At 30.5% G+C, this 72,089-nt stretch overlaps 6 protein-coding genes across 6 annotated transcripts; 1 reads left to right on the plus strand and 5 right to left on the minus strand.

The window, feature by feature from the left end:
• Nucleotides 1–1,648: 1,648 nt before the first annotated feature.
• Nucleotides 1,649–7,841, minus strand: LOC107952573 (uncharacterized). Its single transcript, XM_016887790.1, has 7 exons — nt 7,661–7,841; nt 7,426–7,562; nt 6,560–6,651; nt 4,385–4,566; nt 3,427–3,488; nt 2,137–2,204; nt 1,649–1,914 (listed from the first exon to the last, which is right to left on the minus strand). The coding sequence occupies exons 1-6, from the start codon at nt 7,830–7,832 to the stop codon at nt 2,160–2,162; spliced, it is 690 nt and encodes a 229-aa protein (XP_016743279.1). The 5' UTR covers nt 7,833–7,841; the 3' UTR covers nt 1,649–1,914; nt 2,137–2,159.
• A 4,870-nt stretch (nt 7,842–12,711) lies between these two features.
• On the minus strand, nt 12,712–20,288 carry LOC107951462 (2-oxoisovalerate dehydrogenase subunit alpha 1, mitochondrial). The gene is made up of 8 exons (XM_016886523.2): nt 19,856–20,288; nt 14,400–14,540; nt 13,945–14,285; nt 13,749–13,848; nt 13,558–13,669; nt 13,337–13,476; nt 13,081–13,266; nt 12,712–13,004 (listed from the first exon to the last, which is right to left on the minus strand). Exons 1-8 carry the CDS (start codon nt 20,105–20,107, stop codon nt 12,834–12,836), a joined length of 1,443 nt encoding a protein of 480 aa, XP_016742012.1. The 5' UTR covers nt 20,108–20,288; the 3' UTR covers nt 12,712–12,833.
• Nucleotides 20,289–21,157: 869 nt separating this feature from the next.
• On the minus strand, nt 21,158–23,959 carry LOC107951461 (pentatricopeptide repeat-containing protein At1g43980, mitochondrial). The gene has a single exon (XM_041091235.1). It carries the CDS (start codon nt 23,682–23,684, stop codon nt 21,765–21,767), a length of 1,920 nt encoding a protein of 639 aa, XP_040947169.1. The 5' UTR covers nt 23,685–23,959; the 3' UTR covers nt 21,158–21,764.
• Nucleotides 23,960–25,361: 1,402 nt separating this feature from the next.
• On the minus strand, nt 25,362–28,492 carry LOC107951460 (putative pentatricopeptide repeat-containing protein At1g77010, mitochondrial). The gene is made up of 2 exons (XM_016886521.2): nt 25,959–28,492; nt 25,362–25,859 (listed from the first exon to the last, which is right to left on the minus strand). The coding sequence occupies exon 1, from the start codon at nt 28,117–28,119 to the stop codon at nt 26,086–26,088; it is 2,034 nt and encodes a 677-aa protein (XP_016742010.2). The 5' UTR covers nt 28,120–28,492; the 3' UTR covers nt 25,362–25,859; nt 25,959–26,085.
• A 140-nt stretch (nt 28,493–28,632) lies between these two features.
• LOC107952281 (uncharacterized) lies at nt 28,633–30,117 on the minus strand. The gene is made up of 2 exons (XM_016887546.2): nt 29,058–30,117; nt 28,633–28,881 (listed from the first exon to the last, which is right to left on the minus strand). The coding sequence occupies exons 1-2, from the start codon at nt 29,987–29,989 to the stop codon at nt 28,797–28,799; spliced, it is 1,017 nt and encodes a 338-aa protein (XP_016743035.2). The 5' UTR covers nt 29,990–30,117; the 3' UTR covers nt 28,633–28,796.
• Nucleotides 30,118–54,740: 24,623 nt separating this feature from the next.
• Nucleotides 54,741–57,245, plus strand: LOC107951459 (magnesium dechelatase SGRL, chloroplastic). Its single transcript, XM_016886520.2, has 5 exons — nt 54,741–55,112; nt 55,653–55,829; nt 55,943–56,101; nt 56,234–56,380; nt 56,839–57,245. Exons 1-5 carry the CDS (start codon nt 54,960–54,962, stop codon nt 56,959–56,961), a joined length of 759 nt encoding a protein of 252 aa, XP_016742009.2. The 5' UTR covers nt 54,741–54,959; the 3' UTR covers nt 56,962–57,245.
• The last annotated feature ends 14,844 nt before the right edge of the window (nt 57,246–72,089 follow it).

Raw genomic sequence — 72,089 nt, forward strand, 5'->3', positions numbered from 1 at the left:
AGTGGGAGGTTTCTTTGTTCTTAAGAGAGTTTATCTCCTTTCCTAAGGAGGAAGGGTCATTTTATAGAGAAAATGCCTTGAGTGTTTTGTATGTGAGCCCTAGAGAATAGTGGCCCAGTTTTATAGACCTACAATTAAGGTTAAGGGGCCACGTGACTAGACGAGAATGGTTGTTCAGTTTGTGGTTGATAGCAGGAGGCCATTGCTTGGGATGTGATAGATGTGACGAGATAGATCTTTGATATTGGGATCGATAGGGGTAGTTCCTTAGGTGGGCGAACCTATGTATTAATGAGTCATTGTGTTGGATGGATGCTCTAAGCCAAGCCGGGTTTGGCGAGCATCCCTTCGTGGGGATGTCACATAACAATTTTATAACTTATTAATTTTAGTACAAGAAATACGATAATTCTCTTTTTATGAAAAGAATGTGATAGCGTTATGATTGAATACATATAGAAAAAAAAAACTAGATACTTCAACTAGATGTATCCATGTGCTACAAGTCAATTTTAAAAAAATTCCCAAGCTTAAGCTTGAGCTCGAGCCCAACCTAACCTAACCCACCAACAAGCTCATGTTATTGTCTAAAAAATAAAATATTAAAAAATATAATTTTATATTAATAATTTTTGCATCTATACTATATATAAAATGATTGATTAAATTGGTTTCATGAGTCAACTCGACACCAACTCAACTGTGAAATTACTAAAATACTCTTACATTAAAGTGTAGTTTCATCTTTTCATACTTTTCTATAATTTTCAAATAAAACAACTGGAAAACATTATTTTAGAATTGAATACAAGACCAACAAATTCATATAATAAAACCCTTGCCACTCCACTAATCATCATCTATTAATATAATTTTTTAATATAAAATATTTTTGTTCGCCCACATCATTGGTGTGACAAAATTTAGGCCTCGTTTGGTAGACCATTGAAAAAAAATCATTGAAAATTAATATTTTCAATAATTTAATTTTTTACACATGTTTAATAATCTAAAATAAAAACAATATGATAAAACTTTTCTAGAAAAAAATGTGAAAAATAATTAGATTTATCATTTGATGGAGAATATTTTCAATTAATTAAATTTTAATTTATTTATTTTAATATTATATTATCTTATAAAAAATTACATTTAAAATTTGATTTTTGTGTAGAATAAGGTAAAATGTGTAATAGTTAAAAGGATAAAATGTAAATTTTATTTATTTTATAAATTAAAATCTATATTTATCAAACAATTTAATTATATGTCATAACTAATTTTAAATAATACATCAAACAATTTTATAACATAAATTTTTTATATTTAATTTTTCAACCTTTATTTTTTAAATTTTATAATTTAATTTAAATTTAATTGATGTGACCCGAACTGAAAATAAAATATCTTCACCATGACCTATGAATAGGTTTAACGTCAACTAAAGTAGTGATGCAATTACAAAAAATTTACGTTATTTATCAAATCTGTAAGTGACATTGGTTAATCATTAATTAAATTCCAAATATTATAACCAATCACATAATGCTTCATTTAATATTTAATAAATTATTTTTGATACAAACAAATACCATTTTTATAAAATTTTTTGATGAATTACAATAACAAGGCAAAGCCCGAACAACAAACGTGACTAACGCGATTTAAACTTAAACCACAATTGAAGCAATGAATCCTTATTTATCAAGTCATCACATGAAGTTTCATTTGCATAAAATTTTATTCTATAATTTATTTCACAAACACATCATTATTTTTTATTTTACAAATTGATGGCCAAAGTTAAGCAAACTTCATCTTAGAAGCACGTCTCAGCTTCTCCTTTCGCATCCGTCGCGCCTTTAAAACCACCCGAAATGCAATTACCTTTCTCCTGAACCACCCTATCTCCTTCTGAACAACAAATGAATTATTATTATACCAAATTCGATAAATTATAAAATAATTTTCAGATTTGACCATATCCTACTGGTTTATATGTATTATTTTGATCTTCAATCCGTACTAAATAATTTAGATTATGTTCTAGTTAAAATTTCAATGCATTTCGATTTATTTTTATCAGTTGATAATAAAATTTGCTTTTTTAAATAAGATAATTATGAAATCTTATACCCATTTCTCCGGTTCGAACTTCTCTAACTCGTCAAAGGCCAAAGGAAGGACGACGTTGAGCAACTCCTCTGAATTATATGTTCAAAACAACTAGCATGTTAGTTTAAATATTATAAGTAACTAATACATGTAAAATTCTTAATTACTATCAAATTAATACCTTCTTTCATTTAGAGAAGTAAACTATGTATATGAAAATACAAAAAAATATCATAAGGTTGATTATATCATGCAACTCGAATTTTGAATAACAACTTAAATTAATTTTAAAACATTATAATTAAGTCCTTTAAAGTATTAGTATCGTATTAATAAGGTTTTTTTTTTAATATTGTCATTAGTTTAGATGTTAAATGTCAACTTAAATTTAATATTGAATATATTTAAAATACATGAATAAATTATAAATATGCATTTACCTATTGCGTAGGCAAATTAGATATGCCATGCTAAAAAAGATAACCTTTATAAGTTTTATTGACATTATCTTGTTTTTTTAACATATCAAACCAAAGTTGTCCATGTGTAGGTATATGCATATCTACATTTAATCCACATATTTTAAATATACTCAATGCCAAATTTGAACTAACTTAAGTTAACTACTAGATTAATGAAAAGATTTTATTAATGCAATATTAATACTTGGAAGACTTAATTTTATATTTTAAAATTTATATACCAATTGAAAGTCTAGATGGGTTAAAATTGTTTCTTCTTTCACACCAATCTTGTGTAAATATTTACTCGAAATCATAACAAAAGGATTGATACGAACAATATTTAAAGATCATATACCATCGCTATAAGCCTTTTTCTTGATCCTGCTTAGAAGAAAAAGCGTTATGATTAAACATGTGCATAGAAAGATTAGCACAATATAATGAGATTTAAATTTAATATCATAAAATTGATAGATACTTACATATATTTAAATATTTGATTTTATATAACAATGTAAAAAAGATAAAAAGAATACCTTCATGATAATATGTCTTCGAAAATAACTATATTTTTTTAGTTATTTGCAATTGAGTTAGAATTTGATTAGGCGTGACACTAGAGGGGTAGGCACAGCCCTTGGCCCCCTCTTAAAATGAAAATTTTGTATTTTATTTTTTTAATAATTCAAAATGTTATAAATTAATATGAACCTAATTGATAAATAACACCAATTTAAATAAAATTGTAAATAATAATATAGATATTATAAAAATAATGAATGAACCTATTTATAAATAAATTTTAAATTTAAATAAGGTATGTTGTGAAATCATATGCCCAATTTACCTTTTTGCGCTTCTGCAGTATCCTTTCATAGGCCAAAAGAATGTTGATGTTGCGCAAGTCCTCTGAATCATATGTTCAAAACAACTAGGAGGTTATAAGTTCTGCTCAGGTTTTAATTGATTTGTTAAATTAGTAGTATCCTATCAATTAAATTTTTTTATTAATATAATTATTAAGTTGGGTGTTAGATTGTCAACTTAAATATGACGTAAAGAGAGAAAGATATAACCATTGTAAATTTTATTCACACTATTTATTTGTTTGTAACATGTTAGACTCGAATATACACACTTATTTACAATTTGATCCACGTTATGTTCAATTCAAGATGAAAGTGGTTATTAAATTGATGGAATGGCAAAATTGATATAATACTAATATTTTGAGGATGTTTGGAGTAATTGATCTAATTGTTGGAAAATATAGATATCACATATATAATAAGAGTAATTACATGTTATTATTTATTATCATAATTGATTAGCCTAAATTAAAAATGATCTAATTTGGTTAAGGTGTTTATTGGGCTTTAATTATAACATAAAGTATAGGTTAAATATGTGTAGATACTCTAGTAAGATGATGGGTTAAATAGAAATTAGGGCTAATATGCCAAAATTATATATTAGGATTATGCTCCCCAAATTACACACAAGCTAACTTTTCTAATATCATTTTTAGAAAAGATAGAGCCACCTTCTCTATATTTCTTGTGTGTTAATTTGGAAGATCAAAACTCTAAGATCTATAAATTTCAAGAAATCGATGAATTCAGGTATGTTTCTGCATCTAATTTTATTTTTATTTAGATTTATTCTTGATGATTTGACATGATAAATTATAGTTTCCAGTTTTAGATATTTTACGGTTCTAACACTAATATCGTACTTAACATTTTGACTTTCACCTAAAATGGTAAGAAAATGATTGATATGAAAGATGAGTAAAGATGAAATACCATTGCGTTTTGTGATGGTGCTATTGGCTTGAAAGTTGGATTGGAGTACGGGTCGTGCTTTGTGGTAAATATAAAACAGCTTTTTTACGGCAGTGATATCTGCTTCACTTTGAGAATCCAATGCTATCTTGAAATGAGGCAACCTCCTTGCAAGGTAATACTGCAAATCCTGTCTAAGCTTCCTGTTAAGATTTGCAAGTGATTATTCACTTAGAATAATACCAAAAAAAATAAAAGCATTAAAAGTTTAGGTAATTCATTTTAAAGAATTCTCATGTGTTGTTTGCTTTAAAAAATTTTAATTATTAAAATTTCACTAGTTGAAGTTTTTTTTAATATAATATTGAGTGTAAAGGATGAAGGTAACACGGTTTGAACCTATGCTATATTTTAATTACAATATCGGATTTTACCATTATATATGTTGTTCATTTAAATTTGAATAATTTAACAAAAGGTGTATATATGTCAAAAAAAAGTTTATTAACTAAAATAATCAATTAAGTTCTTTCGTAAATGAAATTTGTGGTTGACCAAATTATTAAAATAAATTGATAGACTAATTAGATGGTAAGACATGACAGCTTCCGGTTTAACATAATATTTTCTCATGAAAATGATTAAAAATAATTAAAAATATAAAAATTATTAAATATTAAAAATATATATTAAAATTGATGTAAATTTATAAAAATTATAAAAAAATAATAACATAAATATTATAGAAATCTAATAAATTGTAATAAATTATATTTTTTATAAAATTAATAAACATATTTAAAATTTTATAAAACTTATAAAAATAGTAAAATATTATAAAATATTAAAAGTGATATAAACTTGTAAAATTTATTTAAAAAATCATAAAAACTTGAACTAGACCGGTTAGACTAAAATCGACAAGGGTGCTAATCTGGAGAAAATCATTAGACTGGTTAACTTGAGAACCAGGCGGTTGAATCGTTTTTTATATATTTTATTTAATTGAATTAGATGGAGTAGTCAAACTGGTCAAACCAATGATCTAACTGGTTCGACCTCCGATTTGGTTCTAAAAACATTGGCCAAAATATTTCATATTGACATATGTTATAGTTGGATAATAGAATTTTGGTTTAATAGTACCTAACTTTACAAAAAATACTTTATATCATACCATGCTTAGTATATAATTTTTAACTTTTCAATGTGTAAACCACAGAGATAACATTTTTAATTATTAATAATAATTCATCAATAAAAAGGAGAGGGTCCTACAATTATTTTTTTATTTGTGGAATATCAACAATATTTTATTCAATATGAAAATGATCATAATGATATGATGATTTTTATCATTATCTGACGGTTGGTATGATGTCATGTGTTCATTATGATTTTAGGGGTTTAAATGATTTTTTTTAATAATTTTTACAATTTATTATATTATTCATAAGTTTTTATACAAATTTTAAATATATTTTTTATTAGTTTTATATTTTTTTAGAATTTTTATATTTTTTATGATATTTATTAGTTTTTATGATTTTTTATAATTTTAAAAGTTTATGTCAATTTTACTTTTTTTTAATATTTATAATTTTTTACGTTTTTATAGTTTTAAATTTTTTTTATGATTTATTACAATTTTTATACATTTTTATATAAAATTTTAAATATTTTTATTTATTTTATAATTTATTATAACATTTTTATATATTTTTTAATTTTTATAAGTTTATATAAATTTTAATATTTTTAATCTTTAATAATTTATAATTTATATATTTTTCTGATTTTTATAATTTTTTTCTTTTTTTTATGATTTTTATGAGAAAATATTATGTTAAACTAAAAGATGTTATATGTCACCATTTGATTTGTCTATCAATTTATTTTAATGGTCAACATGGTCAACTAAATATTCCATTAACGAATGAGCCTAATTGACTATTTTAGTTAACGGTGGGGCTCAATTAGGTGCGAAATATGAGGGTTTAATTGAATTTTTTTTCATATTTTTTAAGGGTTTCTTTTACATATAAGCCTTAAAAAAATTTACATACTTAAAAATAACATTTTTAATTTTAATTTTAAATAAATTAATAAAATAATAAATTTTTAAATTTTTATTAAAATTATACAATATGAGATGAAAAACATAAACATAAGAAAGAAAGGCTTGGAAATATTTACCTGTCAAGTATAACTGTCTTACAAGATGCTGCCTCTTTTATAACAATACCCTTAATAGAAGCTCCACCTATAATTTTAACTTCAGCCCTTACCTATAATGATAAATTTGTTACTGCGTTAGATTATACATTTTCATAAGCGCCCAAACGTAGTTGTCTTTAGTTTCTTTGATAAAATAAAGGTTGAGTTGAAAGCTTAAAAAAGATTTTTTTTCTTAAAATTTAAAAAATTAGAATTAGAGTTAAATTGATAAATTTTATAAATGCTGAGGTTTAAAATTATTAATTTTTATTAAAGAATTGAACAAAAACTATAAATTCTGTAACCATTGAGGGCTAAATTTTTTGAATTTTTTTATATTTAAGATCAAATTAATAGAAAGTGTAAAAGTTAGAGAGTTAAATTTGTTATTATACTAATAGAAACAACTCACGTCAGCTATTTGTAACTCATTTAGCTGCAACTAACGATAAAGTGATTAAATCGACAAATTTAATTGTTAGGTGACCAAAATAAAATCAAAAACATAATTAGATGACTATTTTTGTAGTTTACCCTTATTTATATTATCATTTTATAATTATTTATCTTTTAACTATGAAAAATGATCCTATAAATTACACAACCATCCAATTATTTATCTAGATTATTATAATTATCTAATAGCCACATTGAGTTCTAACTAAATTTGAAGTCATACTCCTAAACTTGTCAATGTTTTTTATTTGTACAACTCGAACTTAAAATCTTACTTAAAAAATATCAAATTCCTTATCTTTGGACCCAACAAGAATTGGTGGTATTTTTGAAGTTAGACACTTATATTTATAGATGATATGTATGTAATAATGTAGGAAAATTAGTACCCCTTGGCGTTCACAATCTTGAGCACTTTGGTGGAGCATACGAACATATGTATCAACCTTCTTTGAGATTTCTTCATGCATGGCACGGATGCTCGTTTCAAAAGTACTTAGAAGCGAAGCTTTGCTTTGATAACCCACTACAATATATCCCAGCCACACCAAGAACATTAAAGTGTAAAAGAGAAGATGAAAATGAATATTACCAACATGTTTGAGCAACTCATCGAGCACTTACAGGGGAGAGTCACTTTGCCCAAAATTCCAAGTACAACAAGCGTATCACCATTCACCAGAATATCGCCTCGAGCTCGAACATTAGAGATGGTGGCGCTAAGCTCACGTTGGTTAAGATCCTTAGTGGCATCAAGCGCAATAGCAACCCGAGATGGTGAAGGGTTAGTGCCCATATTAATATGGTATTGTTATGCAGGCAGATGTGGTGGAAGTGTTTCTTTTGAGCATGGTTGATATAATTATGGAGAGTATGGGTCCTTCATATAGAAGCGTGAAAAAAAAATGGCCTATTGGAGATTGGCATTGATAGATGAGGAAGATTCTTGCCAAAAGTCAAACTAGATATACTTTTGGTTTTCTTATGCATTTTGTCTTGAGATGGAAGGTGTTTCTTTCATTTATTCTGTATCTTGTTTGATAGTTGGTTCGTTGTTTTCACTATGAGGTATTTTTAGCCTCTTTTTTAATAGAAGTACTATAGTGATCGAGAGAAAGAATGCTTCACATCCAATAAAATAGTGGGTGAATGTACCATTTATAACAAAAAATATATAGTTTGACATTTCACAAGAATCTTCCATATCCATCAATGTAATTCTCCCATAGGTCATGTTTATTTTCAACCTAAAGAGCAGCTATTACATTTAGGCTCAGCAAATTTAATTTGATTCGAAAAATTAAAAAAAAATGAATTTCAAGTTAATCAAATTGTGTTATTCGAGTTATTTAAATTATTCAAGTCAACTCAAATAACTTGAGTCGAGTTTTGATTTCAGGTCGAGTTGAATTCCACAGTTCGAATAATTCGAATAACAGATTCGTGTAAATACCCTTTTGGTCTCTGTCAACTTTAAAAATAAGCAAATTTGTCTCTTTCAAAAAAAATTATAAAATAATTCAAAATAATTTTTTAAAATTCAAAATATTTATAACAATTTCAAAATTTATATTTAAAAAAATTTAAAAATATATAAAAAAAGTTAATATTTTAAAAATTTCCTAAAACAATAATTTTGGAACCTAGTTAATGATTCAAAGTGATCATACTCAAGTATCTTTTTATTATTATTTTGATTTGGAAATTTTTTTCAAATATATATTATTTCAAACTTATGTGCTCTAACATAGAATTAGTTATACTGTAACAATATTTTTATTTGACATGTTTCAATTTTTTTGATTTAACTCGAATAATTTCACTTAATTCGACTTTACTCAAATTTCATTTCACTAGACTCAATTTGAAAAAATTTCAAATTGAATTAGGATGACAAAATAGGACTCGTGAACTCGACTAACTCAAAAATTTTTCACTCGATTCGATCGAATGCTCACCCCTAATTACTTTTATTTCAAAGAATTTAGGTTTCATTTGAGTTTAGGAAGTAGAAATTATTTTCATTTTTATTTTCTTAAAAAATGGAAAACACTTAAGAAACTACATTTGGTTGAAATTTTAAAATTAATTTTGGAAAAATAAAATTTAAAATATGTAAAAATTGGAAAATAAAAAAAAATCCTTGTTTTCACTAAAAATATTTTGTAAAAAAAAAAAGTTGAACACAATGCAAGGGGAAAGCAAAAATATGGTTTAGGAAAACCAAAATTGAATAATATATTTTTGGGCCAAGGTATAACTTTAGGAGTAAATTGACGATGTTTGGGGGGCACCGCCTTGAACCAATGATTTCTTTTTAAAACTTTAAATGTATTAGCGCTAGTTTAAATTTATATAAACACAAACAATTTTTAGATATTAAACATATTACCTTGGTTCAAATCTACATAAATGTAGGAGGTTTTTTTAATGCTTTTCTTGTTTTTTTCATGTTTCTATTACAGGAAAAAAAAAAGGTAAGAAACATTTTTTCATGTTTTATTTCTAAATTGAATCTTTATTTTATTTATCAAATATGTTTTTCAATTAAAAAAAAGACATTTTTAGAAACAAAACTAAGTTTTAATTTTTCTACTTTTCAAATTTTAAAATTTAGATTCAATTTTATAACCAACCCAACTCGGCCTAGACGATAGACCCAAGCTGAAGAGATCACATTAATCATCGAAGTGATCTTGTTTGTTTTTTTTAAATCTATTCTTAATTCTAAACTTGTTCAATAATAATGATTACTTTATATTAATCAATTAAAAACTACCATTAACTTAGCAGTGGAAAATAAATCAATAATCTTTGTATAATTAATCAACTTGTGTAAACCACTTAATAAATTAACAGACATTCTAAAATCATAATCAACAAGTAATATTAAGTATGAACCGTTCCATCTGTATAAATATCTATTAATAACATACATCCTAATTAATGTGATTAAAAGTAATTGCCCTATACCACAGTTTTTAATAAAATAAAACAATAATTGTAATAATATTAAATCATTTGTGAGAATAAGCCGAGACCCTCTGCATGTCGAGTCCGCATCCTAGTCTATTGGGTTATCTAAAATGCTAGAAAATGAGGGGAGTGAGCTATAGAAGCTCAATGTGAGTCCCTCTACAATAACCAATTCAATTTCCAATCATAAACATTACAAATAGCAATCAATTTCACTTATAAGTCAATTCAATACGGTAATTCGGGTTTGCTACTTAAGCAAGCGAACATCAACATTCAATCAGAATCAACCGGACAAATTCAGTTATCAAATCATTATACCTTTCACAATAACCATATGCACATTTAATAGTTCAACCGTTTCGATATGTACCTTTCATGAGTATACACAATGTGTCATGTAATGGTCGTTTAACATTTCATTTAACAGTCGATAATCCTACCCTCGAGCACTAAATCACACCAAAATAGAGAGTTCCCCAAAACCTCTCCTCTAAACACACCAAATTGTGGGCTTAATGCCACAACATTCGTTTAGATTTGGTAATTGCAGATAAAAGTTATTGGTAATCGCGGAAACACAGTTGCTTCTAGTAGAAAGCTGTTGGAGGGACCGTGAGAAAACAGTGCAAAAACGTGCAATTAGGATCTACTGTAATTATGGGTACACAGTAATACTGTCACAGTTGGAATCTGCTATGACTGTGAATACACAATGAACATTTGTTTAACTGTGGAGTCACGATCGCTCGTAGATAATAGCTGTCAAAAGGATCGTGCAACACAGTGAGATTGCAGTTGGAATCTATCGTTCTGTGGGTACACAGTCAAACATTCGTATATGTAGTCAATATGAGCAGCCATTCTTCCTCCTTTCATATCATCCCCCTACATGCATATACAATGCAATCATTCCTTAAAGCATTTATTCATTTATATTTTCAACATTCTATTTCATTCCATAATAACGATATTCACGATTTTTTCCATCAATCTATAGTTCAATCATTTAGGCACACGAGACGTTTATTCAGCATTTATAACAATGATAAACGTAAAATAATTTTGGATCAAGTAATCAATCAAAAGTTATTAAAATCATAAATTTATTCATTCATATTTTCAATCATTCTAATTCTAGTCCAGGACCTAATTGTGTAATCTAGCTCTTTAGATGCTATTAAAAACCTACTCAGGGATTGATTTGCATAAAATAACAAAAGTTAAGGAAAAACTGAAATTTTTTATATTTAGGGGCCACACGGTCTTGTGACCAGTCCATGTGTGAAACTCTAGGTTGTGTACGAAACGTAGGGGTGAAAGTGCAAGAGACACACAACTGTATGTCCAAGCCATGTGTGAAGCCCCAGGCCTTGTACGATGGATCCACGCGACCATGGGTTCGGCCGTGTGCGGGGCCTTAGACTGTGTGCGATGCGAAAGGAATGAGTTGCAAGAGCCACACGGCCGTGTATCCAAGCCATGTGCGAGTCTCCAAGCCCTGTGTAAAGCACAAATGCAAAGGGAAACAAGGGGACATAACCGTGTGAGAGACTGTGTGTCCCATGCTGCTGGGCCACACGCCAGTGTGGTAGATCGTGTGTACCTGGGTAGTTTCAAATTTTGACTCCATTTTTTGTAAAAAGAAATACACCTGACTTTCCCGAGACCTCAGGCGACTACCCCACGCTCAAGTTTGATCCAATCACCTACAAAGGTCTTTCAATTGACAAAATTCAAGAATCAAAAACAAATTTTCAATATTTGTGGAGGTTTTCGTCAAAAAATTTAAAGATTTATAATCGAATTGAAGGATTTATCAAAACGTGATATCTTCTAGAATTGAAAGGTCCTAATTGACAGGAGATGAGATACTTAACAATCTTGATAAAGATTCAACGGTCTAATGACTCAGATTTCATCAATTTGGAGAAGAACAGTTGATGAAGACTTGATTGAATTTTTCAAAAATTTTAAAAGTATTTTTCAGCAAAGCTTAAGGGCTTACCAGAGTTTTGAACTAGAGAATTTTAAGAGAAAGCTAAGGTATAAAGAGAGAGAGTTAGGGTTTTAATTTGATAAAATAACAATTAGCGAATTTTAGTTAAATTGGAAAAGGACTTAAAGAGTTGAGTTGGAGAAGGGTTTGAGGGCTTATAGGCAAATAGCCCATTGGTCTAAAAATTATCAAAAATAAGAGAGAGTGGCATGGATGGAACCTTGGATTATCAAGGGAAAATTGGAACAACCTTAACCATTGGCTAATGCCCACATTCATTCTCAAAACACACACAAATAAATATATAAACCACGATACCTAGGTTCTATATGTGTAGAAAAATAAAAAGATGAAATCAAATTTATAAGATTTGAACCTAAATTCTCATAATTTTCTAATAAGCTTCTAACCAATAATGCTATGTTTCAATTTTTAATAACTTTAAGAATTATAACCCCTAATTTTTGGGACGTTACAACTCTCCCTTCCTACTAGTTTACTAATTACTTAATCATATAATCCATTATTCAACTTCGATTATGCTTCCACTACGCTAGTCTTTTTTTTTTTTACAACCTCTATAATTATAAATACACAATATCGTTATAACAAAATTATTTTGAAGATAAACTCATATTAAAATGCCTGATTCAAATACTTGACTAACTAAGCTACTGATATAAATTAAAAGAGAATGAAGTAAGAAAGATATAAATCCTTAAGAAAATAATAATTCAGTATCCATATTTTCTTTATTTTAATTCTAAACAGGATATATATATATATAAGTTATGCGTCTAAACAGCTAACGTTTTCATTAATCTAGTGGAGAGAAACATCAGACGGGAAATCGTGTGGATATTTATTGACAGTTTGTCTGAGTAGTTTCTCTTGCTCGACAAGGTTAGATGGAGGAAGATCGTAAACATCCGTGAACAACTCCGTAAGCGGTGGTTTCTCCGTTCCCTCCGCCACTTGAATCGCTTTCAATAGCTGCATTGAAAAAATTGCTCGAATTATTTACATTTGCATGCACCATTTTCTTCTCAACATATATGTATATACTTGCCTGTTTCTTTATGCTACTTCGGAGATCAGCTTCATCTCTTTCACTCCACCAACCATTGAGTTCAACCCATTTTCTAAATCTATTTACCGGGTCTCGACCCGTTTTCCAGTGCTCGATTTCACTGAGAGAACGATATTTGGTGGAATCGTCGGATGTGGAATGGTGTCCAACTCTATATGCAAGAGACTGCAACAGTTATTAAAAATTTATTATTTGATACATCGACGGACATTCATTTAACCAGATATGAAGTTACCTCAACTAGGACCGGTCGTTGCTCATTTATAGCCATATTACGAGCCGCACGAATGGCGCTATAAACAGCAAGTGCATCAGTACCGTCGACTCGAATGCTTGGGATTCCATAAGCTTGGCCCTTAACAACAACACCGTCGCCTGCCAAAACAGGACCGATTTCGTTCCGTCAAGTCTACGGTTCAAGTTGTGTTTAAGTTAAAACAATTGATGGAAACGTACTTCGAAATTGATCTGATGTTGGTGTACTAATGGCCCAGCCATTGTTGCGACAAACAAAAATAACCGGGGCTTCCATAACTGCTGCAAAGTTCAAACCAGCATGAAAATCTCCCTGAAGAAAAAAGGGCAGTTCATAATTAATAACAATTGTGAGAAAATAATAAATAACCAACAAGATCAAGCCTTAAAACCTCGCTGGTACCGCCATCACCGATAAAGGCGACAACGCAAGCGTCTTTCTTATCCATCTTAAGAGAGTACGCCATGCCTGCAGCTTGAGGAAGCTGAGTTCTGTCAACCACAAATCCAACCAAACACTCAGACATGAAAACCAATGGTGGAAATTTCATTGTATTGATTCGTAGTTCGAAAACCGAGCAATCTTACGCAATCGGGGATGAAACAGTGACGAAGTTGTGCTTGCTTGAGCCGTAATGAACCGGCATCTGCCTACCTTTCCCACCATCATCCTTGTTCCCAAAGCATTGGTTGACAATTTCTTGCAATGTGAAACCACGCCACAAAAGAACTCCTTGTTCCCGATACTGAGGCAAGATAATATCATCTTTGGTAAGTGCAGCAGCGGATGATATGGTAGCCGCTTCTTCGCCAAATGATGTCATATAGAACGATATTCGCCCTTGCCTTTGTGCTTCATATAAGAAAGTATCCATAATTTGCAGACAAACCATGTCTCTGTACATTTTCACTGCCAATTCTTTGTTAACCTATCCATTTCATTTTCACATCAATTTAATAAATATTGAATTTGTCAGAAATCTTGAACGCAATTATAATAAGTGTACTAAACATATCGTGTTAATTGGGTTAATTGGGTTTACCTTTTCAAAATCACTACCATCTTTGATTAGCTCTCCATCATCACCAAGAACTCGATAGCAAGGTATTCTTTTATCATAAGACCCTGAAATGAACTTCATTTCTGAAGTACATGCAACTTTTCCTCCTGGAAAATCTAAATCCTGCCCAAGTTTAAGATAACAAGAATTGCTTAAAGTAAATGTAACTATATATATATTTAAAAAAACTCTTAAACAACAATTCAATAGCAAATTTTGGGATTAAGTTTTGTAAAACTTACTAAATTTTAAAAAATTTTAGGAGTTTAATTAGAAATTTTTGAAATAAATTAGGGGCTTGATTAAAAAATTTTTTAGATTAATTAAAATTTTCAAAAATGAAAAAATATAATAAAAATTTTCAAAAATTTTGAGGCTTAGTTAAAAATATTTAAAATTTTCAAAAAAAAAATCAATATTTTTCAAAATTTTGGGGGCGAGTCCCCGTAAGGATTTGCCTCTATGTGTAAGGCATTACCAAACTTTTGCAATTCATGGAGTGTTGGAACTTTTTTTTTAATTAACTACCATCTTATTTGGATTGAAACAATTATCGAAAAAGTAAATTTCTGTTTTAAAGGTATTATTTCATATATTTTTCATAATAAATAAAAACGTAATTTATTAAGTTCTATTGAGTTGGTAAATTTTAATATACGTGTAACCTTACATTTATAAATCTAGATTAAAGTTATTTATAAGTTAAGTTGAACTAGATTCGTGTTTATCACGTGCAATATATTAATGCTATTTATAGTTGTCTAAGTCTAGGTCGGTCCAAAATAAGTATATTAAATTTTGTCAAAATTTGTTAATATTTAAAAATATTAATTTAAACATATTTAAACTTTCTTATATTATTTTTATTTTAACATATATAATTATTTTTATTTAATAGTTAGTAATGATATTTTTTTCTTTATTAAACTAAATAATCACAACTTAACATATCTTTTAATATTTACATTATAGTATAATATATTTAATTTTCTTATGATATAAATTACATAATATATAAAATAAAAAATATATAATATATATCATAAACTTAAAAGATGACAAGACCAAGGGCTTTGAATAATAAATCTTAAGTTTGACTCATATTTTAATTAAGTCTATTTTTTTAAATTAATTTTTTATGTTTTAAAAAAAATATTTTTTATACCTTATCAATTTTGAATGAATTTTGAGTTGATCGAATAAATAATGCATAATCGAATCTAATCTAAATTATATAAATTTACATTGATGTGGCATTCTCAATCACATAGATTTATATAAAAACATATACTTTTCTTGGTTTCTCCCCCATTTTCTAGTAAAACCTTGGTCTCTCTACTCTCTGCATTAAAAATTACCAAAACCATAGATTATCCAAATCCAAAATTTAATGGTTATCTATAGTTTCAACATCAACCGCCACCATTGAGCACGGCTTGACGGCGTCCGATCAACTCCAAAAATCAACATAATGCTCACCTCTTCTTCCCGCTCATCGTAATTGATTTATCAAAACCTTATTATGAAAACTTCAATTTTTCCGCCCTGACACTTCACCACCACACAGTATTACTAAATCTGCATATCCAACTCTGGTCTTGGATATAGATGAACTCACTCACCCAATACTCAAGTCCAGATGGATGGATATAGTTTACAGGTTGAGAAGGCTGTGACTGTAGGGGAGGTCTGCATGCAGATGCAGCCCCTAATTCTAATCCTAATCCTAAACTAGGGTGGGCTCACAAGGAGGGTTTTGTTCCCAGATATGTAGAGAGGAAAATGTCCTACAAAAGAAATTCTCTTGCGTGGTGGAAGTGATAATGTCTCCAAACTGCATAATTGCGAATCAAGAAGGGATGATGTTGGTTTTAATACGAAAAATTCCAAAAAGTGACATGGCTTGGATCCGTTATTATGCAGTTTGGTCCATTTTTAGCCTATGGTGTAGGGTAGCTACTAATTTGGCCATACCTGCTGTTTCTAGCTCCAATCTGGTTCATTCTTTCTGACTGATTTATTAGTGTGGAGACGCTACTATACACTACCCCTTTCTTTTGGTGTATCTAAAAATCTATATATATTATTATTTAATCTCTTGGTTAAGTCATCGGGTACTAATTCGGTTAATAAAATTATAAAAAATATTCTTTCGTAATTAAAATAATTAAATTATATTTTTTGAGAATATTTTATTTTTTATTTTAAAAAATTAATAAAAATATACATATGTTGGGATTTGAACCCACATCATCAATTGTATTAATTAAATTTTAATTTACCACTCAATTAAAGTTTTATTTTGATATTTTTTATACATTTTAATTTTATTATGCACACTTTATTACCTCCATCAATTGTATATCTATACTTACTATTATTTAAGCTCTTGACTGAGTTGATGTCACGAGTCATATTAATAATATATTTGACTGAATTGGTGTTACAAGTTAACTCTATCGGCTCAAGATTGATGACAATACAACGATAAACAATTTAATCTAATTTTTTCATTTTAATATCCTACATATTTTATGCGTTGTTATTATTGATTGATTTCTTCAAATCATATATTTTATTATTTATTATATCTTATTTTGAAACACAAATCCATATTCTAAATGTATAGTTTTCATATACTCGTGTGATATATAATTTTTAGTATTAATTAATTACTTTTCATCCACTAAACAGGTAACAATTTTTTTTATATTTTATAGTTATTTTATTTGATTAAAAATATTTTTTAAATAATAATTTTTAAAAAATAGTAAAAGAATAAAGAAGTTTTTCTAATTGAATGGTTTTACTAAATGAGGTTATTTTTAGACTTTTTTTTTAAAGAAAAATAAGTTTTGATTTGAATTTTTTTACTCGATTGAATCATGACATTAAATTCACATTAAATTTAATCAAAAATTTTATATAAAGTTATAGATATAGACTAAGGAATTCTAAAAAATTAAGTTAGCATCAAATTCAACTTTTAATATATATATATATAATGTTTATGTTGGATTTTAACCAGGCCGGCTTTGAGGACTGTTTTGAGGTATAGCCCCCTAGGGTCCAAAGACAAAAGGAGATCAAAAAAATATTTATTTCATTAATAAAAAAATAGCTCAAAAGATAAAAATATCTTTAAAATAATATTTATTTTAAATAAAAAGATTCTTAAATATTATTTGTTGTTTGGTATAAATAATAGGTTTTTAGTAGGGTAATTATCCTGACCAATATTAATGGAGTAAAAAACTCAACATATAGATCTAAGCTAATGTCAAATGTTTTTTAATTATTATTTTATTATACTCTAAAAATAAATGACATCAATCTAGACAGAATTTTTTTACTCCAGTAACAATATATAAAATAATTATCTTTTGATAAGTTCACAATTAAATTGAGGTTGGATTAATTCATCATATAGTTAAGTAAAATTCTTAAATAATAATAATATGAATAGATATTTTTTTTCTTACTTGAATATAAAATTTGTATTTTTTGACACATTAAAATCGAAAATTATGGTTTATTGTGATAACCATCACGCCATATCCACTTATAATTAGTTTTTTGTATATTTGAATCCTTATACTTTTTTGTATATTTAAAATTTAATCCTTATACTTTTAAATCCTTATACTTTTTGTATATTCATGTTTTAAAAGTCAAGTTCAGTTGTTAACTCTGTCCAATTTTCGTAATAAGTTCACTTATATGATATTTTAAAATAAAAAAGATACTCAATTAATTGTCATGTATAACATTACACATTAGACCAAAATTCTTGCGTAATTTTGAGTTTTGTCTTTTTTTTATTAATTTTAAAATAAAAAATAGAGAAGGATTTTTCGAAAAACATTGATGTTGATGTTATCATTAATGATTTTGCATCTCAAAATGTTTGTAGAACCCATTTTTATGATATTTTGTATTTTTATAGTTGATGACATAAGAGTAGATTAAATGAAAATTTTTTTTGTTAGAAAAATATATAATTCCCTTAATGTCATAAAACATATTATTTTAATGAAATTACTTGTATATCATATTATTTTATCATATTACATTTTATAAACTTTTAAAAGGATCCGATTTATTATTTAACTTAAGGCCCAAACATATCAACAACGATCCTGATTTTAACATCAACATTTTGTCACTATCATTGAAAAGGATATAAGTAGAGGTAGTTGACGTAGCTGAAAGTATAATGCCAATTTTTAGAAAAGCTTAAAAAATATATTATTTTATCTATTCTTTATTAATTTTATATTTTAATGTCTATTATCTAATGTTATATATTTAATTTTTAATGTATAAATTACATTATAAAAAATTAAGATTAAAATATGCTATAAGTTATCGTACTTTTTATAAATTTAGGGTTTAGTCGTACTTTTATTTTTAATATTTTAGTCTCTTTACTTTTCAAATCTAAATATTTAGGTCCAATTGTTAACACTAATAAAATTATTTTATTAAATTCTGTTTCATTACAACATTATTTTTTTAGTTACATTGTTATCATATGAGTGTTTCTTTTATTTTAAAATGTTACACCTAGGGGCGAAGGTAGAAATGGTTTTTAGGGGGAGCCGAGATTAAATTTTAATTTTTAAGATAGTGAAAATGCAATTTCACCATTTGAATAGCTTATATCTTTATAATTTTTTAAAGGATTAAATCAAAATTTTATAATTTTTAGGGAGCCAAAGTGTAATTTTACCTTTACTAATTTAAAATTTTAAAAAATTTAAAGAACCTAAATGAGAAATTTTCCATTTTAGGGGGCAGGACCTCTGTCAGCCCTCTCTGGCTACGCCCTTAATCACACCAACAAATTTAACAAAAAAAAATAATTGTATTAACATGGAGCTGAATTTTAAATTTTAAAAATAAAATAACTAAATTTTTTAAAATAAAAATAAATAAAATGAATTTCAAAATTATGAAAAATATAGGAACCTATTAACATATTTTAACCAAAATTTAATATAACTTAAATTGAATTCGGGCATTACATATTGGGGAAAAAAGTAGTTCAGCTCTACGAAAGTTTTTTCAGGTGCAAAGTCCGAACTCGCTCTCTCAATGATTAAAGAATGAAGAAACCAAACCAACCCTTAAATCAAATTACAGTAGTGTGTAAGCTTGAATACCGACGAGAGATTCAGAGTTCAATACTGGATCGAATTTTTATTTTTAATTCTGAATTCATGAGATGTAATCAAACTATTCAAAATTGAGTTTAGTTAAATTTATTTATTAATCATACGTAACTATAAAATTATTTTGGTTAATTCGCCAGCCAAAATTCAAAAAATACATTATAAAATCATATTCGGAAAATCTAATGAATGGATGAGACAGTTAAGGTTGGGATTAATAAAAGTATGAGTTTGGGCATAAAAATAAAAATAGTAAGTAGGTACCTGATCGTCGTCGTCGTCGTCTTCGACTTGTTTTTGAGGTAGGGAGGATTTGAAACGCTGAACCAAGAAAAGGGAAGCCATAGTATTAACGCATGGCCATGAACGTGGGACTAAAGCTGAAGCAACTCCAGGTTGTAAGGGATATCTCCACCACCCTCCTTTCATTTCACCTGCTTTGCCCCTCAGTTCCACCTTTGAAAGTGCCTTGATATGATGAACCATGCCACTTGATCTTCTTCCCCAGCTCGCCATACTAATTCCAACAAGCTCTTCTTTTTCTTTCTTTTCTGTTATAATTTTATATGTTTAAGGGCTAATCTGAAAGAAAAATGGTGGTTAGAGAGAGATGGATAAATTTAGAAATGAGTGAAAGCAAAAATTTGTGTAATGTAGACCTCCCTCCTTTAGGTAGCCATAAAAATACAATACCAACACCACATGTTTAAATGCAAGTAAATTAAATATTTATACAAAATTACAAGGGATTTTCCAATTTTCTGAATTAACTCGCAATTAATAAGGTAACTAGTTTTTTTGGGGGACTAGTGTGGTAGTTTTCATTGATAGAGAAGGTTACCTAATTAACTCTTTTTGGTCCTTCGTTATTGTATAATTAATTAACTAGTTATAGTCTCAGCACAATTTGGGGTTATGTTTGTGGAAGGGGTAATTTCAATTTATAGATTTTGGCCTAACAAACCCTCACATTCCTCCTTTCATTCTCCCAATATTTCTTTACAGCTAGTAGCAATCTGTAACTATTTTAATTCATATTGAATACTAACAAGTTTATTTTTAATTTAATTATTAAAACAGCACATAGGATTTCAAGATGGTTTGGACTCTAAGAAAATAAAAACACCCCTAAATTCAAGGATTATGGGATAACGATTTTAACTCATTCAATTAAGTTGGTGTACTTATCTCAGTTCAATCAATTCTAAACGATTATGAGCTACAGTACCTAAGCTTCTATATTGTCACACAGCTTAGATTAGGAAATGATGATCTTGGAATGAAAATTGGCTTAACTTTCCCCACCGCCGTACCGGCAGCCGACCTAATTGCTTTACAAGGCACACACATCAACTAACAAATTCAAGACTCAAATAAATGAGAGAATTCCATATACCAACTTAATTTTCATAATATGACTGAGTTCTCATTATTTTTATTTCATCATTTTAATAATTCTTCTTTTTAGAGCTTGCAAACAGATTCATTAAAACATTGGCTTGTTTTTGGCTAGACCCATTTTTAGCATTGGGATTATTGATCATTAAATGTAAACAAATCAATTGATAACTAATAAAATCCTTTAAATATAGACATGGATGAAAAGAGAGTTGTTTAACAATTTGTTTGCAAGTGAAAGGCACCATCATGCGAATACTAAAAGAAAGAGAATCCAAATGCAAGAAGTGAATCAAACAGAAAGGAGATAGAAAGGGAATCCAAATGGGCTCCGCCGTTGTTGGGGGGTTTTCAAGCTAAATTGAAGTTGAACAGTCATCTCATTCATATCATTTTCCATCCCCCAAAACCAACGGTTCATCATCATCCACCTGCCATTCTAGATTCTACACTCTTGGCTCTTCAAAACAAAAACTTGATTTTCACCACCTTATTAAGACAAATATGTTTTAATCTTCTGACAGCAACTCATCATCCAAATGACCAACACAGGCTCAAAAGAAACACACCATCGCACATCCTATGAAGTAAACAATTTGATGGTATGATTATTCCTTGTATAATAGCTATTCATCACCTTGTATCAAAAGTTCAAAACAGAAACATATACAAATCCTTCAATGGGTTAAAAGCATGAAACAACCATAATCATACAAAGGGTGCTTCTTTAACCTGTTAATTGAAGAACAATAGAGACAGTCTTCGGTTATCCAATTTACCCCTCAGCACCCTCTATCTCAAGCTCTACATGAATACTGCTATTTTCTTCCAACTCCCAAGTTAATAGTTCCAATATTAAATATATATCTTTTCCTCCCTTGTGCTGTAACCGATCAGCTTCGAACATGAATACATGTTTTTTTGTTCCAATCCAACTGCATCCAACGGTTTTCTTCAACCTCTGCTTCATGGCCTTCTTCACTCGAATTATACCTTCCCATTTACCACTCATCTCGTATGCATGATTCAACACCGAATAGGGTAAAGATGACTGTGGTTTCTGTTCTATCATCTTCTTGGCTATTGTTTCAGTGATGTTCAGGTTGGTGTAAGTCATAGTAGCAAGTGCTAGTGATTTCCAAACTAAAAAGCTAGGTTCAAAAGGCATTGTTTCTAAAGTATCAAATGCTTCTTTGAATTTACCAGCATGGCAGAGCATATCAATTACACATGCATAGTGCTCATCACGAGGTGTAACTCCGAATTCTTCCTCCATTGAAGAAAAGATACTCATTCCTACATCAACAAAACCGCCACACCTGCAAGCTAATAGAATTCCAGAAAGTGTTATTCGATCCAGTGCCAAACCTTCTCTGAGTAGTTCTTTAAATAGTTCCAATGTCTCAACAGCTCTGCCGTTGTGAGCCAAACCCATAATTAAAGTATTCCAAGATATTAGATCTTTTACATGCATTTCAGAGAAAACCTGCATTGCTGAGTCAATTAATCCAATATTAGTATACATATCAACAAGTGAAGTTGCAACAATTAATTCCGACAAAAAACCAGATTTTATCACCAAAGAATGGATTTGAGGTCCTTGCTCAACTGAAAGAAAATTTATACAGCTTAGAATACTACTTAGAGTGAACTCAGTAGGCCTACAATCCTCCCTAAAAGCAAGCAAAAAAAGTAAGAAAACATCATCCTGTAAGCCATGCCTAGCATAACCTGAGATCATAGAATTGCAAACCAGAGAATCCCAACGTTGCACTTCTTCAAAATGCTTAACCGAGTCCTTCAATACATTGCATTTCGAGAAAAGGTCAATAATGGCACTCGAAACAATGGGATTCGAGATGAACCCCATCTTGATACATAGAGCAAATATTTGGTTACCCTTATCCAAATTTCTCAAATTAGTACAAATAGCAATTGCATTGGACATTGTATATTCATCTAGGGAATAACCAGACAATCTCATTTGATCAAACTGTTTCAATGCCAAGTCTTCATGACCTGACTTACAACAACCCGAAATCAATGAATTCCAAGACACAACATCCACCGCTTCCATACTTAACAACACACCAAAAGCATACTGTACCAATCCAAGCTTACCATACATATCAATCAACGAATTGCCGATCACTAAATTGGACAAACAAACACCACTCGTAATCATGTTACAATGAATTTCCTTGCCTTGTCTAGCACAAGACACTAATGTTGTCAGAATTGAAAACGTGAACTTACTCGGTCTAACACCAAAGTTCTGCATTTGCTTAAACACTTCCAATCCATGATCCCAAAATCCCAACAACCCACAACCCGAAATCATCGAGTTCCAACTAACAACATCTTTCTCGGGCATTTCGTCAAACAATGAACATGCTTTCTTAAAATGACCAAACTTTAACAACCCATTCAACCTAATGTTCCAAGATATGACATTTTTGTCGTTTATCTCCTCAAACACTTTGGAAACATCATGAAAAGAGCCAACTTTGAGGTAAAGGTCCACAAAGCGATTACCCAAAAAAGTTGTGCCACTGAATCCGAATTTAATCAACTGAGCATGGATAGTTTGGGCAAACTTAATGGAGTTGAAGGATAAACAATGGTTTATAAGGTTGTTGCAATGTGAAAGCGTGGGTTTCTGAGACCAATAAATTGGTTTTAGGAAAGGGCGCATGCATGGAGCAAATGTTTGAAGCAAGCTTCGAAGTGTTACAAAAGAAGCTGAGAAACTGATAAATGTTAACTGTTATTTTTAATATTTTTATTTTTTCTAGAGGTGTGTATGGGCGGGCCACCTGGACAGGCCCAAAAAGCTGCCCGAAATGTGAGAGGATCTGAGTAAAAAGTATAGGCTCGAAAAATGGATTTGGGTAAAAAATAATGCCCGTTTAAGAAACTGGCCGTGCCTCGGGTAAGGCATTTTTGGCCGGGGCTCGACCCGGCCCAATTTCACTACATAATAAAATTTTTTTTTTTAAATATTATTTTCTTATTATTTTCTCCTTATTTTGCTATTATTTTACTATAATGTTGCTACTATTTTATTGTTATTATTTGGATATTGTATAAAACTTATTTTATTGTTAATTTTTTTATTTTAAAGATATTTTTTAATTTTGTTATTATTTTAGAAACATTTGCTTGTTAAGTTGCATTTATTTTAGTGTTATTTAAGTATACATATTTTTTAAAATTTATTTTCAATTTATTGAGAAATATTTTTTGATGTTTTTAGTATTTTTGATGGTTTATATATATTTTAAAATTATATAAAAATTAATATGGGCAGGCCGGGTTGGGCCCGAGTTTTAACATTTTTATTCGGGTCGGGTTTGGACAAAATTTTGAGCCTATTTTTCGGGCCGGACCGGACAAACGGGCCTAAATTTTTAGTTGGGCCCGGCCCGGCCCATGCACACCTCTAATTTTTTTCCCCGAAAATTTTAATATTCTTATTATGAATTATTTATAATGCCACATGTTTATTTTTAGTTAAAATATGTTGCTAGTCCCTATACTTTGAAAAAAATTCAAAATTTAGTCCCTATACTTAAAAAGTTAGAAATTAAGTCCTCCAACTCTTTTGATTTTAAAATCTCTGTCCAATTATTAAATTCGTAAGCATTTTTATCAAAATTTGTCAATTTGAGATAATGATTAAGCTGCTCTTGTATAACTTATCTTATGATTGATGGAGAATATACATTTTAAGTTGACAAATTTTAATAGAAACTACCAATCGTAATAATGATTGGACTAGAATTTTTAAATTGAAAAAATAAGGGAATTGAATTTTTAACTTTTAAAGTATAAGGATTAAGGGCCAGTTCTACATTGCTTTTCAAAAGCACTTCTGGTTCCAAAAGCACTTCTGGAAGAAAAGCTGTGTAGAATAAACTGTTTTTGGCTGAAATTTTTAGCTTTTCAGAAGTACTTTTGAAAACCACTTCTGAAAAGAAGAAACTAAAATTTTTAGCTTTTCCTCCCCAAAAGCATTTTTAGTGCTTAATTACTTTTTCACCCCTCCAATAATATAGTAATTTCCCTTTTTTTTCTTAGTACTTAATTACAAATGTGTTTAAATTATTAATTAAAAATAAAAAAATATTTTTAAAATACTAATTACAAATATTTAATAATTATATTTAAATATTTAAAATATAGTTTATATATTCTAATTAAATTTTACAAATAATTAATATTTATTGCTTAAAAATATTTAAAATTTATATTTTATATATTAAAATATTAACAAGAAGTTATAATAATATTTTTATATTCTTACTAAAATATAATAATATTAACTAATTTAAATATTATTTAAATGCATATTTGTTATTTAATAATAGTATTTTTAAAATAGATATTTTATTTTTTAAAAGTATTTTTTGACAGCAATGCTAAACACTCAAATTTTAAACCAAACTTTTTAAAAGTACTTTTTAAAAGTACTTCACAGCACCTTTAAAAAGGCCAAACTAGTACTTAAATCTCAACTTCTATAGAGGAAGATTAGGGTTTGTAGCCACCTTGGTGCAGGACAGCCAATTCAGTCCAAACTAGTAGCTTGGTCCAATCTCTGTTCTGGAACAAAATGAACCAAGAGTTTTAGTTTGGTCATCCAGGCAGAGATGAAGGGAACTAACCTCTGAAACTATATTGCTAACAGGCACCAGTGGTGACAAATCATGTTAAAATCTGCATCTGTGAAGTTAACACTCAGATATCTTCACTACTTTCTTTTTTTATCTTCACTTAAGAGGAAAAATGGATTCCCAAAAGAGCTTTCTTTAATCCAATTGTATATCATGGAGGACTAGAGATTATCTGGAGAAGGGAATGCAGCATTCTGCAGTGAAACCAAAGTTATAAACCAGCTCATTGCAATGAGATAAAAAATCAAAGCAATTACAATCAAATCTTAAGTAAAACCTGTCAGAACACATACCTACAAGCAAGTCAAGTACAATATCACAGAAAAACCTTTTATCTCCCCCTGGAACTTGATGAGTGAAGCAAGTATAAGAAGCTAGCCCGACACAACCGTTGCCAGTTGCCACTACGAAGATGCTTGTTCAACTGTCAGCGCAACTGAAACCAGGATTCTTCTGAATTTGCTTTTCTCTCATTATCTTTCTAACAATAGCTGATGTTTCCCATTCACCAGAGGTTGCAAATAAGCTGGATAACTGTACGTAAGCACTGGAGTTTCCAGGATCAAGCTCGATAATCCGCTCTGCCACGTCCTTTCCAAGAGTTTTGTCTCCATGCGCAACACAGCCTCTCAAAACAGATAACCACAAACTTGCATCCGCCTTAAAAGGCATTTCTCCTATGAGATTCATTGCTTCCTCAAGGCAACCAACACGGGCAAAAAGATCAACCATGCAAGAGTAGTGCTCTATCCCCGGATCATAATGATAGTCCCTTTTCATTGAGTTAAACCACTTTCGTCCCTCCTCTAGAAGTCCACAATGATCACAGGCAGACAGGACTGCTATAAATGTTACGTTAGTTGGCCCTACACCAGCATTTATCATTTCATTGAACAACAACAATGCTTCAAACCCATGACCATTGGTAGCATAACCCATAAGCATGGAATTCCAAGAGATTTCATCTGATTTTGTCATTGTGTCAAATATTTTTCGCCCATATTCAACTAAACCACATTTGCAGTAGAAATCAACAAGGGAGGTAGATATTATTTGATCAGATTCAAGTCCAATGTGAGTAGCTTTAGCAAATACTTGTTCACCAAGTTCAATGCTGGAGATGCTAGTACAGGCACTGATGGCACTAGCCAAAGTAAACTTGTCGATTCTCAGGTTTAATTTATTCATCTTGAAGAATAGATCTAATGCCTCAACTGGACAACCATTTTGACTCAGACCTACTATCATTGAATTCCATGATATCAGGCTTTTATTTGGCATTGTCATGAAAATCTGCTTTGCATCTTCAATTCTTCCACAGCTGGAATACACAGCGATCATAGAGTTAAGCAAGATTGTATCATAGGCTTCGAGCTCACTAAACAACTTGCAAGCATCATTAGGCCATCCAAACTTGGAGTAAGAATCAATCAGAGTGCTGGCTACGATAACATCAGAGATCGCACCAACTTTATGAGCATGACCATGCATCTGTTTGACTTGTTCCAAAATGCATAAACTACTGCAGGCCCTCAGAATAACTGCAATCGAAGAAAAGTCTTGCCGAACCCCTTTTTCCCGCATCCTATTAAAGAGAGCTAATGCTTTAATTTCCTCATTGTTCAAAACATGTCCTGAGATCAAAGAATTCCATAAAACAACAGATGGATCACTTTTTCTATCAAATATTCTTCTTGCATCAGTCATTCTGCCACAGGTTGCATAACCAGAAATTAATGCAGACAAAGAAAAATCATCCGGTTCTGTCATCAAATTCAAAACACGACTTGCACCATCCAAGTCACCACATTTCCCATATAAGTTTATCAGAGAACTGCACAACACTGGATCAAGCTCTATTCCCGCAACCAACATATGTGCATGAATCTGCTTCCCATATTCTATAGCTCCCAAATCAACGCATGCCCCAATAACAGTTGCCAACACAAATGCATCACCCGAAGATCCCGATTCTGTAAACAGCTCAATAGCCTTTTTTGCTTCCCCATTCCGAGCGTAACCGTGAATCATCGAATAGCAAGCAAACCCATTTTTCCTAGGCATGTCATCAAACAAAGCCCCTGCAACTTCTAACTCGCCAGCTTTGGCAAACCCGGAAATGACTAAGTTCCAGGAGAAATCATTTTTATGCGGCATCAACTGGAACAACTCCAATGACTTCTCTTTATTTCCAGATTTCATGTACCCTTCAATCAGTGTATTCCAAGAAAAACAATTTCTCTGCGGCATTTCATCAAACAGTTTCCAAGTCTCAGCCATAGTACCGCACCGCGCATACATTTGGAGGAGGCGATTTCCTACTGTAATAGTGGAGCCAAGGATACCCTTTTTGAGGAAAAAGAGGTGGAGCTGTTTCCCTAGGAGAATGGAGTTGCGGGTTGTACAAGATTGAAGCAAATGACCATAACATTGGTGATCAAGCTCCATGGTCATGGGAACTAGCTATGTGGTCTTTGGTAGATGATTGTATCAATGTGTTACGGTCATCACACAAAGAAAAAGACCACAAATTGTGCTTTACGAAACTGTAAAAACTAATATATATAACTTCTTGGTTGAGAATGTAAATGGATGTTAATGCTTTTTGCCCAAAGCTCCAACATTCAGCTTTAATCACTTACTCTTTTAGATTATTGGCCAAAGCTTCATGTGTTTATATATTGAAGTTCGAATATGGATAAGCCCCAATTGCATCAAGAAATTCCATTAGCAATACCTTTTTGCAGTCATATATATATATTTTTTTATAAATTTTATTCATGTATTTGGAGAATTTTCAAAACAAATCATATTTTCATCTGAGAATGTGTGAGACACCAATTTGGTATGAAACTTCATTGGTACTGCTGTTTTAATCATTTTCTTTTTGTTGTTGTGCTAATTGCAAGCAAACCTCATAATTAAATGCAGCATCTCGGGGAAGCAAAATCATTGATCCATCTTCAATTTAAAGGGAAAGAAAGAAAGCACTTTAATTAGCATCTCTGAATATTATACAGTCTTAGCTGCATTTCTCTGCTTTAACAAATCTCCTGTATGAACTGAACCCTAAACATTTAACATTATTTGAAAAAGATAATTACATGTTGAACGCCATTTTTAAAGATGGCTCAACTCTGAGGATTGGCCTCTTTTGACCGCAATGCTTTGGTTTTTTTAGGGAAGATAAAAGCCAAGCAACCACTTCTCCTATGCCTGCATTGCACAAAAAAGAACAATCATTTCAACTTTAGACATAGGAATCTGCCTGTGAGCAACGGAGGCCAGTGACACATACAGAGATTATTGATTCCTAGATCTTCCCCTAATGTTTAACAAATTTAATATGCAAACTTAGGATCATTTGAATTGAGCAATAAGTTGTAACATACCTGCGGCGAGTAGTGCTGATGCTCCGGTAGCTTCTGCCGCTGCCACTGCTGCTGCTACGGATGCTTTTGGTGCTGCCACTCTTTATAGTCGATCCGCTGCTGTCGCTCTCGCTCGACCCCGATCTCTTCTTCCACCAATCTTTATCTACAGTCTTACCAGATGCATCTGCTACAGTCGGCTTTGGAGAAACTTTTGAATTACTATTCGTGTTAGGATCATTCTTCTTACTCTTATTCTTCTTCATCTTCTTCTTTTTCTTAGACCCTAACGAAACTGGAAACACCATTTTTAGAAGAAACCCTCCATTATCTACTAAGCTCCCACTCCTACTAAGTTGCTGTTTCTGACTGTTCTGCTTCTCGTTCTTGTACTTGCGTTCATCGATCGAATTTGAACCTCTCCCTTGGGCGAAACTCTCCTGCTTCGGTTCCACAACAACGACAGGCTGATGTTCCACGAGATCTTTCAACGAAAGTTCGTAACAAGACTCGGGCATTTTACTAACCATTTCCATAAGCTCCTTTTGGCCTCTAGCTATGGCTTGAGCTCTCGACGATGGCGATAGACACCGGTAATTAACGTTGTTTTCATGTTGAGGACTAGATTTCCATAAAGGAGGACTGGAAATTCCGGACTCATCGTCCGCCATCAATGTTTCAACTTCGAACCTCCCTTCCAAGGTGTTCCAACTGCTGTAATTTGCGTAGTTTTGAGCAGTTTTTTGCACTTTGGGACCGTAGTTCATGGCACGATCATAACTGTCATTACAATCACTGAATCCTCCAGTTAAGTGATCCGATAAACTGACATAAGATTTGGGCAGTTCTTTGGTAGGATCAAACATGTTTGGTTGGTAAGAAAATTGGGTGAAAGGAGAAGGAAGAGGCAGGGGAGCAATTGAAGATGGTTTAAAAGGTGGGTGTGGAGCCATTATCTTTCACCGACCCTTTGAGTCACTTTGTGATTTTCTAAACAAAACTTGGTTTTAATGGTGACGATTACCGAGATTATAAAGTAAGATATGTTACGTTATCTTAATTTTTCTTTTAATAAAATGAAATTATGAAGAAAATCCCTTGGATTGGATTTGGCTCTAATGGGGGAGTTTTGTCTGATTAAAGTCAAGAAATTCTAGAGGGACATCCCTTTCTTATTATTTTTTTTTTGGTGATTTGATTTTGGATTTTGTTTTGTTTTATTTTAGTTTTTATGTGGATTTAAAAAAATCCCTTGTCTCCCCCTGCTTTTAATGCTTTGACTTTTTACCTCTCTCTCGTGGGAACGTATTTAACAAGTTCACTATTTGAATAATTAAATTTTGGATTTCATTGGTTAGTTAATATCTTTATGGGATAATAACACATTTCGTATCTATATTTTTCAAATTATTTAATATGGCACCTCTATTTTACAATGTCTAAACTATCAATATGTTTTTATTATAATATACGTACTTTCATAAAATAACGAATGTGGCACATCTGCTTTAAAATTTTTTAATCTGGTACTTGAATTATTAATATATGTTTTTATTATAGTACCTAATGTTAGCACTATTAGTGAATTGCTAAACCAGCTAATGAAAATTTGACACGCAGAATTTTTTTTAAATCATTAAGTCCACATGGATAATATAATATAATTTAAAAAATTAAATAAAAAATTAGATTAAATTTAAAAAAAAACAAATAACTAAACATATAGCTAATAAAATAAATAAATACTATTTTTTTTAACTTTCACATAATGTTGTATTATCCATTTGGACTAGATGATTCGGAAAAACAATTCTACGTATGAAATTTTATTGCCTAATTTAGTAATTTACTAATTTTGTTAACACTTGGTATCATAATAAAACACATTTAATAGTTCAAGTATCACACTGAATATTTTTAAAATACAAGTATTACATTATACATTTTGTGAAAGTACAGGTAACAAATGTGACATCACCCTTATAATTACTATGGCTTAAGTTATGATTGGACTTTTAAATTATATCTTTTTTATTTTTGTATTTAAACATTTTTATGTCCTTAAACTATTATTTTCATCTCATTTTATTTCAAATGTTATCCGCATTCAATAAGAATATGTGACATGTCATGTTCTTATTGACAACTTATTTTAAGGTAAATCGGGACAAAAATTATAATTAAGTACTAAGGGGAAAAAAGCTTTAAGTACCAAAGTAAAATAAATGAGAATAGATTAGGTGCTAAATCATGTCTTAACTAAATTATTATGATGGGTGGTATTAAATCTGGATTCAAATTGTAACGATCCAGTTTTTAGCAGTGTCAGAAAATTCAATATTGTACTGAATTTAATGAATCCAATTACTAAATAACTTATAATGGAATAAATAAGTGTAGGATGTGCAATTGAAGGGTCGAATTAGTGAATGTGAATAAAATAAATCGGTTATTAAAAATAGCACAAGAGTAAATTGTTATGTGGCGAAATGAGTGTAAATGATTTATAATTTAGCAAGGTCTTAGATGACAATTTCACAAAATCATTGTGAATTTATGGTAATATTAAAGTGAGAGTCATATCATCATTTAACACTAACCAATATTAAAGTCTACTAAACTTTCAATTAGTTAATTATCTAAGTTAATTAAACTAAACACCATGTTAATCATGTAAATCTATATATGGAAGATGGTGGGATGAAAAAGAAAAACTATTTTTTTTCTTCTTCCTTATTCGGTTAAACCATCAAAACAAAAAGAAATAACATTTTTTCAAGCTTCCTACCATTGCAAATCCATAATTAAGACAATTGATAAGTTTTTTTCGTGAATTAATGATAAACTTTTAATTGTTAATGCCAAATCCTTAATGCCCATTTGTTTGATAATTGAATTAATGGAATTATGGTTCAATTCCCATCATTTGGAGTTTTAGGAATTTGAATGTTAAGAGATTAGAAATTAGTTAGTTTATGGCTCAAATAAGTTACTAATATGATAAAAAATTATGAAATAGAGTTTGAATTAAATTTAGATGATTTGCTTAATTATGTATTGTTAAGGACTGAATTGTAAAGGATGGAAACTTTGAAGACTTATAATAAATAATGATGATAGGAGGTCCCTGTGTCATATTTATGAAGTCAATTTTAAATTTAATCAGGAAAATTGAAAGTTACGAGCATTTCGGTTAATAGGAATTATAATGACTAAAATGAATAAAATATAGTCATGTTTAGTTACTATTAATATGTGAATTTGATTGAGAAACTGATATTGTTTTGAAACCATATTATCAAATGTAGTGAAAGACAATGCTGAAACATCAAAGATGAATGGGAAGAAAAAGGCAAACATCGAATAATTACTGCAGTTTTTGTTTCTATAATTCACTTTTAATAACTTGTTCATAGACTAATTAGTTGTTATAATTGAATACGAAACAAATGTTGAGGTAATCGTATCTTTCTAAAAAAAAAACTATGAAATGATGACTTTTGATATCATGGTTGTTGGTTCAAGTATGAATACTTGAATTGTGATTTATATGTGTGTGTGAATGTTTATGTTTGATATAAATGTATATATAATATCGAGAAATTGATACTATATTGAATTTTGTGATAATGGTGATAAAAATGATTAGGCCTCATTAATCAATATTAGACGTAGTCCGGGTATAGCCGGCATATATTATAGGATCACTGATATAGTGATTTACTTGCCATAATTGCCGCACAATCTGGGATGGTTGAATAAACAGTATAGACAATTACTTAAAACCATCATTGTTGAGCAACCCGTGATAGTAGAATATAACAAATATTAAAAGTCATCATTGTCAAGCAACCTGGGATGAAAAAATAAAATAGTCCTAATTACCAGAGGATCATGGACTTACTCGATATATATATTTGAATATTCATTCTTATGTCTATAATCGGATAATAAGAGCCAAAATGAATAAGCAATGGAATTGATATTGAAATGTGAAATTAATAAGAAAGTAGGAAAAATGATATGATGAGTTAAAGTAGTAAATATTAATGTAATTGATACTTGTTATACATATATATATGTAAATATTTACTTTAGTTTATTTTAATAAAATAAATTTAAATTATATTAGTACTACTGAGTATTTGATACTCAGTGCATGATTTGTTTATTTTCGTGCGCAAGTCCCAAACGAGGATTTCCATAGGTTGGAAGTGCCAAAGCATCCATTCTCAACAACTCAACTCGAGAATCATTTTGCTATATCTTTTGTGTTTATATATGTGTTTGAGTTGGAATGGCATGTAAATAGGTTGTTTTGGGCATGTTGCTTAAGTGGTCATTTTGATATATTTGGTATATTGGCTTATAAGGTCTCATAAGTTGAATTTTAATCGTAAATTAGTAGATAATTATTCTAGTTTATATAAGATTGTTTATGTAAATTAGTTGGTTGAATAATGTTGCATTGATGGTTATAATTTGATGATATTTGGTTGTGTTTACATGTGTTTAATTTATGGTCTTAATTTGGTGTAAAATTTAGGTATATTTAAGATACCATTTGGTATGGTTTGGACACTTGAAAATGTGCATCTAGAGCTATTTTATTATTGAGTCTCAATATAGAATGAACATGTTTCGAGACTATAAGAGCAAAATTCACCTTATATTTTGATCTATATACTTAGTGTCGAAACTTGGCAAGCTAGTCTCGAGACAATCCTATTTAAGCTTTGAGACAAGTGGCCTTTGTCTTGAGATAAGTAAACTTCGAAGCTAAATTAGTTTTGCACTGCTATAGGTCTTAAGACAAGAACCCCTTGCTTCGAGACATTTAAACATCGAAGCAAAATTAAGGAAACAGAGGAGGTTGGTCTCGAGACATAAAGAACCTTGCCTTGAGACACCGCCTCTACTGTCTCAAGACATGTTAACATCGAAACAAAAATACCTAAAATAAAATTAGGCCTATCTCGAGACAATAAGTCCTCTATCTCAAGACATAACTTTGAAATTTGACAATTGAGTTTGGATTTGAGGCCAAACTCTAAATTTAACCTTGCATAACTTGTAACATGATGAATTGAATCCTAAACACTATGAATGATAATTATGATTTAAATTTTATGATTATGTCATGAAATAGCTTAAGTTGCTTTGGAAGCGTAACATGACATCACACATTCGGATTCGATGACCAGGTCGGGTGTGGGGTGTTACATTTAATGGTATTAAAGCTAGAGTTTAGCCCATTCTTGGACTAAACCGAGCCCTGAGATTGGGTTTAGAGGTACATGCCATGATTAGTGTTAATTCTGAGTTGATTTTATTGGAAAAAATTACTGCAAAACAAACTCGTTAGCACTGACTAGATAAAATAAATTGAGCGTAAATAAATAATGAAGTAATCATTGTGTCGTGGAAAAACCATTGCCTTAAAAGTAAATTTACCTCGATCGATATAATCAAGTAATGGACGTTACCCTCTAAGGTTAACATAGTACTTCTATATTCGTACACCCGAATAAAAAAGGTGAAACAAAATTGTTATTGTTCTTCTCAAAATGAATCAGGAAATAAGAACAAGAAATAAATTGGAAGAAACCCGGATAAATCACACTAGGTTCAATTCCCAGAAAAGATTGGAGGGGTCATAAATGGTCTCACTTAAAATCTAATCTCCTATGCAGAGTATCGCTCTAATGTAATTTAGTAAAATATTGGAATTTTTAGAGAGCAAAAATGAGAGAAGTTGTTTGCTTGTTTACTATGTTGTGAAAAGGTGAGAGAACTGATCTCCTATTTATACAGTTTTCTGAAGGGTAAAGTAGTAAAAATGCAGGGAAAAAAGGTAAAATTGGTAGAGAAAATGTCCTAAAATACCGTAACAATTAAAAAATATTTTCTGTTGACTAGATTTTTCTGCGACAGATCTTTGGATAGGATATAAATATAATTTTCTAAAAAATAATACAGAATTTTTATCGAAAAGAAAACACGTGCGGTACGTGTCGTAGACACGTGTTAACATGAAAATGGATCAGGCTAGGTGATGGACGTGTTAACACGGACAGACCAAGCCAGGCGGTAGCAACACACACATGTTAGCCCTTTAGCTCCAATTACTCAAAGAGGGTAAGAAGCAAGATTATATTTAAACCCTCTTAGAAGCCTTTTCCCAACCAATGTGAGATTGCCCTTTTCTTTTGCATTACCAACATTCCCCCACTAGTGCAAAAGAATTAGAATTTTTTTTGTAAACATGAGAAAAAAGGTAAAACATGAGAAGAACAACAGCGAACTTAGCCGCTTAAGCATTAATATCTTGTGGATTTGAACTAGCACATAGTGAAATAAATGATTCTTCTCTTTAACAAGTGAGCAAATCTTGAACTTTTTTTGATAAAGGTTAACTCATGACACACGACTAATCTTAGAACCAATTGATGTTCCTCAATAGATCAACAAGTTTTAGCCACTATACCTTGGGATGTTGATAAGTGCTCTAGAAAGATTGCCCAATGTCTTTCATAGAAGATGGCTAGTTTTTCACACTTATTTTCTGTGTTTTTGAAGTATGTTAGATTAGTATGAACAAACTCCAAAAGTTTAGTCTTTCTACCAGTGAGAGTTTTTAAAGAAGGTCTAACATACTTGGATTCAACACAAATTTCACATTGATTAAAGTTACTATTATCTAGATTAGGGAGCAGATTCATTTATTAAATATTCACATGACCTAATATAGCATGCCACATACGTAGAAACTCACCAAATTGTTGGACTTTTTATTATTTCTCGGTTTCTTGAAGCTGACAGCCTTCTTGTTCAGGGGTTTCGCCATCTTCTTTGAGTTTCCAGTATTTTTAAAACTTGTTAAACTTGGGACCAGAGCCAGATTCCACAATATTAGATTTTAAGAAAAATTCATTTGAAATAACTAGAGCCTTATCTTTAAGACGGTTGGCCTCCTCTATCTTCATGTGGCAAATTAGTTCCTCCAGAGAAATGTCCCACTTCTTATGTCTCAAGAGATTGCAATAGTCGGAATAGGACTTTGGAAACTTCTCAATTAGGATGTTTTCTTGGAGGATTTCACACATCTTCATCCCTTCAGTTAGGATGTTAGAAACTAATTTCTCGTAGTCATTTACTTGTTCCATTATGGGTTTGTCATCATCCATCTGGAATTTGAGCCACTCTTCAACAACATACTTCTTGATTTCAATATCATCAGCTCCGTACTTCTTCTCCAAGGTATCCCAAATGGACTTAGCTGACTTATCTTTGACAAATAAGTCTAAGAGCTTGTTATCCATGTAGCTTAACATGTGACCTCTTACCATCTTGTTATCATTGTCATGTTTAACTAGTAGTATAAAATTTGCTTCTAATTTGTTGGAAAAATAAATAATGAAGTAACCACTGTGTCGTGGAAGAACAACTGCCTTAAAAGTGAATTCGCCCTGATTGGTGTAGTCGAGTAATAGACGTCGCCCCCAAGGTTAACACAATACTTCTATATCTGTACAACTGAATAAAGAAGGTAAACAAATAATGAGCGTAAATAAATAATGAAGTAGTCACTATGTCATGGAAGAACAACTGCCTTAAAAGTGAATTTGCCCTAATTGATGTAGTCGAGTAATGGACGTCGCCCCCAAGGTTAACACAATACTTCTATATTTATACACCCGAATAAAGAAGGTGGAACAAAATTGGTATTTCCCTTCTCAAAAGGAATCGAGAAATAAGACCGGGAAATAAACTGGAAGAAACCTGAATCAACCATACTAGGTTCAATTCCCAAAAAAGATTGGAGGGGCCATAGACGGTTCCGCTTAAAACCTAATCTCCTAGACAAAATATTACTCTAATGTAATTTAGTAAAACACTAGAATTTTTAGAGAGCAAGAATGGGAGAAGTTGTTTGCTTGTTTGTTGTGTTGTGAAAAAGTGAGAGAAATGACCTATTTATACAATTTTTTGAAGGGCAAAGTATTAAAAAACGCAAGTGCAAAAAGGTAAAACTAGCAGAGATAGTTTCTTAAAATTCTGCAACAGAAAAAAATTAGATTTTTTTCAACAGATTTCGAATAGGAAACAAATTTATTTTTTGAAAAATAATACAAAAGTTTTATCCAAAAGAAAACAAGCGCAGTACATGTTAACACGAACACGGATAGGGCCAAACGACGACGGCGCACGTGTTAAGCTTTTAGCTCCAATTACTCAAAGAGGGTAAGAAGCAAGGTTATATATAAACCCTCTTAGAAGCTTTTTCCCAACCAATGTTAGATTTGTTGGATCTGGTGACCTAAGTGTAGTATTTTCATATAAGTACACTTGTAATTTTTTTAATAGATTGGTTAATAAAACTATTTATAAATTACAATTAATATACATTGAATTATTGTTCTCAAATGGTTTTTGCACACAAAGCAAAATAGAAGCAAATGTTGCTCATTAGTTGTCTAATGTTTAACTAATACTAAGCGGTATAACGTGGCCGGATCGTAATACAAAAAGATAGCTTGTATTAGTAGATGAACCTAAACATGTCCTTAGCCTAGTCGAAAGTAAGCAAACCAATTGAAAGACTAATATGTCATCTATTAAGTCCAATTGAGGGGATGCATTATCTTAGGCATCAAAGCGGATGACTCCCAAAAGATAGAGATGTAGATGTGACCCAAGCAGAATAGATCCTTAATCTGTTTATGAATTTATTCACTTGTGACGTTCATATTGTGGCATACCTAAATCCTGAGTGGATGATGGCCTATGTATGCGTGACTCGTACATTTTGATGTAAATAAAAGCCTGAGTTCGAATAGATAACAAACTGAAAGCTGGTGCATTGGGTGTACAACTTCTACAATATGTAGCATCATTCACAACAGTAGAATTCATAGCCCGAGACATGAGTAAATGATATCCTCTCATTGGCATTACATAGTTGATGAAAAGTAAACATGACCATGGATCTTTCGTCTTTGTGATGAATGACTTAATTACTATTCGATAGTAATTGACTTTTTATGAAGGAAGATGTAATAGTTACCATAAGATAAAATAGGATCATATTGGGAGAATGATTTTTTTCCCAAAGAGATCAAGGATATCCTGAATAGGGTTGCACACTTATGACAAGGTCATTGGACGAGCACTGAATAGTTGCTTTGGTAATAATATGTCATTGGGAAAAGCTTAGTCACAAGTAGTGGAATGACTTCGTGACTAAATGAGTTTATAATTAATAGGCGAAAATCAGGAACTTAATTATAAATCATTTGAGCCCTAATTACATATGTCCAATCGGTCCCTCTGTTAGCTCGTTGAAAACATAAATTAATTGTAAGTTTAAATAGAAATGAACAGAATGAATAGGAAAAGAGAAATGGAAAACATTCAGGAATAATTATGGTTTTTTCCGAAATGGAAAAATGGAATCATTTGGAAATGAATGTAGGTTTCCAAAATTGGAAATGGAAATGATTTTTTTGCAATTCTATATGGATTACTTAAAAATGATTAGAAGAATGAGTTTATGTTTTTGAGCTGTTTTGAAGCCCAAAAATGAAAATAAATCATTTGGTCACAGTGAACATGTTAAGTTATGAAATATTGAACATATTTTCTCAAAATTTTACCAAAGTTAAAATCGTCAAAAAATTTACAAAGGGTAAAATTGTTAAAATTTTACTAGAGGTCAAATAGATATGAGAAAATTGTTTAATATAGAATATTAAATTTTATTTTGGAAAATATAAAAACTGAATCATGTTGGATCACATTACAGAGTACTAGGTTAAAAGGCCCAATAAGTACTCGTAATTGGACTTGATGTGAGAGAGGCCCAAAACCCCTTATATAACATGAAGGGGTGAAAACCCTACTAGGAATACTGGGATGTGTCCCCTACCCCACTCCTGCTCTAAATAGGAAGTTGTTTTTCTATTTGAAATAAACCACTGCAACTCAACAAGTCTTTTCCTATAAATTGATGGCACTAGTAGAGCTATTAAGACAACTTTAATATATTGTTACTCTACTGAAAAATAGAAAGAATTTATTCTCAACTATCAAATATGTTTTTCCAGAATAACAATTCTACCGATTTCTATTAAGAAGAGAAAATTTTTGTTTTCTCCCCAAATAAAAGAGAGAAAATTTTTTCTAGTTTTGTGTTTCGGTTCAATTGGTTCGAGCCCACATTCGAAGTAGTTTGTGATATAAGAATAGTGGAGAAGATCATTTAGTTGAAAGTTGGGAACAATGGACATACACTAAGCCAGAAACACAGGTATGAATTCAATTACGGTTTATTGCTATAAATATCATAAATCGGGTCGATTTTCAAATTTTTAATTTTTCACTGTGCAAGAAAACCTTTTATTTCCCTTTTTCTTTTGCATTGCCAATAGAGTTTGGATGCTAAAATTGTTAATGTTTGTTTTGATATAGTTAAAAGATGCCTAATGACTTAGAAAATGAGGTAAATGATGAGCTTGAGCTGAAAGCTCCTCGAGTTAATAAATGAGACAAATATGAACATAATGAAATGAAAATAAAAATGGGGCAAGATGTGTGACTAGGAATACGAAACCCCGACATAAAGGTCAATGAGATGAGGCACTCTTACGCACTATAACGAATGTTCTACAAAGGGTTGTCCGTGTTGCACCCCAATATGCTTCCTCAACCAGAACTCGAAAAGTTCCAATTAAAAAGTTACGGAAGTACAACGCCACTTAGTTTAAAGGTGTGAAAGGTATAGATCTTGAAATTAAAATAAAAGTATAGGGACTAAATCTACAAGCTTCGCAAAGTATAAAGACTAATAGTAGAATTTAACATTTAAATAAAAGATAAAAGGATTTTATTTGTGTTTGAATTGAAGTTTGTTTTACATCATATTAAAGAAATTAAGGTTCTCTAGGTTGAATAACTCTTTGCCTCTTTTTAACCATTCATGATTAATAAGTTACAAGGTAATAAGCTGGGAGACGACGAGCTGCAGAGTGGCTAACGAGCTGGAAGGTGATGATGTCATCTTTTTTTGATTGGGTCGGACTCCAAATCACCAAGACAGATTGAATCTCAGGCTGAATTGTGATATATTCTATAACAAAAATAAACCCTATCATATTAATCGCATTATTTTTGTATTATTGAACATATTAAGCTTTTTTCTTTTTTCTTTTTTTATATTGACCCATCTTTGTAAATTTGCTGTATTAATGCTGGCCATTTTAGGTTGATGTGTCTTTATAACTCGTCGCCATAAATATAAATTCAAAATTTAAAAGAAAAAGAATTTAGTGGACCAAAAATAAAACAAAAAAACTAGTGGTTCAAAAGACTATAGAAAGGCAATCCCTACAAGAAATTGTCAAGTATTGACATATATGACATAGCGTTAAACAAGTTTACCACTATAAGACATCTTTAATTTTGATTTTTTTTTCCCCTTTATTTCATTTTTATCTGTTTATTTTTTCTCATTAAATTATATATAGATTTTGATTTAATATATTATATGATGAAAATTTTTAATTTAATATGTAAAATAAATAAGAAAGATACCTTAATTTTAAAAATAAAAATTATTAAGTTAAGCCTACATATAAAAAATTAGTTTGATTTAATTTTTATTATACTACAAAAATTCCATTACTTATGAGGCTACTTACTTAGTACATAAAAAATTATAATTATTTAAAACAAAAATATATATATTTATTTTTTAAAAACTGTGTTAATTTATTTAGGCATTTTAAATTATAATAATATTTAAATTCTATATAATAACTATTTGATACACATTCAATAAAGTTTGTTTACTTCATAAAGTGTGTTGAGAAGTTATCACATGTCTTGATATTAAAAGATAGCGAATAATTTTTTAATCCTTTAAAAAATTCACCGTTAGTGTATTTAATAATAAATTTATAATTTTTTAAATAAAATTCATTTAAAAATTTAATAATAAAATTAAAATCAAAATTGGATATGTAAACATTAATTAAATATATCTATCATGACATAAGCTAATGAAGCTTTGATTATGTTAAAGATCTTGAATATCTTATAAAAATTATGTGTGAATTAATTTAACTATTATATATATAACATAAAGCATTCCATTACAAATTCACACTGCTCTGTTGAAAACGAGAACTTGGAAAATGTGGAGAACAAGATAAAAGAAGAAAATACTGAAACAGTTTACGTGTCAAAGCTGTCGCACAACACACGTGGGGTGGAGGTGAGGGGCACTTTAATTTGCTTCACACACTATAATTTTATAAGACTCTGCCTCCACACCTATTCTAGAAATTCCAATATCGTTGAATTAGTTTATGATCAACAACTTCCCTAATTTTGTTTTCAGATTAAAGCTTTTAAAAACATCCAATTCTATTCAAAATTATTATAAGACTCCAAAAATAAATTTTAAATTAATTTTTCACGATTTTATAGATTAATTGTTCAAGCCCGTTTAAAAAGTGAAATGGTTTGAGTAAAAATATAGACTCAAAAAATTAGCTTAGAAAAAAATACTCGTTTTCTAAATAGGCTAGGCCTCAAGTAAACTTTCTTAACCCGGCCCAAATTTACCTAAAATTTTTACTATTATTTTGTTATTATTTGTTGTCATTTTGATGTTGTTTTGCTACTATTTTGTTATTATATTACTCATATTTTATTGTTAATTTTGTTACTATTTTAAAGATATTTGCTTACTAAATTACAATTATCTTAGTGTTTTTAAATGTATTTTCAATTTATTAAAAAATATTTGCTTTAATATTCTCAATGTATTTGATAATTATATTTTTTAAATTTATTTTTATATAAAATTTTTTAATACTAGTAAGTTGAACTAAACTCGAATTTAATATTTTTTTTTATTTAAACTAGATCTAAACAAAATTTTAAACTTATTTTTTTTATCAAATTAAAATTAAATCTAAAATTTTAAATTAAGCGGACCCGCTGGAAAACGAACGCACAATTCTAACTCACAAATCGATTAGTTAAAAAAAGGAAGATATTTTAAGAAAAAAACATTATATTTTTATGTTATGTTAATTTAATGAAGGGAAAAAGGAGCCATTCACTCTTTCATTTTGTCACTTTATGATTTAATATTTCTTGCAAATCATCTGTCCCACACTAAAAAACAAAAATTTCTTTCCTTTCTTTTACATAATCAAATTCAAGTTTACATCATTTTCTTAACATTTTATTATATAAGAAATTAGATTATGCTATATTTTAAAAATGGGATAATACGTAACTTAGTTTTTAAATTTGTTTATATGTATTTAATTGGTCTATAAATTTATATTGCGTCAACTAGGTTGATACTCCATATTAATATTGTTAATTTGTGCTGATGTGACATAATTAGTTAATCCGACGATATCACATGGTATTTTAAGAGATTATCACATAGTACAATTAAATTGACTAGTAATATCACGTCAACATAAACTAATAATATTAATACAAAATACAAATTTAAAAACCAATTAAAATTTTTTATTTACTATCATAAAAGATGTAATAATGGCGGTGAGAGTTTAAGTTTTGTAGAATAAAAGTTTAATTAACCATCAATTTTGAATTTGTTTATAAGATTGGTAAAGAAAAAGAATAAAAATGCAGAATTTAAGGTGTGAGTGTGATGGGAATGGTTGTGTTGTCTTTTTGATAAGGCTAATAAAAGGGACATGACACACAGCTTTGATGGTATGAATTAGCAATAATCACATACACATATTTGTCATCATTACATATAATGAATGGGTTAATGCACAGTATGTGTTTCTTAAATAAGATTTCTTTTAGTCAGATTTAAGGATTCTTTCTTGAATCCCACTCATAAACTGGATTTGTTGAATCATTCAATTCAATAATAATGACCATCAAGTTGTCATGTCTTACGTATAGCTTTAGTTATAAGATATTTAAAAATTATATCTGTGAAACACGGTTCAATTATTACCAAATTTCAATATGTTTGAGCCATCATTCCAGATATTTTATTATTTGACTCTAAATTATTTTAATTTTAATTTCAACTTCAAAACATATTTCTTATATGTTTTGTTGAGTTTGGAGGCCAAGTGGCCCAAGCTAAACATGGACCAGGGTCCTACTCTATAAATTTAGAAAGCCTGAGGACTTAAGAACAATGGGTTCTCTTCATGTTGGGCTTAAATTTTAGAACGATTCATTTTGTGTTATGTTGGTTTTAATATTTTAAATAGCAATTAAAGATATGTTGTAGTTTTTTTAATCTTATTTGTAAAATCTTTATTTTCAACCTACCAAACAATAATCCATTAAAGTTATTATACATAAATGATAACCAACCAAAAACTCAGATAAGATCCGAGCCTTTTACCCGTGATCCAGCCAGGCCCTGCTAGATGGATATGTGCGATGCATACAGTGAGGGGACAACTAGGGGAGTTTGCGATATTAGCTCGCATATACCCAAAGAATTCGCATGCAGGGGACAGCGAGGCCTAAGAGGCAACCCAGAACAATACACGTGTTCAACATGCCCGAGGATTGCTCAGAATGTTAGTCTTATGAATAGTGGGGTCAAGTTCATGAATAGTGATAATATGTATAAATATCCAGACGTTTCCTTTAATGAGATATACAAAAAAAGTACTCCACTTTAACAAGTTTTAACATTTTAGCTATTTAAACTTTGTTTGATAAATTTTGTGGGTACAAAAACTTGCTAGTACTAAAAACATTAGTTTTTATATTTCTCGAATCATATTTAAAGTTACCAAAATCGAATTGTCTCATAATTTTGAATTATTTCACTTCAAGCGGGTATAGAGTAAGTTCCAATAATTCTTGCATTGCTCTACGTGAACAATTGCATCATTTTGATAATAAATAATGTATTTGTAGTACAATAAAATTGTTTATTATTTTTCATTAAAAAAATTAAATTAGGGGTGATAATGATTTTAAATATTATACATCTATAGACAATACAAATAGCAAGATAGAACATATCTATTATGGAGCGCTCATTGATTTAATAATATTTACTCTCACCTAGCCTCCTTACTATTCCTATCTATACAAATACATTAAATATCGCATTTAAATAATTTAATTAAATAAAAATTTAAATTGATTTAAAAATCATAATCGAAACTTGATCAATGTACAAAGCTATCAGAATCTTTCCTTGGATTAAAGGAACCTTCCACAAATACTTTAATTAACTTTGTCGGTAATCAAAATCAATGTTTGCACGTAAAACTAATTGAAGTAGTTTGTGCTTCGGCAAACTATCCGTATCCAAGACAACAAAACTGAAAATTGCTCTCAAAATTCCCTTGCAAACGACACTTATATTTCTTAATTTTCATTTAATATTGGAATTTATTTGATAAGGACTTTGCTTTTGGAATCTTTCACTCCCGGCTGTACTCTTTGTGATTGATTTTATATTATAAAATATAAATTTAAATATTTGGAATCAACACGAATTGAATGGGATAATGTAGCAGACCTACCAATCTAACCAAAATCGGATCGGATGATAAGGCATATATTTACGCGGAGCTTAAAGCAAACATCACAGTAGAATGGTATGCTTAATTAATAGGTATGTACGGTAAGAACATGCATGAAATATGAATATCACAATGTATGTACGTATGAATTATGATTCTTTAACGCTTCATGAAGCTCGCAGGCTAACCTTCTCGACTACGATGAGCGATCTTTCGAACGGAGACTTTGAGAAGTCGAAAGAAACTACGGAAGATCCGACGTTTTACGTCGCCTCTTACAGGGGGAGCATTGCATTTCTTCTCCATCTTTGCCACTGATTACGTTTGCATGAGATTCACTATTTATATACATAATAATTAATAAATGAGAGAATTAGTTATATATATTTATTTAGTTGGAGAGTTTGATGAATAAAGTATACGTAATTCTTTATTTTATATATATGATATAAGATAAGGAATGAACGTCTTTGTCAAAGCCATGCCAATCACTCATCATCAAAACAGGTAGAAGAGGCAACTTCTTTTTAATTTCAGTCAATAGATGTATTATTGTAAACATCGAATTAATGCACTCCCTTGTTAACTATCGAAGGCTACAATTAGATAAATCCATACATTAACTTTTTGAAGAAGTTTAGCATTCTAAATCATAAGTGGAAGTGGACTTGTTTCCTAAATATTTAAATTAATTTCGAGTTTTGAAGCAGGGGCGAAACGGGGGTAGGCATGGGCCCCGGCCCCTCCTAAAATGGAAAATTTTCATTTAGGCCCTTTAGATTTTTTTAAAATTTTAAATTAGTAAAGGTAAAATTACACTTTGCCCCCCCTAAAATTATAAAAATTCAATTTAATCCTTTAAAAATTATAAATATATAGACTATAAAAAATTAAAATTTCCTTCGGCCCCCCCCAAAAATTCTTTTCTGGCTTCGCCCCTGTTTTGAAGTCAACATTATTAAAAGAGTTTTACCTAAATATTATCTCAACTCGAACAAAGCTATACTCAAATCGTAAAATAGATGACCAAAAATAACGATTTCTACTCACTACTAAATTTTGTCTCACACACTAGGTTTTGTTATATGTATAGTTTGAGAAAAATATTTAACAATTGATACATTGGTGGAGTGGTAAAATACTTGCACTTAAGTATTATCTAAGCATTGGTTCAATACTTACATATTGTATTTTTAGTTGTTTAATTTAAGCACTTTATATAAAATTAGTAAAAATACAAAAAAATATTATATTAATTCAATTATTTATTAAATAAGAGTTTTTAAGTAATTTCCTGACCATTTCATCTACACATTATATTATATAAGTATGAATTAATATAGAAGGTTAACCAAGAGCTTAATATTGTTTTTTATTTATTTATTTTTGTTTTTAATATATATGTGGGGATATTTTTAGTTTTTGTTTCTTTGAGCTGTAGCAGTCAAGTACGCTATCTAATTTATTAAAAACTGTTATCAGAGGATTTTGTCATAATAAAGCATTATGGTGGTGATTGCAAGATTAGAGTTTGATATGAGGAGGATGCCATTTGAGATTTGGGAATGAGTATTTGGTTGATTAAAGTTCACTGGTATAATGATGGTGGGTTAAAATACAATTATTGGTGGTTAAAGTATTTGAAATGTCCTTATATTATAGAGACTAGATAAAATTAATACATTTATCAATAAATGGATAAATTTAATTTCTATATTATTAAAAAGAATCAAATAATTTTGTATAATTTTTATGGTTTAATATTATTTAATTTTATGTTTAATTTATCAAATATAATCCGATAAATATGATTTAAATTGAGTTTCAAGATTAATTCAATAAAAATTAATTACTAAAGTTATTAACTAACTATAAATTTTTATCAAATTAACTCAATTAAACAATAGGCACCAAAATATATATATTTTAATTAAGCAAATAAATAAGGTGGGACATCCAGGCCGGCAGCAAAATCTTGGTTCTGACATTTTTAGATACTTTTTCAGACCTATTGCTGATACTAAGTAGCAGTCAAAAATTTGTATCCATTTTTCATGATATTATGCATGGATCAGATATATCATGGCGAATTCTTCAGAAAAAATTGTGTCTTCCACAATGGAATCTGATAAGTGAGATTTCGAGTAAGTGTTTACATAATTTTCTTCTGTCCGAAGAAATGATTCATCGAAATAATGAGTCACCATTGATATCGACACATCTGAGATCGCCAAATGTTCAGGAGTTCCTCTATTCAATCCTTTTCCTTCTTCTTGTTGCTGGATATCTCGTTCGTACACATCTTCTCTTTGTTTCCCGAGCCTATAGTGAGTTACAGACAGAGTTCGAAAAGGTCAAATCTTTGATGATTCCATCATACATGATTGAGTTGCGAAAACTTCTGGATAGGTATCCTACATCTGAACTGAATTCTTTCTGGTTAAAGAATCTCTTTCTGCCACTTTATTTGGCGCTTGCAATGAAAATGACCATTTCATTTTAACCATCTTATTTATTTATTTATTAATTAGCTGGCTTTGACGCGTATTAAAAAAATGATTTCTCACCAATATTAATTTCTCACTCATACCAACATTTATATTTTAGGCTAGACCATTAAAAATATTAATTTTTATTAAAAAATGATAAATTTATTCTTAACATCTATATCTTTTATGAATTTAGTTATTAACTTTTTAAAAAAAATCAAATTTTATCATAATTATTTTAAAATGAGTAAAATTATTATTTTTCAATGAAATATTAATTGAAACGTTTAATTTTTAAATATGGTAGTCTACAGGACAATCCACGCATATTTCATACTATTTTTTTTAAATTTTTATTAATCTTATATTTTTAAATTTATTTTTATAGAATTTAAATTATTAATTGATATGATGTGTATGACAAATAATTTTATTTCAATATGAAATATGCGTGGACAATCACACGGATTGGCACGCCAACATCATTACAAAGAATTAATGTTTTAATCAATATTTTTGTTTAAAAAAAAGGCTTTAACTCTTTTTTAAAATTAATGGTCAAATTTACCAAAAAAATAATAATAATCAAATTAACAAAAGTTATATATATTGAGGTCTAAATTTATAATTATATATATTTTAATACTAAATAAAAATATACGTATACAAGTGACGGTGGACATGAGAATTCTTTTAAGATATTAAACTTTGAAATTAACTTTACTTTATTCTTAAAAAATAAAAAATATTTGAAACTATAATCATTCAAACACTGATTAAACATACATGCAAATGGAAACCCTAAAAGGAGACACTTATTTGGAGTGCTGAATACATACTTGCAATAAATGGTATGTATAGTTATTTCCAAAATAAATAAATAAACTGTATGTATAGTAATAACATTATATTAAATATATTACCATAAAAAACATTATATTAATTATTAAATGTAATAATGGATAAAAAAATTCATCATTTTTCATATATTTAATTAAATAAAATTTATTATATATGCCAATTGCCAACTTTAAAAAGTGTTTTAGGAATTAGGTTAACAAATCCAACTAGTAATTTATATCTATATATAATATATTTCCAACTTATGAAATATAATGTATTTTCTGTAAATATATTAGGGTAATTATATATTTTAAAATCTTAATTATTATATTATTTATTTTTAATCAAGTTATATTTTATAGGATAAATTATACCTACAGTCACTCAATTTTGGGTAGCTGACAAAACAGTTACATTGGTTTCATTTTAGTCACTCAATTTTATAAAAATGACAAAATAGTCCCTTTTGCCGTTTTCAGTTACAAACGTAATGGTAAAGTGACAAGGCAGATGACGGCTTGCTTGGTGTCATTAACCATCCAGCTAGCCGGTTAGCACCAATTTAAACAACCGTATCAACAACCATTTAGGATTTATGTAGTAGAATAAGAAGAGAAAAAGAAGAAAAGGAGAAGAGAAAAAACTGAAGATGCCTAGAGTGATTCTGGTGTGCTATTGTGGAAACCCAACCAAATTAAACACGTCTTGGTGCAATGACAACCCAGCTAGAAGGTTTTTTGGGTGTAAGAAATTTGGGAGTGAGTTTCGAAAACCATGTCGTTTTTCATTTGGTTTAATTCGATATTGACGCCCTGTTCACAAATTGTGTTGTTGGGTCTTTTGAAAAAATGAGGACCTTGGAGGATGCAAGGAAAAGGGGAAGAAAAAACATGGTTTTTGGTGCTTGTATTTGAATTGTGTTGCTATTTTTTAAACCCTAAATCAGCTTATGTTGTTATTGTTAGCACTGAAAACCAGCTTATGTTTTGTAATATTGTTGCTAATGTAATGTTTTGTTATTCATTCATGGTTGCTGGTATACTACTGGTATACATGGTTAACCGGCTCATGTGTTGTTGCTTACAAACTTCAAAGTTGAAAGACTTGAAATGGAGAATATGTGGTTGTTGCTTACAAATTGTAATATTGTTGTTCATGTTTTGTAATATTGTTGTTGCTTACAAATTGTAATGGGAGAATATGTGGTTATTGTAATGGTCTGGTATTCTCACACATTTGATTCCATTTCTAAGTTGAAAGACTTGAAAGAATGTTTAATCTTCATTTCATTTTTATTTCTCAATGCTCATATGTTAGAAGAAATAAAATAGATGAAAAAATAGAAACATTTGTATTTCTCAATTCTCACACATTTGATTTTATTGCCAAATTGCATGGATTAATGCTCATATATTAAGGCCAAATGCCATGTTTACAAAAGGAAGGAAGGGCAAACTATTGCCAACTTTGCCTACAATTCAATACAATTGAATAGATGTGAATTGTAGGAAAATTTATAAAAAAAATTCAGTGACTATATGCCTAAGTTTAGATAACAGTAGCAATCATAGGCAAATTTACAAAAACTAATCTACTTAAGTTAATAAATCAGTAGCATGTATAGGCAAATTTACACAATTTCAAAAAGTTGACAAAATAAAGTCCTGTTCACAATGTCATCATTGGTCTGTCACATATGTGTAACACCCCAAACCCGACCTAGACATTATGGTCGAATCCGGCGATGTCTCAAGGTAGGGATTTTGAAAACGGAGCTAACTCGATAAAAACCTTAAGCTTAAACCCTTAATTACTTTCATTTATTTCGAAACGTGTATTCATTTAGTCAACTTACCTTAAAACGTATCATTTTAGCAGAAGCTTAGGAAAAATCCTCGTGTTTAAGGAAAACAGTTCGTAATTCAAGAAAATTAAGTTTTAGGTTAAACCATCATAGTTATAAGCAAGTTAAAACCAAAAACCTAAAACCAACGCCAATCAGTTTAAAAAATTTTAGAGAGTCCTAGAAAATACAACTCTCCAATCTCAATGCCAAAACTTAAATAAACCATAAAACAAAATTAAACAGTAAAGCGGGTGGTCACTGTCAAGTCTTCCGCTGCACCGATCCGCCTAACTCTATGGGTTACCTATACAGAACAAACAGAAAAGGGGTGAGTTTACGTAAACTCAGTGTATAACCCAGCAGAATTAGGCATTCAAACATACTGATTATCAAACATCATACAGATACACATTGGGCATAAGCTCATTACAGATGCAGATACAGATTCGTGCCTAAGCCCATCTCAGATACAGATACAGATTTGCAAATCAAAATCAGAAATCAGATGTCCTACCCTCATCCTCTACACACTATCTCCAACCATCCCTACACACCATGTGGGGTTTAAAACACCCACCCAGCCCTACACACCATGTTGTACCAATGCGGCACATAACGGATATAATGCAGCCATGCTGGCATAAACTGCCTTTCAGAACACTTCCTCAAATAAACATCTTCCCACCCCAATAACAATATTAGAAAAAAAAAATGTTATGCAATTTAACATGCTCAACAGGCTATCAATTAGATCACAGATAGTCATACAAATCAATAACCACACATGCACAATTCTATCATGCTCAGTATAGGGTATCAGTCAAATAGATCATACAGTTTAAGGTTTGTCATCCCTTATCGACCCTACAGTAGGCCCACAGTCGTTTGGGACGACTCGTGCAATCCTAAGGGAAAATTCAGTTAAATGGGCCCACACGCCCGTGTGGGTTATCCGTGTGGGCCCACACGTCCTGTGGCCCACACATCTAGATTGGCCTTGTCTGTGTGGATTACACGGCCTGGCCCAGATACCACACGCCTGTGTGGCATACCCGTGTAGGCCCACACGCCTAATTTGGCCTAGTCTGTGCAGCTCACACAGCCACACTCTGGCTATCACACAACTGTGTCATCGCACATGGCTTACCACACGGCCGTATGGTGTCGATAGTGGTGTTTTTTAGCTTTTTTTGAACCTGTTTTTCTGCGTTTCAGGTACACATCTGGTTTGATTTTGATGTTAATGCAAACACGAGCCCTCCAGAACCTAAAAATCAACAAACTAACGCTCAATTTCAGTAACACCTTCGAAATTTTAACGGAAAAAAATTCCTCAAACGAAATCTCACAGCATTTAACAACGCAACCACATACTTACCAGTAATGAAAAGGAATCCCTAATGCTTAAATCGCTGCAGGAGCACCAATGATTTTTGTTCTCCACCTAATCGAGAATAACAAACCAACCCTTTATCAATACTTACGTGAAAATCGTTAAAATTAAGCAAAACGGAAATTACCCAACGAACATGGCTAGGATTACACAAAAGAAACGAATTAGAAAAACCGAAAAAGGTAGGAAAAAGAAGAAAATTTTAATTAGAGGAGATGGGGAAAACAACGTAAAAAGGAAAAAGGGATTTTAGAAGAGAAAATAGAAATAAAATAAAATAACGAGAATATCCCATAATCCCTTATTATCTCCACTAACCCACTATTTAGAATTCCAACTGCACTGAGACACTTGCACAGAATCGAGCAAAAATAAATACCCATGTTTGTGCAGGGATTAGAACACATGACCTCCACACAACACATAGACTCCCTTACCACTAGAACTAGCAGGCTTATTCTGCTATGAAGTTACAGGCAATTAAATATAAGCTCACTGAATAGAGATAAAGCTTAATTCCAAAAATAACAAAATTTACTAAAGGTAAGGCTTAAACTTGGGACCTCACACACACACACCCAAAACACTTAACCACTAAAGCAGTTACACAGTTGTGTCAAACAATAACAGAAACATAAAAAAATATTTTAGGGCATTACAATATGACTCTTGAGTAGAAGGAATCTATCTAACAGTGGTTGGTTTCCTCTTCAATGGGAGTGTTTCTCTTGGGGTAACATCTTTTTGGTGAGTTGGGGCAGATTGTTAATGAGTTGGAGCAGCCTCCTATTCAGTTAGGGTATTCTCTTGCTGATTTTGAGTAGCCTGTTGCTGAGTTGGGGCAACCACTTGGTTATGAACACAAACTTTGTATCTTTTGACCTACAAGAATAAGTAAAATCCATCAAACAAATTCATATAATAAGAAAAGGCAGATGACTTATTGGAATGGTTTGGCCAATTTCCCTTTCACAACTCCTCTTATTGTGGCCTATTTTGTTGTATTTACTACACCTTATGTCCACCTAGTTGTTTGTTGTTCATCAGGTTCTTTTCTTCTTACCTTAGTAGGTTTGCCAGGTGGCATTCTTAGTATAGGAGGTAGTATTGGCAGCATTTAGGGGTTTACCTTGTTAAAGCATTCAGAAATATTATTCACCAACATGTCAGACTAGCTCTTAATTGAGAAGTGGGACCTTGACCGATGAGTAGGGTTTTTTTTCCTTCAACCAATCATAAGCATGTTGATTGATGTTCTTCAGTTCAGCTATGACATCTTTAAAATCCCTTAGAGTACTTACTTTGGCAGTTTTCCAAAGCAAATCTTTCAATTCCTTTATTTGGAAACTAACCTTTTTAAAATTGGCATGTAAGTGTCTAACACAATATCTTGTTTCTACATTAGGAAACAACATATATATTGCTTTTAAAAGTCCCTATAAATAGAACAAATACAGTTTAATTTTTTGACAAATCTTAAACCCTAAATAAAAACAACATAAAACAAAATAAATAAATGGAGTTTTACCTTTTGTTTGTCAGACATGAAAGATATCTACTATGAGCTTATAATTTTCAAGTCTAGCATGAGCAACTCCAAGAACCAGAGCCGTGATACTTGGTTTTCATTTTTGACAGCATCATATACAATAGGATAGTTGCTATTATTTGTATCTATCGCAACAGCTGCAAGTAAGTAGCCACCAAAGTAGCTCTTTAAGAAACATCTATCTAAACATATTATCCTTTTACAACCAACCTTATAGCCATCTTTACATGCCTGTAGCCTTGGCATGAGTCCATGCTAGCTCATCCTTAACCACAATTTCCCATTATGGATTTATTTATTTTTTATATCTAACAATAATTTCGATTTTATTTTTATGAAGTACTTGGTAAACAAGTGGAACTAGATTCACAAGCAGGCCTCATCCTTAACTTACCCAACTCAATGTTGAGTCAATTGGATCGGCTTGACGCAAACAATCTCGTTATTTATTACTCTCAATATACATTTTGTATGATTTTTCACTTTTAGATACACTACCATGGCTAATACAACTGTTATTATTATTTTATGCTTTGAACGTAGGGGTTGGCATTGGGTTTCTTGGTCTTCTCTTGGGGATAGTATTGTTGTGTTGGATGCTCAAGCAAAGGCAGATTTCTAAAATAACAGAAGTTAACTTTCAGCAAAATGGTGGCATTTTATTGCGGGAACAATTTTCAAGACGACAAGGGCACCGTGAAGATGTTAAGAGTATTTACAGCTGAGGAACTCGAGAAGGCAACAAACAATTACCATGAAAGCAGAATTTTAGGAAAAGGAGGGCAAGGGACAGTGTACAAGAGAATATTGGCTGATAATCAAATAGTTGCCATTAAAAAATCAATAATTGGAGATCCTAGTCAAGTTGAACAGTTCATTAATAAAATACTGGTGCTCTACCAAATCAACCACAGGAATGTTGTCAAACTCCTAGGATGTTGTTTGAAGACACAAGTTTCACTGTTAGTTTATGATATTATTAAAATATTATTAAAAATTCAATATCTTATTAAAATATTATTTTTATTAAGTTAAATTTTGAATTCAGCTTTAACTTTTATAAGTTGTATTTGGGTATTGATTTTCAATTTTTTTTTATTTTAGACTTGAGGTTTGGACTATAATGTTAATTAGTTTATTTTGAGTTTAGGTAATAATGAGTAAATTATTTGAGTTTTGGAATAAATATTTTAAAATATGAATATTAGGTTCATAAATTTAATAAGAAAGATAAAAAGTTATTCAATTGTCAATATAATATAATAATAAAATATTTGCGCCAATTCATATAATATCATAGAATAATACATTTTACATACAATAAACACTTTAATTATTTTATATAAAAGAGCTCTATTAAATATATATATAATTTATTCTTTTTTACAAACAAATTTGAATTGCATTGCTATTGTATAAAAATAAAATGAATTATTATATTTAAAATTAAAATATTTATGACTTAGAATTAGAGTCCGAATTCAAATCTAAAAAAATTACAAATTTAAAAAAATTTAAACCCAAACTTATCCGAATTCAAAAACATCATAATACTAAATAAACCCAATCCGAGAACCCCATTTGCAACCTCTAAAAGGTAGATACATAAAAAATAAAAATGATATAATTATCTTTTTATTATAATTTACTATGTAAATATATATCTGGAAAGTTTATAAGATGTTTTTAAACTTAAAAAGAAAGTGGGTTTTCTTAGAAATCATAAGGTGTAAATATAAATGTGTTTTACCTTTACAAAAATAGTAAAAGATTTTGTAAAATCAAACTGAAAAGTCAAAAAAAACTCTTTAGCTTTTCTCCACCAGAATTAGATTTTGAGCAGCTGAGTAGGCTATGCAAAATTGAATCAATGAACTAAGGCCACGTCATGACATTATCCAAAAGTTATCAAAATTTCTGGAAATGTTGATGACATGGCGCAATGTTCCAACTCCAACAGCCAATCACAATTCCCAGTAGGCAATGTTTTTTTAAAAAGCAATAAAACATATGTGTGGATGAAAGATAGCCTTGACAGATTTTTGACTAGTGGGGTCTTATGAATCACAAATCCACATGAACCCAAAGAACCAAATTCTCTGAACATCAATACCCCCATTACCCCATCAATCATACCATTCATTTTCATTCTTTCTCTAAGAAACAAGCTCTCAGAGAAGACAATGGTGGGTTTTGAACAATGAAGAAGAAGAGAAAGTGTGGGTTATGCTTGTTCCATGGCCTGCCATTATGCTTACTATGCTTCCTTTTCACCTTCAGTAACATTGAGAGGCTTTGGTGCCAAGAACAGAGAATCCAGGCCTTTTCAAGTACATCTTTCTTCCATTAGCAGTCCTGCTAGAGCCTCCTACAATACCCTTGTCTCTGAGGTGTTCTTCTTTCCTTTTTCATCTAGAAACCCTTGTTTTGTAATGGCATTGCTATATAAATGTTAGATGGAGTTGTATATTTAGAATTTTGATAGTTTAGTCTAGCAACATAAGAATTATTTGGATTGTGACAACTAGTTTTTTCTTGACCTGCAATTTGCTTGTGAAAATGGCATTTTTGCAGTAGTTCTAAAATCTGCATAGAATTTGTTCATGAGCCTTTGGCTATCATTTGTTATATCAATTTGGGTTGCGGCTACTTTGCTTAGACTGTTAGTGAACAATACCCTTTCATCTCTGCTGGTATAGACATCCTTGTGAACATATAGGTTCTGTCTACAATGAGAAAACCATATCATATATTAGGCGATTCAGTGATGGCAAATATAAAATATCTGATTCAGTTCTTATGTGATTGTTCAACTTCATTGAATGTCTTCAAGAAGATGTAAACCATTCATTATGCTTACTCTGCTGCAAGTATTAGTAAAGGTCTTTAATTTCCCAAATGAGTAGCAATTTGACATTCTTAGTTTCCAGGCTGCAAGGCTTTTGGTTCCTACAGCAATTTTTGAAGCTTCAAAACTCAAAGTTGTCTTCATGGGAGAGAGGCTAAAAAGTTATTCTGCAATAATCCCAAGAACCTACATCCTCTCCCACTGTGACTTCACTGCTAACTTAACATTGACCATCTCAAATGTCATCAACCTTGATCAGGTTCGAATTCCATTTGTTTCTTAGTATGCAGTAACCTTTTTGTGAATATAAGAACTTTGATTTGGGACATCTAATCAGTGGTTCTTTTACAAATTGCATGCTTCCCATGGCAGTTGAAAGGGTGGTATAACAATGATGATGTGGTTGCTGAGTGGAAGAAAGTGAAAGAAACCATGTTTCTGAATGTGCATTGTTTTGTAAGCGGTCCAAATCTCTTGCTTGACGTTGCTGCTGAGTTTAGATACCACATTTTCTCCAAGGAATTACCTTTGGTAAGTTTTCCTCCCCATATGATTCAGGTGTCCGAACTCGGCTTCTATATTGTCAACTTTGACATCGCCTTTTCCGTCATCTAGCCATTTTGATGGTGGTAAATGGTAATGCTTGCTGAACTCTTGCTGCAGGTACTTAAAGCTGTGCTTCATGGAGATTCAGTCCTTTTCGCAGAACACCCTGAGCTAATGGATGCTTTAGTATGTGTTTACTTTCATTCCAGTTTGCCTAAGTACAATCGCATGGAATTTTGGGGACCGCTTAAGGATGCTGCTGAGGTAAAATCATATCGTTATTTTAATGGCTTCATAACTTATCACATATCCAGAAGATGTTCATCCGGCTCTCTGAGAATTACCAATATCAGTTTTCAAGTCTCATTAACTGAGCCAAGTTTTTTTCTTTTCTTTTTGACTAGAATAATTTATTTAAATCCACCATAGCAGCATTTTGTTCATGCAGCCACCCTAAAGAGGTGGTATTTAGTAGGTTTTGAGTTCGAGTACTAGCATTATTTGTTAGTTGAAACCTCTTCCCTTGTCCCGAGCTATATCTGATAATTCAACCACTAGCATCATCTATTACTACTAATATTCCTAGTTAAGTTGGTGTTACAAATTCATCCGATACTAATTAAATTGGCAAAAAAAAAAAAAAAAAACTAAAACCACTAGAATTCTTTTTCTTCATCTGCAATATGGGTGTCGCATGATCTAGTACTTTTTATGTTGATCAGGGGAAGCTGGGAGATCAAGTTAAAGGTTTGTTGACTGCAGATAAAGAAAGTTCATCTTCACCGTCAAAATGGGGAATAAGTCCAAAATCCATCTTTCAAGCTTTATTTACCTTCCTTCTTTGATTTGTTTACTGGTCGACATGCTGGTTTCTTGGTCTCATATAACTGCAACAAAAACCAGCCAAAGACAAGTAAAGTGGATAAACAATACAATAAAAAAAAAGGGTTCAATTTCGAGACTCAAAAAGCCAAGGAATCCATTTATTGAAGCATTTATTGAAAGTCTAAATTGCACAATTCTTCTGCAACTGAGGCCATTTGTTCATTCATTAACTAATGGCTATTTTCTTTGTTGCTTTGTAAATCAACATTAATGCTGTTATTACACTTTTATTATAAGCTTTTCAGATCTGACTTATTTATTTGCTATCCAGTAGGTGGACAAGGTCTGTGTATATATAGCCTAAACTTGGTAAAAGTTGAGTCGAGAGATTTGCATGGGCCGGGTCGTGTCCGGGCCGAGTTCAATTAAAAATTTAGGCCTGTTTGTTAGGCCCAAGTATTGGGCCTTAGCCTGAAAAATGGGCCTAAAATTTTACCCAAGCCCAACCCGGCCTGCCCATATTAGTTTTTATATTATTTGTTATATAATTTTAAAATATATATAATATATCAAAAATACTAAAAACATCAAAATAAATATCTTTCAACAAATTAAAAATAAATATTAAAAAAATATGTATATTTAAATAACACTAAGATAGATGCAACTTAACAAGCAAATGTCTCTTCTAAAATAATAACAAAATTAACAAATGTCTTTAAAATAATAACAAAATTAACAATAAAATAAGTTTTATACAATATCCCAATAATAATAATAAAATAGTAGCAACATAATAATAAAATGGTAGAAAACTAATAAGAAAACAATAAGAAAATAATATTAAAAAAAAAGATTTTTTTGTCATTTAGTGAATTTGAGCCTGGTCGAGCAGGGGCTCAGGCTCGGGCCAAAAATACCTTACCCGAGGCCCATTTTTTAGGTTCAAGTTCAGTTCATTTCAAAAAATGAGCCTAAAATTTTGTTCAAGTTCGGTCCAAATTAAAAATGCTAAATTCAAACTTGAATCGACACGCTCGTATTAATTTTTTTAGATTATTTTTTAAATAAAAATAAATTTAGAAATATAATACATCAAATACATTTACAATATTAAAATAAATATTTTCCAACAAATTGAAAATACATTAAAAAAAGTCTTTATACCTAAATAACACTATTGCAACTTAGCAAGTAAATGCTTCTAAAATAATATCAAAATTAACAATAAAACAAGAGCTATATAATATTCAAACAATAACAATAAAATAGTAGCAATATAATAGCAAAATGACAGTAATATAGCAACAAAATGATAGCGAAAGAACAAAACAAGTAATTCGGGTCAGGCTCGAGCCAAAAAATCCTACCCATGGCTTGGCCCGTTTAGAATACAAACTTTATCTTTTGTTCAAACCCATTTTAGAGTCTATATGTTTACCCTAACCTTTTCACTTTTTGAATAGGCTTTCGGGCTTGAACGGATGACCCATTCTATTATTAGTTCTAAGTACAATACAAAACACTATTATTATTTAAAATCTTTTTATACTATGTTAGAAACATATTTATTTTTTTTAATAATAATGTTTAAAAATTCAAAACTAAAAATAAAAATTTGAAAATGTTTTCAAAATTAAAATAGTTTAAAATAAAAAAAACAAAAGTTTAAATGGTAAAAATTGCTAATTTTTAAAACATAATAAAAAAACAAATATATTTCCTATTAAATTTAAACTGTTTAACATAGAGATAGAAAGATTGTTAAACATGATTAATTTTTTAATGTAATTATTTATTTTTTAGATTTTATTATCAATTTTTTTTAATTTCAAAATTATATTTACTATAAATCTATTCAATATTAAAAATATGGTGTTGTTAAATATATTTTCGATATTAAATACAACAAACTCACAAGATGGGATGCAAACTAGTTATAAGATATAAAATAGGGTAAATTACACCAACAGTCACTCAACTTTGAGGTAGCTGACAAAACAGTCGCATTGGTTTCATTTCAGTTATTCAACTTTAGAAAAATGACAAAACAATCACTAACGTTATCAAAAAGTAACAAAACAATAACTTATTAACATTTTTCATTAGTGTCTTAATGAGACCGTTGATGTGGCAAGACATTGGTGAAGCAGCTAAAGGGTCAAGGTTTAGGGTGGGTTTAGGGAAAAAACTGAGGTTATGTTGGTTTAGGGCAAAAAAATAGAAACTGACTGTAATTAAGGGGAGGAGAAAAAGAAAATCGATTTGGGAAAAAAATGATTGTGATTTGGGTTGGTTTGTGTTAGAAATTGATTCGGGAATCGATTAACAAGGTTGGTTTAGGGTTAGAATATCGATTCGATAAATCAATTAATAGGGTCTAGGGTTAGAAATTTATTGGTTTTTTTTATTTGGGGAGAAAAGAAGACAAAACCAGAAACCTATCAGTGTTTTTGGTTCTCAACGACAGTGGTCAATAGAAGAGAAGCTGCCAATGTTGTTACATCCACTGTAATGGGTAAGTTTCTGTATTTAGTTTTTTTATTTTTTAGATTTAGGGTTATTTCGATTTAGGTTTATTTTGGGTTATTTTGATTTTGGTTTCATTTTTTATTAATGTGCATGACAGATTTTGATTTCATTTTTTATTCACATAGGGTTTAGGGTCTGGTTATTAAAGTGAATGGTAGATACTATGTATGGTATATCATGTGCATGATGTTTATTGTTTGTATCAAACTAATATTTATTGTTTGTATTTGTCATTATCTGTATACTAGCTGCTATATTGTATGCATGACAGTATCAAATTTGTTATTTACCTTCTATATTGTATTGGTTATTGTCTATCATTACCTAGGTTTAGGGCTAAAGTGTTTGGTTATTGTTTGTCATGTGCATGACAGAAATGGTTGTGTTTGTATTAAATTGATTTTTGTATTGGTTATTTTCTGAAAGAAATGGTTAAAGTGTTTGCCTTTGTTGTATTAAATAAATGGTTTGGTTGTTGCCTGCATTTATTATTGAGAAATTTGTTTGGCAAATTAATTTATGACAATTTTAATGAGAGTGAAGAAGAAGTGTCCAATTTTGACATGTCTGGTAGTAATGTGTCTGTCAGTGATGTATCTAAAAGTGATGTGTCTAATAGGATAAAGGTTAATTTAGATTGTTTAAACATGGATGATATAGAAGTAGGTGAACTATATATAGTGATGATTATGGGAGGTTAGATAGTCCACATGAATTTGACTCAGATGGCCAAAATTGGCTTGAGTGCAACCCAGACAATGACATGAGTAATCCTAAACTTAAGGTTGGAATGTTATTTAAGTCCAAAGATAGTCTAAAAGAAGTTGCCAAGCATTATGGTAGGTTGAATTGTTATTTTATTAAGTTTCCCAAAAATGATCTAAAAAGGTTAAAAGGCAATCTGCAGTGAAAAATGTTCTTGGTTCATATAGGCCTCTAGACTAAACCTTAATGACCTTACGACTAGACTTGGCAAAGTAGGAGTTCAAACCTTAACCATACTTGCTCTAAAGTCTATAAAAATAAGAATGTAACTTCAGCTTGGATATGTCAACATTATAAAGAAAAATTCATTGTTGATTCTGATTATTCTCTGAAATCATTGCAATAAGATGTCCAAAGAGGTTTCTATTGCCTAGTCTCACTAACCAATGTAGGAGGGCTAAACTTAGAGCATTGAAATTAATTGAAGGAGCTCATAAGGCTCAATATGAGAAGATTTATGAGTATTTGTTTGAGGTTATGAGCCAAAATAAGGGAACAACAACAATCTATTGATTTTTTTTATATTTTAATTATTTGTATTTTAAATAATTTAACTAGAGTAAGAGATTAGATTAAATATGGATCAGTATATAATAATAGTTTTATGCTTTTGGAGTAAAATTTTAGTGATACTTAAAATCTTCCGGCTCCGTTCTGTTTTTGAAAATATTTTTTATGTTTAGATAATCAGCTGCATAAGCACTAGTGATCTGATGGAACCCATGGCTGTTTTTTATAGACTGTGGGATACCAATGCTTCAATTTACAAATTTGGAAGCATATAAAAAAGGTTAGGGAAGCTTCCTCGACCTTACTAAATACTAACTGTAGGGAGGATGTAAGTGACCCAAAAGACGAGTGGGGAATATCAGTGTTGTCTGTTCTTTGGCTTTCGCTGTTGAACAACGCGCGGTGACTTTGGACTGTCCATAATTTCTTGGAATTGAAATGCGAACTTTGATTCTGTCAAATTATATTTAGTGCTTCCATCAAATATATATACATATTTAGTGCCTTTTGGCTTTCTATTGCAGATTGCGTAAATAAGCAATGTTAGCTGAAAAAAACATTTTGCATAAATAAAAATTGAAAAATTAAGATATTTTAAAATTCACAGTCTTCAAATGTGACATAAAATTTTAAGCATTAAAAAAACACATGCTGATTGAGTTTTGGTTCAATTAGTATCAAGATTATTATCCTAGCAAGAGGTTATGAGTTTGATTGTGTTAAAATGTATTTATCCTCCTATTTAGGAGTTGATGAAGGGTAAGGATAATTTTAAGCTTTATATATCAAAGTTTTAATTGAATAAATATAAGAATTAATATTTAAAATATTAACTACGAAACTTTTTTTTTAACTCACGAGTAAAATTAAAAATTTATCATATATAATTTATATATTTAATTTTTTTTTACTGTATATTGTAATCACATTTCACCTTCTTAATATTACCTGCAAAATTCTTAAACTCCATCGACAATATATTATATAATTTTCTTAAACATAATTCAATTATAAATAAAATAGAGGTATTGTATACAAAATTATTTTGTAATAATCGAGTCATACTCCTTGAGAACATTAGAGAGTTATCAAAGTTTTACTTCAATCTAGAACTAAATATTAAACATGAATATTACATATTTAAATTTTAAAATAGATATAAATACTAAAAAGAAAAAAAAAGAAGAAGCAAAAAGCAAAGCAACATAAGTAGTTGCAACTCAGAAAAAAGATATTGACGGATAGAAAATTTGAGGGTTGACGTTTACTTCAGGCCTATTCATTATTTATGAAGCATTGAATTGTAGGTGACCCAAAGCCAAGGCCGAAACTTTACAACCATCAAATCAACTTCCACAAGTTGATGTACTACACGCGATTATTGAGCATTAGACGTGAATTTGATGGTTGACGTTTACTTTACAACCATCAAATCAACTTCCACACGATTATTGAGTGTTGGACGTGAATTCATTACTCTTCTACTTGACCAGGTAATACTCATAGTATCAAACACGTTTACACTCGAATATATTTCGTTTTGGTTTAATTTTTACAATAAAATCAATTATTTATTGCATATCATGTATAGTAATTAGCTTATTTTTCATTTTCAGTTTTATCCTTTAAGATAAATTCATTATATTTATTTTATTTAAAATCAATTTAGTTAGGATATTTTAATGAAAAATAAATTGATTTAAAAAACCTAATATATATAATTAAATTTAAAATTAATTTTTAAAAATTTAACTAAAAAATTATTAAAAAAATAAAAAAGTTACAAAATAATATGTTAGAACATTTTCAAATATTTATAGTGTTCTAATAACTATAAATGAATAGATGTAATTAATCAAAAAATTGTATTTTTTGATTTTTTAAAAAAGAATTATAACTATTTAAATAATATTATTTGAATAGTTATAATTAAATGAATAATTATGTGTTTATTTTAAAGACATTATTATTTAGAAAGACACCTATTGATGAAAGATGTCTCTATGAAGAGATATGAAAATTTCTATAAATAAGAATGAGATTTCATTTGGAAATCATACCAACAAATTCTAATATTCTTTCTTTCCTTCCTTCATTTTCTAATATTATTAGATTATTCTATAAAATATTACTGCAGAAATCATTTATAGAAATTGAGTTTCTTGTCATACATTGCTCAGTGTGTAGTGGGCTATTCTCGTCAGTGCAAAACGCAAATACCCATTGGCTTCATTGTATCCTCGAGGTTAATTTGCTTGAAACTCGTTTGCACACCGAAGATAGGTGGGGGCAAATGTAACCTTAACGATAGTGGCTTGATACACGCCTTGGAGCCTTATCCTATTTCTTCTTCTGTTCGAGTTCCGTTCGTATGTTCAAGATTTTCCTCACCGGAGATTTGTACTAACAATTTTAAGGTTATATTTCATGATGACTACCACAACACATGAAAGTGGAACACTAAGGGAGTTGGCTTCCAATTTTGTCAAACTTGATTGATTTGATGGTGGCAATTTTCGGCGATGGCAGAAAAAGATGCACTCCTTATTATCAACTTTGAAGATTGCTTATGTTTTGGATACTCCAAGACCTGAAGAGACTGAAAACAAATCTGTTGCTGCAACCCGAGAAAGACAAAAATGAGACAATACTGATTACATGTGCATGGGCCACATATTGAATGGTTTATCTGATGGTTTGTTCGACACCTATCAAAACGAGGTCACTGCTAAAGAATTATGGGACAAATTGGAGACAAGATACATGACCGAAGATGTTACAAGTAGGAAATTTCTTGTCAATCGTTTCAATAATTATCAAATGGTTGATGGTCGTTCTGTTATGGAACAATTCTGTGATATTGAAAAGATGTTGAATCAATTCAAGCAATATGATATGAAAATGGATGAAATGATTGTTGTATCCTCCATAATAGAAAAACTTCCTCCATCTTGGAAAGACTTTAAAAGAAGCCTAAAACATAAGAAAGAGGAAATATCTCTTGAGGCTTTGGCAAATCATCTTCGTATTAAAGAAGAATATCGAAAGCAAGATCAGAAACTAAATTTTGAAAATGCCAAAGTGCATGTTACGGAGGAAGTACAGACTACTAAACCATTCAAGAGAAAGTTCAAACAGACTGATAGAGCACCTAAGTTCAAAAAGAAACAAAAGGGCTCATGTTATCATTGTGGTAAGCCGGGACATTTCAAGAATGAATGTCGATTTTTAAAGAAAAAATCATCTTCTAAGGCTGATAATAATGAAAAGTTCGTTGTAATGATATCTGGAATTAATATGGCAGAAGATGATAATACATGGTGGATTGATATTGGAGTAACCAAACATGTGTGCAAAGACAAAAGCATGTTCACGAAGTTCACACAATGTGAAAATGACAATGTCTTATACATGGGAAATTCTTCCACTGCAGTAATCAAAGGCAAAGGGTCTGTTGAACTACAATTCACTTCTAGAAAGGTTTTAACCTTAAATGATGTATATTATGTACCAGAAGTTAGAAAGAATTTAGTGTCTAGAAGTCTGTTAAATAAGTTTGGTTTCAAACTTATTTTTGAGGAAAAATAAGTTTATTTTGTCTAAGGGAGGAATTTTTGTAGGGAAAGGGTATATGTATGAGAGGATGTTCAAACTGAATATTATTAATAAGAATAAAAATATTATTTCTGCTTATATGGTTGAATCTTTTTGTTTATGGCATTGTAGATTAGGTCATTTAAATTATAGGAAATTGAATGACATGTATAAGTTAGATTTAATTCCTGTTTTTAATAATAATATTGAAATATGCAAAACATGTATGTTGACTAAAATTACAAGAAACCCTTTCCTTAAGGTTAAAAGAAAAACAAAATTGCTTGATTTGATACATAGTGATTTATGTGACATGCTTAATAGTCCTACATTAGGTGGAAAGAAATATTTTGTTATGTTTATTGATGATTGTTCTAGATATTTTTATGTATATTTATTGCATTCAAAAGATGAAGCGCTTGATAAATTTAAAGTTTATAAATCTGAAGTTGAATTTCAGTGTGAATCATTTATCAAGTGCTTAAGATCGGATAGAGGTGGAGAATACTATAATCTAAGTTATTTTGAATCTACTGGGATTGTCCATCAAGTTTCAGCCCCTTACACACCACAAAAAAATGGTGTAGCTGAAAGGAAAAATAGTCTTAACTGAAATGGTAAATTCAATGTTATCATTTTCAAGTCTTGGACAAGGTTTTTGAGGAAAAGATGTTCTAACATCTTGTCAAATATTGAATAAAGTTCCTAATAAGGAAACTAAAATAACCCCCTATGAACAATGGAAGAAAAGGAAACCAAACCTTAATTATTTGAAGGTTTGGGGTTGTAGAGCTATTGTCAAAGTTCCAACACCTAAACGTAAAAAGTTAGGTGAAAGAGGAATTGAATGCATATTTATAGGATATGCACATAATAACAAGGCATATAGGTTCATGGTAATTGAACCAAATGATTCAATTTCAATTAATACTGTTATTGAATCAAGAGATGCTATTTTTGATGAAAATAGATTTAATTCTATATCAAGACAATTACAGCCACAACAATTGATTCATTCTTCAAATGAGAATGAGATTCCATTGGAACAAATTGATAATAATGATGAATCTTGTCAAGAATTAAGAAGAAGTAAGAGGATTAAAAAGGTTAAAGATTTTGGACCAGATTTCATTATGTTTCTTGTGGAAGGAAAAGGTGAAAGTATATGCAATAAGATACCTTATTGTTATAATACAGAATCTGATCCTATTACATTTGAAGAGGCAATGAAATCTCAAGACTCTGCTTTTTTGAAAAAATGAATAAATGATGAGATGGATTCAATAATGGGAAATCAAACTTGGATCTTAGTTGATCTTCCACCGGGTTCCAAACCAATAGGTTGTAAATGGATCTTCAAATAGAAAATGAAGGTCGATGGAACCATTGATAAGTTTAAAACAAGGTTGATAGCCAAAGGTTTTACACAAAAACAAGGTATTGATTACTTTGATATCTATGCTCCAGTAGCAAGAATTGCTACAATTAGACTCTTAATATCACTTACCTCTATATATAATTTGGTTGTTCACCAAATAGATGTTAAAACTGCATTTTTAAATGGTGAATTGGAAGAGGAAGTGTACATGGAACAACCGGAAGGATTTGTTGTTCCAGGACAAGAGCATAAGGTTTGTAAGCTTGTTAAATCTTTATATGGACTTAAACAAGCACTAAAAAAATGGCACCAAAAGTTTGAAAGTGTTGTTTTAGCTAATGGCTATAAAATAAATGAATCCAATAAGTGTATATATATCAAATTTGAAAATGGAAAATGTGTCATAATTATATATATATCAAAATTGAAAATGGAAAATGTGTCATAATTTGCTTATATGTAGATGACATGCTCATTTTTGGCACGGATTTGAAACAAAAAGAAAACACAAAGAAATTCTTATCAAACAATTTTGCTATGAAGGATATGGGTATAGCAGATGTTATTCTTGGGATTAAAATAATCTGAGATGAAAGCACTATAGCTTTATCACAATCACATTACATTGAAAAGATGCTTAAAAAGTTTGATCTTTTCAACTGTATACCAGCATCTACATCCATGGATCCTCAAATAAAATTAGTATCTAATGCTGGTAGGAAAATTAATCAATTGAAATATTCAAGTCTAATTGGTTTTCTTATGTACATAATGACTTGTACAAGAACATATATTACATATGTTGTTGGAAAATTGAGTAGGTACATAAGTAATCCAAGTAGTTTGCATTGGAAAGCTTTGAATAGAGTACTTAGGTACTTAAAGAAAACTATTAATTATGGATTGTGTTATAATAGATATCCTCCAGTTTTAGAAGCGTATCCAGATGCTAGTTGGATTACAAGTTTAGAAGATCTTGCATTTACTAGTGGGTGGATCTTCATTCTTGGTGGAGGAGCCATTTCTTGGGGTTCCAAGAAACAAACATGTATTATTGATTCCACCATGGCAGCAGAATTTATTGCATTAGCCGTTGCATTTAAAGAAGCAGAATGGTTAAGAAATTTGCTTTATGATGTACCTTTATGGCCTAAGCCAATTTCACCTATTTCTATCCGTTGTGATAGTGAGGCTACTCTAACAAAGGCATATAGCCAAGGATATAATGGAAAGTCTAGACACATTGGATTAAGACATAGTTATGCCTGACAATTAATCTCTGATGTAGTGATCACTATTAATTATATGAGGTCAAGTGAAAATTTGGCGCATCCTTTGACAAAAAGTCTTGCTAGAGATGTTGTAAAAAGAACCTCAAAAGGGATGGGACCCAAGCCCATTAATTAGAGTCACCCATGATGGAAACTCGACTCAATGCTTGGTATAACGTCATGTCTTGAGTTCAATGAGACAAAGTACATCATTAGTATGTGACTGTTAGCACTATAAATAAATCCATCCTAATATTAAAGTGCTAGGTACCCATAATGATAAGGGAATGATGAGTAATGTACTCTTAATGGACCCATAACATAAATATGTTAGAGTGTTATAATTACAGGAATGCTCTTGATGAGATCTACCTATGTGAGTGGAAGTGTGGCCGCTTCTAGGAGCTCAAGGGCTTGGCTCTGACAACACTCATGAAAAGAGGACACAAACACATGGCCATAATAGTGTCCTTAGATACTATGTATTGACCAATGTTGAAATCATTGTGTGAGATGTGTTCGGTTAATCAAATAAAATAATTGGTTCAAAGCTTAGTCTACCATGCAATTTCGATTAACTTTAACATGTTTTCACTAAGTGAAGGTTCAATCGTAAGATACCTTCATTTATGCAAATTGATTTCCAAGAATATCAAAATCTAAAATATTTGAAAATGGGGGGAGATTGTTGGAACATTTTCAAATATTTATAGTGTTCTAATAACTATAAATGAATGGGTGTAATTAATCAAAAAATTATATTTTTTGATTTTTTGAAAAAGAATTATAACTATTTAAATAATATTATTTGAATAGTTATAATTAAATAAATAATTATGTGCTTATTTTAAAGATATTATTATTCAGAAAGACACCTATTGATGAAAGATGTCTCTATGAAGAGACATGAAAATTCCTATAAATAGGAATGAGATTTCATTTGGAAATTATACCAACAAATTCTAATATTCTTTCTTTCCTTCATTCATTTTCTAATATTATTAGATTATTCTATAAAATATTACTGCAAAAATCATTTATAGAAATTGAGTTCTTTGTCATACATTGCTTAGTGTGTAGTGGGCTATTCTCGTCAGTGCAAAATGCAAATAGTCATTGGCTTCATTGTATCCTTGAAATTAATTTGCTTGAAACTCGTTTGTACACCGAAGATAGGTGGGGCGAATATAACCTTAAAGATAGTGGCTTGATACACATCTTGGAGCCTTGTCCTATTTCTTTTTCTGTTCGAGTTTCATTCGTGTGTTCAAGATTTTCCTCACCGGAGATTTGTACTAACATAATATATTATTATATTCTAAAATGCTTGTATATTATTAAAGATGCTAGTAATTAACTGAATAATCGAAAGCTATTAGTAGTAGTCAAATTAATTATTAGTTAGCATTAGTTGAAAATAGGCTATAAAACATCTTGCTATTGTAATTTAAGAATGAGGCAATATACTTTTCATTTAGGTACAATACTAGTCTAGCTTGTAGTTCATCTATTGTTGGTCATCTTCGACACTTTCAACATGGTATCAGACCTAACGCCGATTGTCTAATTCCGGAGACGATGATTTTTTGCTATAATGGCAAATCTTTTTGAATAACCTATTGATTACGATCATCCTCTTTATTTACATCCATCTTATATACCTAGCACTATATTGGTTTTTCATTAGCTCACTGGTATTGACAACTATAATATTTAGAGTCGTGCTATGCAAATTGCATTGATTACCAAAAATAAATTGGGTTTCATTGATGGTACTTGTTCCAAAAGATTGGTTGGCAGAAGATTTGTACTCATAGTAGGAGCGATACAACACTATTGTGTTATCTTGGATATTGTATACGGTAAGTAAAGAGCTCTATGCAGGTATCGTTTTTGCTTCAAGTGCAACAGCAGTTTGGCAGGATCTTAGCGAACGATTTAACAAAGTTGATGGTTCAAGAGTCCATTTCTTGCATTGATAAATTTCTTCTCATCTTCAAGGAACTGCTTTGATTTCAACCTATTTCACCAAGCTCAGGTTGTTATGGGGTGAGTATGACTCCTTAGTTCTTGCTTCTTCTTGTGGTTGCGTAAAGACTAAACAAGTTATTGATCACATTGTGTAGCAGCGTCTGTTTCAATTTTTGATGGGTTTACATTTTGAGTAAACTATTCTTTTAGTCATTACCTTTTAATTTTAATTTTTCTTTTAAGTTGATTTTAAATAAATTATTTCTTTATTTTAAGATTTTACTTTATTGAATTAACTTTTAATATTATAATATTATAATATTAAAATTAATGATTATTAAATTGGTAAACTTAAAATATAATTAAAAAAAAGACATATTGATGACATTTGTCAAATTAAATATTTTCAAATATAATAAGAGTTAATAATATTAATGATTAAAGTAGAACAAGGATAATATAAAATTACAAAATATCAAATTTTAACAAATTTAACATTAAAATAAATTAATTTAACAATATATATAAATAAATAACTTGTAATAAATTATTAATAATACTATTTAAATTATAATATATTAATATTAATATTAATATTTGAACCATAATGAAATTTTATATTATTTTAATATTAAATATTATTAAAATTAAATAACATTAATATAAATGATTCTAAAATAATTAAATATTTTAAAAAATATTTTGTAGTTATATTACTTGTCAATTTATTAATAAAATTTTAGGATAATTTTTAAAAAAATAATATTATAAATTTGGTATACACAACTGACATGTACATCGCATGAGAATACAAACTGTAACGCCCCAAATTTCTTATGTTTGCTTCTGTAAAATTTTGGCACAATTATCTGTCTGCTTCAGTGGTTAAGTGTTTTGGGTATGTGTGAGAGGTCCTAAGTTCAAGCCTCAGCTTTGACAAATTTTGTTATTTTTAGAATTAAGCCCTATCTCTGTTTGATGGGCTTATATTTTATTGCTGTAATTTTATATTAAAATGAGCTTGCTGGTTCGAGTGGTAAGGGAGTTATTAGTGTGTTGGAGGTCTTGTGTTCGAATCCCTACATTAGCATGGGTATTAAGTTTTTACTCAGTTGACTTTGAGAGTCTCGGTTGAATTGGGATTCTAAGAAGTGGTTGTTAGTGGGATAGAGGGGAGGAATTTAGGGGATTTCTGATAACCGATTTTATTTGGTATTATCCCATTCTTTGTTTCAAAATTTTTCTCTTTCTTCCCAAAATTCCCAAAGAACTCTGACGTTATTTTATTCTGCCCCTTTTCCTTGTTATTTTCTTTCTTTTCCCTTTTCGGCATTTCTACTTTTTGTTCTTTTAGTCAGCTATCGCAATCTCGTATCTGGATATTTGAGTGTTTTGGTGCGTTTGGTAAGTAGGGTAAGTGTTGCGTTTGTTTTGTTTGGTGAATCTTTGTTTGATGCAAATTCGATTTGTGCTTTAGGGGAAGTTCAAGAGGCTGGAGACTACTGTTCAACACACTAGTAGAGTGGAATCGTCGTTGTTCGTTTAAAGGTAAAGGTTTGGATGGGTTTAAGAGTTTCCTTCTCCTAATGTGATTTGATTTAGTATATTTTTTTAAGCATCTAACTTGGGGTTTAATTGATTAATTATAGGTTCTGGTGGTCTTGGAAGAGTTTTTGCATCGAAATGATACCAGGTGTGTACCCTAAATACAGAAAAATGGGATTTAGCAAAAGCCGAAAACCCCACTGTAGATGCTACACGGCTGTGTGGTAGGCCGTGTGCGACGACACGTCCGTTGGATCGACGAAGGCCAGGTCGTGCGCAAGACACGGCCGTGTGATGGTCGGAGTGTGGCCGTGTGGGCCATACGGGCTAAACCAGACTGGGTGTATGGGCCAAACGGACGTATGGGCCCACACGGGTGAGTCACACAGGCGTGTGAACTTTGGGCTAGGCCGTGTGATCTACACGGGCAAGGCCAATCTGGGCCCTGTTATGCCCACACGGGTGTATGGGCCTATCATACTAAAATTTTTCGTAAGGTCGCACGGGTCGTCCTAATCAATTTTGGACCTACCGTAACGTCAGTAAAGGCTTATTGAACCCTAAAACTATGTGTTCTGTTAGATTGATGTACTGTTATGAGCATGCCTATGTTTGTTATCTGCTATTTGTTTATGAATGCATGTTAAGCACGATTTATTTGTTAAGTTTGTATGCATGTTCTGCTATTGTGATTGGGGCGGGATGATGTATATTGGAGGAAGTGTTCTAAAAGGCAAATTATGCCTAGTATCTGGCAGCACGGCTGCATTATATCTGATATGTGCCGCATCGGTACAATATGGTGTGTAGGGCTGAGTGGGTGTTTTAAACCCCACATAGTGTGTAGGGATGGTCAGAGATGGTGTGTAGAGGATGGGGGTAGGATTCTGAAATCTGTTTTGCATATCTGCAACTGTGTCGGTATTTGAAATGGGCTCAGGCCCGAATCTGTTTCTGTATTTGACATGGGCTCAGGCCCGAATGTGAATCTGTTTGATTTGTGATATTTTGTGAAATTCTGCTGGGTTACGCACCGAGTTTACGTAAACTCACCCCTTCTCTGTTTATTCTGTACAGGTCACCTACAGACTTAAGCAGATAGGTGCAGTAGGGACTCGACGGTGACCACCTTTCCAGATCAGTGTTTAAGTTTTCGATTTATGGTTTTATTTTATTTTATATTATATTTTGAGTACATTTTGAGAGCTTGTATTTTCTAGGACTCTGGACTCTTTAAAACTGTTTGGGCTTTTGGATTTAACTTGTTTAGTCGATGACATTTTTACTTAAAAGACATGTTTTTCTAAAAACGCAAATTGTTTTCTTAAACATGATGGTTTCCCTAAGCTTCCGCTAAATTGAATATTCATATGATAGTAAACGAAAACAATTAAAGATTTATGAGTTAAAGGTTTTTATCGAGTTAGCTACAATTTCGAAATCCCTTACATGTGACATCGCCAGATTCGGCCATAACGTCTAGGCCGGGTTTGAGGTGCTACACAAACTAGTTAAATACTATTATCTATTGGATATCCAATCCAAAAAAAAAAAAATCAATCATTTTTTAGATATCCAAATT

The sequence above is a fragment of the Gossypium hirsutum genome, chromosome A02 (genome assembly GCF_007990345.1).
Source record: "Gossypium hirsutum isolate 1008001.06 chromosome A02, Gossypium_hirsutum_v2.1, whole genome shotgun sequence".
In the NCBI taxonomy this organism is placed as follows: domain Eukaryota; kingdom Viridiplantae; phylum Streptophyta; class Magnoliopsida; order Malvales; family Malvaceae; genus Gossypium; species Gossypium hirsutum.

Bases quoted from the DNA above. Each gene is read 5' to 3' on its own strand.
- LOC107952573 (XM_016887790.1), bottom strand. From the start codon at position 7,832: ATGGGCACTAACCCTTCACCATCTCGGGTTGCTATTGCGCTTGATGCC. The intron at 7,563-7,660 runs GTAAGTGCTCGA...GATATATTGTAG, and splicing joins GGGCAAAGTGACTCTCCCCT to TGGGTTATCAAAGCAAAGCT. The intron at 4,567-6,559 runs GTAAATATTTCC...AAATCTTAACAG, and splicing joins AAGACAGTTATACTTGACAG to GAAGCTTAGACAGGATTTGC.
- LOC107951462 (XM_016886523.2), bottom strand. From the start codon at position 20,107: ATGGCGAGCTGGGGAAGAAGATCAAGTGGCATGGTTCATCATATCAAG. The intron at 14,541-19,855 runs GTACCTACTTAC...AAACTTGGGCAG, and splicing joins ACGACGACGACGACGATCAG to GATTTAGATTTTCCAGGAGG. The intron at 13,267-13,336 runs GTAACTTCATAT...TAACTGTTGCAG, and splicing joins AACGACCGGTCCTAGTTGAG to TCTCTTGCATATAGAGTTGG.
- LOC107951461 (XM_041091235.1), bottom strand. From the start codon at position 23,684: ATGCGCCCTTTCCTAAAACCAATTTATTGGTCTCAGAAACCCACGCTT.
- LOC107951460 (XM_016886521.2), bottom strand. From the start codon at position 28,119: ATGACCATGGAGCTTGATCACCAATGTTATGGTCATTTGCTTCAATCT.
- LOC107952281 (XM_016887546.2), bottom strand. From the start codon at position 29,989: ATGGCTCCACACCCACCTTTTAAACCATCTTCAATTGCTCCCCTGCCT. The intron at 28,882-29,057 runs GTATGTTACAAC...TGTGCAATGCAG, and splicing joins ATCAGCACTACTCGCCGCAG to GCATAGGAGAAGTGGTTGCT.
- LOC107951459 (XM_016886520.2), top strand. From the start codon at position 54,960: ATGGCCTGCCATTATGCTTACTATGCTTCCTTTTCACCTTCAGTAACA. The intron at 55,113-55,652 runs GTGTTCTTCTTT...CTTAGTTTCCAG, and splicing joins ACAATACCCTTGTCTCTGAG to GCTGCAAGGCTTTTGGTTCC. The intron at 55,830-55,942 runs GTTCGAATTCCA...TTCCCATGGCAG, and splicing joins ATGTCATCAACCTTGATCAG to TTGAAAGGGTGGTATAACAA.